This window comes from Pongo abelii, chromosome 13 (assembly GCF_028885655.2).
Source record: "Pongo abelii isolate AG06213 chromosome 13, NHGRI_mPonAbe1-v2.0_pri, whole genome shotgun sequence".
NCBI lineage: Eukaryota > Metazoa > Chordata > Mammalia > Primates > Hominidae > Pongo > Pongo abelii.
Window position 1 is genome coordinate 71,263,368 of NC_071998.2, and position 72,089 is coordinate 71,335,456.

The following is a 72,089-nucleotide window of genomic DNA, read 5'->3' on the forward strand; positions in this document are numbered from 1 at the left end:
CTATGCACGCTGAAATGCTGGCATTGCAAGAGGCCAGACTATGTTAACTCCTCCAATGACTGAGGTGTACTTATTTTATAATGATCACTAACTAAATGGAGATTATTTGGTATGTGTTTGTGTGTGTGTGTTTATTTGCGTGTGTGAGTGTATACGTATATTAGAAGCTTTAACTTTTTATGTGTGTAATTAAATACTCTCATTTTTTCCAGTCACATAATCAAATATTCCCATATTTATTTCAGACTTCGGTAATTAATACATTAAGATCATAAATCTTGTTTTAAGATAGAATACTTTTCTATGAAGGATATCAGCTCAATTATTTATTTTGTTTAGCTTTTTTCATTTTTTAAAAACAACATCTGTTTTCTTAAGTTTTCATGATCCAGATAAAAAGGTCTGCATTCCACGCATCTCATCATCATGCAATTGACCTACAAGTACACAGAATCAGAAGATTCATGTTGAACTTATTCCCATAAAACAGCATGAGGTCCAACTACAAGCCACACAAAATAAATGTTGAGTAACATTATAAAAGTAGTAGTGACAGTTTTAAAATGCCAGTACAAAGAAAACTTGTCCACAGGTAAAGCTAAAAAAAAAAAAAAACCTTCAAGAAACAAAACAAACAAATGGAAAAAAAGAAAAAAGAAAAAAATAAGAAAACCACTTGAAATGAAACAATGTTATAAACTTCTTACGTAAACAACCTTATTTTCTGTAGTTTGTAACCAGAATCTAGTTCCTGGTGGAATCTTGAAGTACATTGTAAATACTAATTAACAAATCCATACTACACTCCCTGGGTGGTTAAAAAGAAAAGTGTGCAGGGATCCAGGCAGTTCATGAAATTTAAAGATGAGTACTTGGACTGTAGGATCAGTCATAGCAATGATGTGTTGTAAAGAAAAGTATCTTTATTCAGACCTTTGCACAAGTCAGTGGCTGTACTGGACGAATCACCAGCTTCCAGACGTTGAGACCAATCATTCAGCCGCAGCGTTTCTTAATTGACTTTATTTGGTTTTGGTGTTGAAGTAGTTTTCCTCCAATGAGTAGGTGGCTCAGCGAGAATCCCAAAAGAAAACAGCTTCTAAAAGGGCTTTTGGTACTTAGAGGTTTTGGAAAAATGACGAGAAGAAGCATTTTCCTGGAGTAAATATTATTCCTTGGAACAAATCAAGGTATTGAGTCTAACAACAACAAAAAAGTTAACAAAAATTCTGTACAGCAGCAACTGGGATAACTTCTGAGAAATTACTTTCTAGTGACATTAAAACAGTAAATATTCAATCTGATTTATAGCTGTTTTTTCTTTTGACTGAAAATGTGCAATGTATGTGGCTTGAATACATGTTCTTGTCTCAAATATTCTACCACACGCATTTCCACCAACTGTGAAGGCAAACACATTTTGACTAATGTTATTGCTATGAAAATTTTCCTTATAACTTGAAATCCTAACTCTGTTTTCTTTTGAACATTCACATTTATAAATGGGCAATTGTTAAACCACTAGCTATTTCTCTTAGAGTTACCATAATAAGGTGATAGAGTAAGTGATCCAAACTTTCAGATACTATGAATTTTCTATTTTCTACTTGGGAATACCACGTAGTAAGAAAAGAATCCTTAAGAATGAGAAAATTTTAAGAATCATTCTTAGATGCCAAGGTCTCTCCCTACCATTTCTCCAATAAGGGTGTTTCAAGTTGTCTGAAGTTGTCTTTCATATAAAAAAAGCAACTTAGCGGCCGGGCGCGGTGGCTCATGCCTGTAATCCCAGCACTTTGGGAGGCCGAGGTGGGTGGATCATGACGTCAGGAGATCGAGACTATCCTGGCTAACACGGTGAAACCCCGTCTCTACTAAAAAATACAAAAAATTAGCCGGGCGTGGTGGTGGGCGCCTGTAGTCCCAGCTGCTCGGGAGGCTGAGGCAGGAGAATGGCGTGAACCCGGGAGTCGGAGTTCGCAGTGAGCCGAGATCACGCCACTACACTCTAGCCTGGGCGACAGACTGAGACTCCCTCTCAAAAAAAAAAAAAAAAAAAAAAAAAAAAAAAAAAAAGCAACTTAGGTAAAACTTGTCTGATCTTGTATTTTTAAAACCATTGGCAAAATGCATGCTCATTCAGCTGGGCTTGGCGATTCACCCAAATGGAATAAAAATACACCAGCCTATTCTCCTAGTGTTATAGATGTAATTTGGCTAGAACACATCCTTAGAAGTAAGACATCATTCTCAAAAATCATTTTTATATGGTATTTAGGAACACTTTCTATGGGACGCAAGGTGTTTTATGAATAAGTCCCACGCCAGATGCAGAAGATGAATCCCAGAGGAGGTGAGCAAATCTCTGTCTCTGATTCGGGATCAGAGTCCATATCAAACTGTTCTCTATCCAAGCAGAGCCTCAAAGGGCTTTTCGAATCCCAGTGGCACCTATTAGCTGCCAGGAGTCTGTAAGGTGTATGAATGTAAGTATCTGGCCAACACTGGTACCTCCTATAGCCTGATGCTGCTAGGTTCCCTGATGGGGGCCTGGGATCAGATTTGAGTGACCTATAACAATAGCATTTAATGAGCCATTCACCCAAATAATACCAACTCTTATAAGGGAAAGAAGCATGGGAGGGATAGGCTGTGTGAGACAACCTCGAGTTTCAATTCTGACTGTGCTATGTATTGATTGTATGACCCTAGGGTACTGCTAAATTTTTCAAGTATCGCACATTTTGAGTAAAATGATTGTGCTGGTCAGTCTGCTATGTCTCTCAGATCCTAATTCACCTCACTACATTCTGCTTTGTGTGACTGAAGCCGGGACTCTACCAACTACGTTTCTTTGGTGCTAGCTGGCTTCTTATTAAGTTATTCGGAAGAAGGGAATGGGGAGACCTTCCTTCTTCTCTTTTTCTTTCAGTTCTCAGTGACTCACCTGCCATGAGTCTTCCCCAGCAGGGGAACTGTTGGCCCCAGTTTTTTCTTGTTTGTTTGTTTGTTTGTTTGTTTTTGAGACATAGTCTCCCTCTGTTGCCCAGGTTGGAGTACAGTTGCGAGATCTTGGCTCACTTCTACCTCTGCCTCCCGGGTCCTGGTTCAAGCAATTCTCCTGCCTCAGCCTCCCAAGTAGCTGGGATTACAGGCAATGCACCACCATGCCCATCTAATTTTTGTATTTTTAGTAGAGACAAGGTTGCACCGTGTTGGCCAGGCTGGTCTTGAACTCCTGATCTTGTGATCCACCCGCCTCAGCCTCTCAAAGTACTGGCATCACAAGGGTGAGACCTTGCACCCAGCAGCCCTAGTTTTTACTGTCCTATTAGCATTCACAAAATAAGGTTCACAGTCCCATAGAGGTATCAGCAGCAGACAGGCAGTGACTCCTCCTCAGAAACCTAAGTTCCAACTTCTTGGCACCCATTCATTGACCTTCTACATTCTGATATTTTTAATTACTTTCCTTTGTTGCTCCAGTATTAGGGGTCGTAGTGACTTGCTTGATTACTTCCATCTTCCTTTTTCCTCATTCAGCAAACCAACACCTGTGTACCAACAGCCTATACTAAATTCTCTCCATTGGATTACCCAGTGTGGTTTCCATTTCCCTGACTGGTTCCTGACAGATACAATGTAAGATAGAACTACTTACTTAATCTTTTATGTGGATTAAATGAGATACTATATGTCAAATGCCTGTTACAAGGCTTGACATATAAAATAAATTATATATCTCGTCCTCTTGTAGCATTATCTCATATTATTCAAAAGTTACCATCATGCCCATATCATTATTCATGCCATATCCATTTTTATTTTACACTTAAACCTATCAAAACCCCTCTCTCCATTTGTAAAAGCTAATATCATTGGCACAATTCCCCTCTGCCAATATAATAAGTTTCTGCAAGTTGTGGCCTTAGATATAAAGTATTTGAATTGACAGAAGAACCCTGGCTTTCTAACTCTCAGCTAGTTTCAATAAGGTATGGAATCATAGAAAAAATTTTTAACCACGAGCTCCCTGATACACTTTTTAAAAATTATCATTATTTTAGTGTTTGTGAAATTGCACCACTAGAGTTATCTTTGCATATTGGAATAAAAAGCCTTTGTTGCTCAGTCTCAGTAGCCACATGACAGGACCATGATGTGTCATCAAAAGATCATCCAATTCTTCTCCTTAATCATCTACTTTCAATAAGAATTAGCCATTTTTATCCATAGTGAGCCCTTACTGTCTTTAATATCAAAGTGAATATTCTTTATTTTCTCATCCCCTTCTAATATTATCTGATATTATTCAAAAGTTATAATCATGCCCATATCATTATTCATGCAATATGCATTTTTATTTCACACCTAAATCTACCAAAACTCACTTGAGAAAACTTTATCCAAGTTTATGAGAATATCTTTCATGAATTCCTATTCATGCGAGATACCTATTATAGCTTCTTGCAATATAGTAATTAATTTTTCTCAAACTAGAAATTTTGTTAGCTCACATAAGTTAAAATATCCCAAATGTGTTGCATAGAAGATGTTTTTTATCATGACTCACGACTGCCTAGAGAGCCTGACACAAATATTTGCTGTCTGATTTGCCAACCTTTAATATTTTTATAATGGGCTACGTCATCTGAGACTTCCATTTTTTCTGAAGGCAAGACTGAAATATCAAAATAAGTACATATGTAGTATATTTCTTGAAATGTATCAATGTAGATGGTTATAATAAAAGTTTTAGAATCTTTTCTAATTACAGACTTAGTAGAGAGAACTAACCTTTGAAATAATGCTAGGGACAATACACCATACTTTTTCTTTCTTCACCCTATAGCCAACTGCCCCTCCATAGATGTATTAAGACATGTGTAAAGAAGTAAGCACAATCCTAATGAAACAACCAGATTTTTAAGTAGAAAAATAGAAATGCTTGAACTTGCATTGTTTTATTCATGAAATCAGTAGTATGTGCAAGTTGAAAAATTCCCCATACTCTGGCACAGAAATTAAATTTGTGAAATGAGGAGTCAATCTCTTTGCTTTTCAATTCTCAGTCATTATGATGATAAACTCAGTGGATGACGTAAGTTATTGCCTTAGAACAACTAGTGAATCCAGAAATGACTACTCACTTTGAAATATGTGCAAATAGCAGTAACTACAGAGCAGGAATCACCTGATCCTGAAATGAGCAAACTCTGCATAAACAAAAAAAATCTTAATCATCTCATGACTAATCCCTTGAGTTAATCAATTATTTAACAACATTATCTTTCCTATGCCAATGACCCCTCTATGTGTCTGAACAACTTGAAGGCATAAGAAGGATAAAGAAATCAATGAAAACATAAAGCATAAAGTCTACATTCAGTTTGACTTTTAGGACACCTGGAAAGTCATGAATGTGATAAAGATTTATAACTTCCTCATTGTCTACCCCTATAGTATGCATGCATCATCCTTTACTCCTAATCCACAGGTGGGTAATAAAATTAGAGAGTTATGATGATAGGGACTTAAAAGCCAAGTGTTTCTTACAAGGCAGGGGATAAAATGAGATTGAAACTATTATAATACTCTCTATTCATTTGAAAAGATACATTTTTCATCTTCTCACAATGTGCCTATAACTAGAGTACTATGCTTAGAATAAAATTTCCTAGCAATTCTTTACTTCTTTTCTCCAAAATAAGAAAACAATGCTTTCAAAGAAAAATCCTATCTTCTCATAATAATCATGAGTCCAGTAAATAAAAACTTGTATGTGCAAACAAACCAATGAACTAGAAAAGGGTACTTGTATTTTCATTCTCACAAATATCTTCAAGTGTGCTTCTGAAATCAACAAAATTTAAAGGGACAGGTGAAGAATAAGCTTTGTTGGCTGAGACTTAAAAAAGTATGCAGTAATGGTTTATAGTAAAAAAAGTATCGATCAACTTTGACTTATTTAAAAACAGGAAAACATAAGTTTGTAAAATTGTATGTGAAGATTTGGTAACATGAATGTCTTGTGAGCAGTAAATCACATTTGTAGGAAAGAAATGAGTTGAAATTTCAAAATATTTGCATGCTGTTAGAAATTCATAACTTTCTAAATTTAAGTTAGTTTTAAAACTTGGCTTGTGTGAGTCTCCTAATTCTTTGAAAACTAAAAAAGAATGTAAAGCAAGTAAATTTCAGAGGTTTCTTTTCCCTTGGAACAAATTAATGGTTCTATAAATTGCTTTCAACTGATTTTACCACTCCTAATACTTAAACTAAATACTAATCATTCTGATATATTCCTGTTCATGTGTATTAGTTTTTTATTGCTGATGTAACACATCACCATAAACTTAGTAGATTCAATAATGTAAATTTTTAATCTTTTGGTTCTGGAGGTCATAAGTCTAAATGGTTCCATGAGACTAAAATCAAAGTGTCACCAGGGCTGGGCTTCCTCTGGAAGCTCTAGAGAATTATCTGTTTTCATGCCTTTTCCAGCTTGTAGGAACTGATTACCTTCCTTAGCTCATGGCCCCCACTTCCTACAGCTTCAAATGAGACAACACCAGGTTGAGTCCTGCTTAGATCACGTCTATCAATATAAACCTCCTCCTAGTCATGTTTCCTTCTGACTCTCTTACGCATCCTTCCTTCTCTTCAAAAGACCTTTGTGATTATAACGGGCCTTTCTGAAGAATCCAGGGTAGTCTCATCTCAAGGTGCTTAAGATAATCACATCTACACGATCTCCTTTTCCATGTCAGGTAACATATTCATAGGTTTCAGGGGCTATACTTTGCTGTCCACTTTTGGAGAAATCCTTGGAAGATACTCATTTAATTTAGCATATGACGTAGAGGCACACAATACTCCTCATAATCAAAAGACTTTAGCATGTAATTATATCCCAAACATTTTTAAAACTAAGTTTATGTTGTTTTACTTGGTAAAAGAGATTTTTGCATATGTGATTGAGTTAGGAAGATCACCTAGGTGGGTAATTGCAAGAATATTTGTGAGATAGAATGTCTTATCTATCATCCCTGTGAGTATCAAGAGAATAGATCTTCCATACTCTTATACACAAGTTTTGTTTTCTCTTTCCCATTAAGCAGCTTTCCCGTTGCTTACTTAAGTGGTTTTTTTCCAGTTAAAGGAGGAATTATTCTGTGTTACTTTGTAGATACATACCCTAAATATACATATGTGTGTACAAATACTGTGTAATTACATACATTCTGATGATTTCTAATTTCTTGATTGTATCACACACTGTGGTTTAGTGTCAAGCATCCAATCATTTGACTGGTCTTTCATAATGTTCTTCTCAGTGTATACATTCACCAGCTTGTCATACTTCTTGAATTATATTTCTGTTTCCTTCAGTAGTCAACATGTTTCTAATTTATCTTAAGAATCCCTTCAAGCCATTCTAGCCTCAAAAAGTATGATCATTACCTCATTTTCCTCTGCAAACAGATATGTAGCAGCATTTTTTATTCCATATTTCTAGAATTCTCCCAGAGTTGCAGTTCATGATCATGTAAGTTGTACTTTGCACAGCTCCAGGGGCACTGTTTACCTCAGAGTCATTGGCATATTACCGATTGGCATATTACCAATTGCTGCAATTTGAAGATGGTAACTAAGAACCTTAAGAATGGTCAACTCTTCCTACATTGCACAACGGTGGCATTCTGGCCAGTGAGTGCTACTTAAAATTTGATATCAAAAATTTATAATTTGATAAGAATGACCAAATTTTTGCCGTTGGGTCTGATGGAATAACAAGGACCAAGCTTACTTTTCTGAAGTAAATAACTAGACAACTGGACTAAATATATTTATCAATTAGTTTCAGGCATTGAACAACAGAACAAAACAGTGAAAGAAAACAAACAAGGCCAGTTTTATGGTCACTACAGTTTTCTGCATAGTTACAATTTCTGAATCACAGGCACAGAAAGGAGCCCAAGTAGTATTTCAAAGACTTTCTGAGTTGAGGAGATAGAAACCAGAGACTGGAGAGACAGAGGGTGCATGGCAGAGCTCCAGAAAGGAGGAAAGTATGAAGAGAAAAAGCTCCTGAAATACGCTTGGAGTACCCTTTGCATTTTTGCAGAGAACTAATTAGTGCATGCATAGAGTTCAAGTACATGAGACTGGCAGAGGATAAGTAGGAATATGCAACCTGAACGATACCCACAGTTCAGACAAAGAGGAAAGATACATGCATTCTGGCTACTGAGAGTCCCTGGTGATAGCTCATGGGGCCATGCCTTAGTAGTCAAGCTAAAGTACAACAGGAATGAAGGCTATCATATGCCAACCATAATAAAGCATACAAAGAGGCCTTAAAAGATCAAACTGATCTACAAGTAACTCAAACTGTTTGCCAGAGGAAAGTGCAGCACTTTTTAAAGGAAAACAGCAACAATGCAACCACTCACATTTCCAGCATTAAAAAAAAAATTACTAGACATGCCAAGTTGCACGAAAATGTGAAGCGTAATCAGGAATAAATTAGACAATAGCAACAAAATCAGAAATATGAAGGATCTTGAAACTAGAAGATAAAAATGTTATTAGAGTTCATAAAACTATGTTAAACTATTTTAAAAGTGAATATCATAAACTACTTAGTGTTAAAAGCAAGAGCAAAGTGCAAAAGAATACCCATAGTATACTATGCTTCATGTAGAAAAGGATAGCATTTAAGGAAATATGCATGTATGATCTTCTGTGCAAAATAAATACAGGGAAACAAAATCCAGAAACAAGAGATTGTTTACCTACGGAGGGTAGGTGTGAATGGGATGGAAAGAATGGGATAACAGAAACTTCATACCACAAAAGAGGGAAGAATGACACTTTGCTGAGCATTTTTTCAGCTCTAATTCTTAGAGCTATAATAATATTTCACATGCCTTCAAACAAATAAATAATTAAAATTTATTACCAGGATATGGGGGAATGGAATACAAACAGTAACAAATGAACTCAACTCTTTTACAAATGATAATTACAACCACACAAATAGAATTGGGGCAGAAAAGAGCTAAACAAAGTAACTTAAAACAAAAAAAGCAACAGTTTTTGACTGTATCCTTAAGGCTAAAGATGAAAAGAACTATGCACAAATATTTTACTATAGTTTACAAATGTGTTTTCACAAGGGTATGAGTTTGCAAATATGAAATTACTTTATGTGTATGCTAGGATTGAACAAAATGTAAATATACTGTGGATAATGAGAGCCAGGTTTTCTACCATCAGAGCATGGAGTTACAAATAAGGGAAAGAGAAAGGCTATAATGCATCCTGTTGTGTTGGACTGGAATCAAAAGTATTATATGAAATCATTGTTTTTAGTATACGTACAGATGGAAAATTGTAGAAATAAATATAGATGTGTATAAATGTGTGAGTATACATACATACATTTTTTAGCTCTTCTAACAAAAGGGCCTAGAGACACCACCATCCCAGTAACAATGAGAACACCATTCTCCAATTAAAGGAACCAAGGCTCCTTGGAGACATGTTTGACATCAGGGTTGGGCAGGGAAAATACAAGATTAGTTTGGAATATTTTGTCATGCCATAAAGTAAGGAAATGCTCACAAAACAATGGGAAAATGTGAAAAGGAAACAGAATCCAATTTGAATAAACTTCCATAGCCAAATCTGTGAAAATTTGGGCAATAAAATAAATAACAATAGTGATAGATTACAATCTACTGAAGAAAAAATTCAATTAATGCAGGCCAGGCACGGTGGCTCATGCCTGTAATCCCAGCACTTTGGGAGGCCGAGGCGGGCAGATCACTTGAGGTCAGGAGTTCGACATCAGCCTGGCCAACATGGTGAAATCCTGCCTCTACCAAAAACACAAAAATTAGCCGGGCATGGTGGCACATGCCTGTAGTCCCAGCTACTCAGGAGGCTGAGGCAGGAGAATGGTTTGATCCCGGAAGGCAGAAATTGCAGTGAGCCAAGATCGTGCCATTGCACTCCAGCCTGGGTGACAGAGCAAGACTCAATCTAAAAAAAAAAAAAAATTAATTAATTCATATTGACATAAATAATATTAAATAAACATTACATAAACCAAAGAGGGAGAATGAGAAGTATTTTCTTACAGTAAAATTTTATTAAAAGTAGAAGACATAAAGAAAATAAAAGAATCATCATTCTCCAAATACCACAGTAATAATTATTGCAAGAAAGAACCTTTGAGGGATGCTAAGATTAGTGGTGAATATATGTTGGGAAAGAACATATTTGCATAATATGAAAGTATCTTCCTACAAGATAATTATAGAATAGTAACTTCAAAGTGGAGATGCCACCTTAGCCAAGTGATCAAAGCTAACATTACTAATAATAATATAAGTCAACTTCATGTAACTTCTTATATGATGCACTGAGTAGGACAAAGCATCAATTCTATGCTATTCTTACACAAAATGTATAACTTTAGTCCTAATCATGAGAAAACATCAGACAAACTGAAATCGAGGAGGGACATTCTACAAAATAACTGCCATTATTCTTCAAAAGCATTTTAGAAAGACTGAGGAATTCTCCTAAGACATAGAGACATATCAACTAAATGCAATGGAGAACATGGACTGTATCATGAACCAGAGATGGACATCAGTAGGATATATAAAATAACACCCAATATTTGAACATTAAACAAAATACTTCAAAAAAAAAACCCCATGGACCAAGAAAACTATCACCAGAAAAATAGAAAATAGTTTAAACTGAAAGAAAATTTTAAAACATAATAAAACATGTGGGATTCAGATAAATCATTTCTTAAAGATAAATTTATAGATGTAATATATATATTGAAAATAAAAGGCTTAAATCAATGACCTTTAGATTCTTTTTTAAGAAGCTAAAAAAAAAAATGAAAAGCAAAGTATATCCAAATTAAGTAGAAGGAAGAAGATAATAAAGATAAAAATGTAAACCAACAAAATAGCAAATAACCAAAGGTGGAGCTAATTAATAGACCCACAGATTGGTTCTTTGAAAAAAAAATTAAGAATTAAACAATGGCCAGCAAGACTTATCAAAAAAAAAAAAAATAGAGAAGCTACAAATTTTAGATATCAGGAATTAAATAGACGATATAACTACAGAACCTACAGAAATCAACTTAATTATGAAAACTTTAGGCCAATACATTTTACAAATAAGATGACATGCCAAATTCTTTGTAAAATTCTAATTCTTAAAACTGATGCAAAAAGAAATTGAAAAAGTAATAGCTTCTTTGTATTAAAGAAATTTTTTTTAATAAATTTAAAAAGATTTCTGTAAGATAATTCCAGGCTACATGGTTTCTTAAGTGAATTCTATCAAACATTTAAGAAATACAGAGAGTCCTCAACTTATGGTGGTTTGACTTATGCTCTTTTGACTTTATAATGGTGCTTTCATCTGTGTACATTAATAATGAGCATCAATATGACCATTTAGTTTTTCACTGTCAGTATAGTTTTCAATAAATTGCATGAGATATCCAATACTTTATTTTAAAATGGGCCTTGTGGTAGATGATTTTGCCCAATTGTAGGCTAATGCAAGTGTTCTGAGCAGGTTTAAGGTAGGCGAGACTAAGCCATGATGTTCAGTAGGTTAAATGTATAAAATGCATTTTGACTTACAATATTCTTAATTTAGGATGAGTTCATTAAGACATAAGCTCATTGTAAGTTGAGTCGTATCTCTAATAATATCAATCTTGAAAAGACTCTTTTTAAAAAATAGAATTTTAAGGGCCAGGCATGGTGGCTCATGCCTGTAATCCCAGCACTTTGGGAGGCTGAGGCGGGTGGATCACCTGAGGTCAGGAGTTCAAGACCAGCTTAATCAACATGGAGAAACCCCATCTCTGCTAAAAATTAAAAAAAAAAAAAATAGTTGGGCATGGTCGTGCATGCCTGGAATCCTAGCTACTCGGGAGGCTAAGGCAGGAGAATCGCTTGAACCCTGGAGGCGGAGCTGTGGTGAGCTGAGATTGCGCCATTGCACTCCAGCCTGGGCAACAACAGCGAAACTCCGTCTCAAAAAAAAAAAAAAAAAAAAAGATAGAATTTAAAGGGACCCCTTCTTATCTTATTTTATGAACCCAGTATTGCCTTGATTCCAAACCGAGACAAGGGCATTATACGTAATACAACTTCTATGTTTAGCCCTCATAAACAGACTCAAAAGTCCTTAAAACATAATAACAAATTAAATGTAGCAGTACATAGAATGGATAATAAACCATGAGCAAATGAAATTTCTAAGAAGATTGCAAGGTTAATTTATTATTTGAAAAATCAATTTAATTAATTAATCAATTTTATTCATCTGGGTGATTACGTCGCCAAAACTCAGCAAATTGTGCACTTAAAATAGGAGTATTTATTTTAGGTAAATTATGGTTCAATACAATTGATTTTTTTAAAAAAGCGTTTCCCAAAGTGATCAAAGTGGAGGGCAGGAAATAGTAAACATCAGTGCTTATGTTATAGCTACTAGAAGCCTCCCAATTCCAACAATGTGCTTTCAAGCAGGTCTGATCCTTTCCCTGGAGGATACCTCTGGCCCAGGTGTGCTACAAATGCATTGCCCCTGGTTGCTTCTAACACCTTAGTGATAGACGTGAGAAGAGGGTACTGGAGAAAGAAAAGGTGTACAGGGTTCCAAATGTACTATCTCTTTCCAAAGGACACTCAGGAAGCCATTGGAGAGGAAACAAACAAGCTGCTAAATAGGTTACAAGCAAGTTCTCATACAGTTTTGCAATTAACTAAATTAGGACGTTCAACCAATAAAATTTGTTTTACATAGTTCCTCCTCTAATAGGATGAACTTGTGGATTGTGAGATATGGCTGATATAACTTGTTTTCTCTATTTGCTTCTGTTTTTTTTCCAAGTTTTGTTTGCAATACATTAGGAAAAATGTAATTGGGCTATAAAGCGAACAAACAAATTATCTATGAAATTATCACTCAGATATAGAGATTGTTACTTCCTATTGGTCTTACGTATGAATATAAATAAGTAAAAATAAATATATGAACATAAGCGTGTTTATTGTATAATTATATAAATGTGTATATAATGTTATATATAACACTCAATAAACTCATGATTATACGTAGTTTCAATTCATGCTTCTAAAAGCGATCACTCAGTGTAGTCATTATCATATGTTAATAAACAATCTCGGAAAATATGCTTGTAGTAGTTGCACGATATCCCATCATAAAGATTGTCATGCCCTTTTTAAGCCATACTTTTGGGTATATAAGTTATATCTGATATTTTCCTGCTACATATATACTATTATTATAAATCTATTAGTAGTTGACTTTTTGTCAACACATATGATTGTTTTCTCACAACAGAGTACAAGAGTTGGTTGTAACTTTATTTCCTTCCAACTTGTATTTTAGGTTCAGGGGGTACATGTGCAGGTTTGTTACATGGGTAAAATGTATGTCAATGGGGTTTGGTGTACAGATTATGTAGTCATCCAGGTAGTGAGCATAGTATCTAACTGGGAGTTTTTTGATCCTCACTCTCCCCCACCCTCCACCCTCAATAGACCTTGTGTCTATTGTTCCTTTCTTTGTGTGGACTCAATGTTTAGCTCCCACTTATAAGTGAGAACATGCAGTGTTTGCTTGGTTTTCTGTTCCTGCATTAATTCACTTAGAATAATGGTCTCCAGCTCCATTCATGTTGCTGCGAAAGACATTTCGTCCTATTTTATAGCTATGTAGTATTCTATGGTGTATGTGTGCTGCATTTTTTTAATCCAGTCTACTGTTAACAGGCATCTAGGTTGATTCCATGTCTTTGCTATTGTGAATAGTGCTATAATGAACATATGTGTGCATATGTCTATGACAGAATGATTTATATTCCTTTGGGTATATACCCAGTAATGGGATTGCTGGGTTGAATGGAAGTTCTGTTTTAAGTTATATGAGAAATCTCCAAACTGCTTTCCACAGTGGCTGAACTAATTTACATTCTGAGGAAACTGGAGAGTTCCCTGACTTCCTTTGCAGGATGTGCAGCAGGGGTGTGGCTTGTATGTTTGGCTATCACGTGTGGTGTCAAACCCCTTACTGGGTGGGAGGTCATGCAGACAGGCAGGTGCAAAAGCCAGGGCAAGTGGCCATGGTAGTGTCTAGGCGTGGGAATGCCTGTGACTCCCACAGCCCAAGTGGGTGTGTGTTACAGTGTGCTCTTTTAGCTTTGCCATCCACAGACAGCTTAAGTGTTAACCAGCTCAGTGCCCTCTTGGTACCCAGGTCTTTGTCCAGCATCCAGAAAGAATCAAGTTGCACACAGACTTGAGGATGGTGAATGTGGAGGTTTTATTGAGTGGTGGAGGTGGCCCCCGAGCAGGATGGATAGGAAGCTGGAAAGGGGATGGAATTGGAAGATGATCTTCCCCTGGAGCTTTGCCATCCAGAGGCTGATCTCCTCTCCAACCACTGCCAGCCAAACTCCTCTTGGCATTCAGATGCTCCTTCTCTTCTTCCTGCCACATCATTCTGCCATTCTTCTGCTCTTCTGTTCATCTCCTCATCTGTTTGTCTGCTTCTGGAGCCTGGGGTCTGGGGTTTATATGGGTACAGGATAGGAGGGCGTGGTGGGCCAAAAGGCAACTTTTGGGTACAAAAGCAAGAATGCCTGTTCCCATTTAGGGCCATGGGTTTCCAGGCTCGAGGGTGGGGACTTTGCCAGGGAATCACCCTCTTCTACCCAGTATTTCCCTGCCTCCTGTCTGTATCACCACCAGCAGTGTATAAGCATTCCTTTTTCTCCAGAAGCTCACTGCCATCTGTTATGTTTTGACTTTTTAATAATAGCCATTCTGACCAATGTGACGTGGTATCTCATGGTTCTGATTTGCATTTTTCTAATGATTAGTGATGTTGAGTATTTTTTCATATGCTTGTTTGCCACATGTAAGTCTTCTTTTGAAAAGTGTCTGTTCATGTTCTTTGCCCATTTTTAATGGGTTTGTTTTTTGCTTGTTGATTTAAATTCCTTATAGATGATGCATATTAGACCTTTGTCAGATGTGTAATTTGAAAATATTTTCTCCTATTCTGTAGGTTGTTTGTTTACTCTGTTGATAGTTTCTTTTGCTGTGCTGAAGCTCTTTAGTTTAATTAGGTCCCACTTGTCAATTCTTGTTGCAATTGCTTTTGGAAACTTCATCAGGAAATCTTTGCCAGCATCTATATCCAGAATGATATTTCCTAGGTTTTCTTTGAAGGTTTTTATAGTTTTGGGTCTTACATTTAAGTCCTTCATCCATCTTGAGTTGATTTTTGTATATGGTGAAACAAAGGGGTCCAGATTCAATCTTCTGCATATGGCTAATCAGTTATCCCAGCACAATTTATTGATTAGGGAGTCTTTTCCTCATTCTTGTTATTGACAACTTTGTTGAAGGTCAGATCGTTGTAGGTGTGTGGCTATATTTCTGGTTCTCTAACCTGTTCTATTGGTCCATGTGTCTGCTTTTGTATCAGTGCCATGCTGTTTTGGCTACTATAGCCTGGTAATATATTTTAAAGTTGGGTAGTGTAATGCCTCCAGCTTGCATCTTTTTGCTTAGAATTGCTTTGGCTGTTCAGGCTCTTTATTGGTTTCATACGAATTTTAAAGGTTTTTTTCTAATTCTGTAAAAAGTGTCATTGGTAGTTTGGTAGCAATAACATTGAATCTATAAATTGCTTTGGACAGTACGACCGTTGTAAGACTATTGATTCTTCCAATCCATGAGTATCCATACTCATGTTTGTTTGTGTTGTCTGATTTCTGTTGGCAGTATTTCTTTAGAACTTTTTGTTGTATTGACTGTCACAGCACATTGCCAACTGATTTCCCAAATATTGTACGTATCCACACTTCAAACAATTGTTAATAAACATGATTATCTCATTGCAGGAATAGTGTTTGCAAACAAAAAGATTCCGCTGGTCTTGGGTGCCATCCATCCTGACTTTTCACCTGTTTCATTTCACCCTCAATGGCACAAAGTGCTGTCACTCAAAATTCATTTCTAAAAGGAGGAGTGAAATAATATTTTTTATAAATTGCAAATGAAGCTGTGGATGGATAAAGGTGAACATTTGTTTCTATGCTTATAGTTTATTTGTATTTCTTCATCTATATATTTTTAATAATCTTTACTCACATTTTTCTTAAGGATATTAGTTTTACCACCCAAATGGTTAAAACTCCATAGATTAATAAAATTAACAATTTAGCTAATAGAGCTTTATACAGAACTTTTCCCAATTTGTCATTTTAATGTTTACTCTTTTTGCTTTTTGGACACAAGTTATGACCAGGCAATCACAGGAGCTGTGTCTCCTTTTCTGCCCAGGAGAGCGGGCAGAAACAATTTCCCAGTCCTAGGATACTCCTGTCATTTTTGTTTCTTATGTATCTTTCTGCTAACACTGTGTGAACAAATAAAGTAAAATTGATGCTCCAAATTCATTTCAAATTAAATGAAACATCTTAAACAATTAAGAAGAAGTAGTGAAGGAAAAATGGGAAAATCATGAGAAAGGAGAATGTTGCTGGAGAAGACAAAAGGAGAGAAGAAACTGACAAAAAGTAAAGAAAACCCATAATATTGTCATCATTTGGGAGACATGATTAATTTGGAAAATATGCAGGGGAGCTGGAACTTAATTTGGATTTGGATGTTTATAATGATAAGGAAATAATCGGATCCACTTCAATCTGTTTAGTATTGTGTAGCGTCTTTCTGGTATCTTCAATGCCTGTTGTTTAACATTTCAGTGATGAGAGCTTGAGAATTACAGTGCTACCACTGGTATTTGTTAATGAACCTTTAAATTGGCCATTACTGTTATAGCCTGTTTATGTTGGCTTGGCTATGTTGGCTCTTTTATTGAAATAGACAACATGATTAATTTACTTGAGTCCTCTAACGTGTTTGTGTTGAATCCAGTTTAAATTACTGTCAGAAATAATGCCAGATTTTAGACTGGTGACAGAACATTCCTATGAAAATCTCCAACAAGGAATGCTACTTCTCAAAGAGCAAAAGAGGGAGAGAGAAGTGGTTGGAAGAGGATGAAAGAGGGGCATGTTCATGTCAATCGCATAGGTAAGAGAAGAAAGAAATCAGATTACAAGAAAATTGTAGAAGTGTTGAGCCTAGTTACCAATACAGATTGCCTGCCCCATTTTGTCAATCTTTGGTGGTGTTATAGATTAATGATTTTTTGAGAAATATATTTTATTACCTTCTGTCTACTAAAATGTCATAGAATACTAACCATTGTATGAAACCAATTTTTCCATTTTTTTCCATATAAAACTTTCATGGTGCATAGCAACAACCAGACACATCCCAGACTTAAGCAGTGAAAAGCAAATACTTCAGCTGGAGAAAACGTAAAACAAAGTCATATTTTCCATGCCTGACAGATTTTAAGTTTAAGATGCCTTTTGGTAATTTTAATTTTCAAAAAAATACTGTCAGGTTAGCCATTTATGTTTGTCTTATGCCCCTGCCTTTTAAATTAGATGGTGAAGCAAAGGTAGTGCTGACTTAGTTTACAAAGAGACTTAATAAAATGTCACATTTGCTAGTGATTTTGCCGTTATTCTGAATGTTTGCTTTCAAAGATAAAACAAAAAATGGCCTTTGGCAAAGAGCTCAAAGTAAAAGAAAGTAAATTCTTGAAATTCTATGTGAAAGAGATATTGTTTTATCTTCTGATATCCAGCATAAAGAATTGAGAAACAAAATTTTCGAGGATTAATTTTAATTTTTAGTTTTCTGTGCACATCTTCACATGCTTGTGGTGAATTATTTTATAGTTCAGCCTCTTCGAAGCTGAATCAGTTTGGGGGTTAAATATTGAAGTTCAGAGTAGATAAGCAGATGCATCAATGATTCCACATAATACAAGGACACAAAAAGTTAACAGAAAGTTATTGCATGACAAGGAAATTATGATGCTATGGATACTGTCCAGTCACTTTCAACTACCTGATAATAAGTTAGCTTGAACAAAAGAAAGTTGGAGACAAAGTAATAGTCATACCTGCTTAGACATTGTGACGTAAATTCATTTGCAAGGCAAATATATATATATACGTGTATGTATACATATATATGTGTATATATATGTATATATACACATATACGTATACATATGTGTGTATATATATACACATACACACACATTAGCAGATGTAAATATCTCTCTCAAAATGTGTAGAAAATTTTTTTGTTGGGGACGAAAATGATGAAATCATTTCTGAAAAGGTTTTCTGGAAATGTATGCCTCCTGCTTCCCTTCCTTCTGCATGTTTAGTGCCAAGAAAGAAACAATATTTCAGAGTTCAGCTCTGGGTATTTCTGTACAAGATTTTTATTTTTAAACAATTACACAAGAGATTCATGCTCATTATAGAAGTATTAGAAAATGCAGATGAGCAAGTGGAAAATATAAATTTTACATTGCATATACTCCCAAAACACAAAAATATTCTCTCTTAATGTATTGGTGCGTATCTTGTATATGTATAGACATGTATATGTATATGTATTCATTCATTCAGTAAGTGTCTACTAGGAGTCAAAGGACACATCAGAGAAGGAAACAGACAAAATTTCCTGCCCTATAAAGCTTAGCTGGTCACGCCAAACAAAAGTAAAACAAAAACAATATACAGTATGTTAGAGAGTGATAAGTGCTAAGGAGTAAAATAAGGCTGACAAGGGAGATAGGAAATGCTGGAGATTCTGTTTCAAATAGAGCTGCCAGAGAATGTTTCATTGGTGTGAGAATTGAGCAAACCCCTAAAGGAAGCAAGGCAGCAAAGCTATAGGGATGTCTGCTGGAAGGGTTTTCTAGGCAGAAGGAACAGCTATGTCGAAGGCCCCATGATGACAGCATGCCCAGTGAGTTGGAGTCGAAGAAAGAAAAAAGAAGCCAATATCAAAATACATTTATTTATTCTTTCTATAATACCTTCTTTGACTCATGAATTATTTGAAATGGTTTGTTTAATTTCCAAATGTTTGGAGTTTTCCTAGATATTTGATTGTTATTGATTTCTAATTTAATTTTATTGTTGGTACAGAACATAGCCCACAAAAACAATGCTGTCTTAGTTTAAAACAAGTTTAGTATGTAATATGCTTGTTGGTATTGTTTCAATTTTAAAAAATTATTGACTTATTTTATGGCCGAGAACATGATCTATCTTGGTGGATATATTATGTACACTTGAAAGACAATATTTTTGTTTGCTGTTGGATGGAGTATTTTATCAATGTCAGTTAGAATAAGGTGGTTAATAGTTAATAGTGTTTTCAAATTATCTATATCATTACTAATTTTTTTTTTGCTAGAGCTAGGGGGTCTCTCTGTGTTGCCCAGGCTGGTCTTGAACTCCTGGCCTCAAGCAATCCTCCCACCACATCCTTCCAAAGAGCTGGGAGGATTACAGGCATGAGCCACCACACCCAGCCCTTTACTCACTTATAAAATTTAGTTTTTCTATTGTTTCTGAAAGAGGAGAAAATCTTTCCATATTAAAATCTCTCTTAATTTTGTATCTGTCTCTTTGTTTAATTCTGTCAGTTTTTGCTTTATCTATTTTGAACTCCTATTGATAAACACATACATCATTATGATTATGTCTTCCCACTGGGAGAACTTGTATTATTTTCAAAACTTTCTTTATCTTTGGTAATATTCTTTGTCTTGAAGTTTGCTTTATGTATTATTAATATAGCCAATGAAACCTTATTTTGGTTAGCATTTGCATGACATAAATTTCTTATCTTCATTTACTTTGAATTTATTTGTGTCTTTAAGTTTAAAGTACAACTCTCATTAACAACATATAGTTCCCATGGTTTGTCTTAGAATCTCTGCATTTTTGTAAGTATTTTTACTTAAAGTACATCTCTAACAGACAGCACATGGTTGGGTCCTGCGTCTATATTTTGTCCAGAATTTTTAAATTGGGTGTTTATATTCTTTATATTTAATGTAATCATCAATATGGTTTGATTTAGATCTCCCATTTTATTGTATGTTTTCCATTTATCCCTTTTATTATTTTTTTTTCTTCCTCCGTTCCTCTTTTACTCTCTTTTTTGGCTTATTTGAATATTTTTCACATTTTATTTTATCTTTCATTGGCTGTTTACATTCAAATTTTATTTTATTTTATCTTTTATCTCATTATCTGTTTTCTTTACACTCCAGGGATTACAGTACACATATTTGCCTTTTATAGCCAATGTAAAGTTAATATTGCACCTCTTTACATAAATTGTAGAAGCACTGCAAGTATATAGGCCTTATTACCAAGGGCCCACTACTTATGTTAAAGTGTTTATATATACTATATGCACTCAGGTTACAAATACAATAATACATTATAATTTTTGCTTAAAACAGATATATTTATATATATAACTGGAAAAAAACAAGAGCATTTTGTATTCATCTGGATATTTACCATTTTAAACATTCTTCATTTCTTCCTGAGGATCCAATTTGTATCTACTACCATTTTTCTTCAGCCTCAATAAACTGATTTAGTTTCTTTAGCATTTCTCTTAAGATGCCAGTCTGCCGTTAATTTTTATTCATGTATTTTGAAATTCTCTTACTGGTTACCATTAGAATTATTATAGCTTTTTGATGAGTTGGCCTAGTTTTTATTATAAATGCCTCTCTTTGCCCCTGAAATTTTTCCTTGTTCTGAAGTCTGCTTTGTCTGATTTAATAGGACCATTCCAAGATTCTTTCAAGTAGAGTTTTCAGGGTACAACTTTTTCCATTCTTTAATTTTTAGCTTATGTCTTTATACTTAAAGTTGGTTTCCTGTAGACAGCATACATATGTAGGTCATTGTTTCCATCCAATCTGACAATCTTTACTTTTATTGGAGTGCTTGGAACAGTGCTATCCAATAAAAATGTGAATCACAAATATAAGTCACATATGTAATTTAAAAAAAAACTTTAGTAGATACACAAAAATCGAGTGAAAAATTAATATATTACTTTATCCACACATATTCAGAATATTATCATTTAAGCACGTTATTAATGGAAAAAATATATTGAGATATGTAACAATACTTTAACTTACACTAAATCTTTGAAATTCAATGAGTGTTTTACACTTATTTCACATTTCAATTTAGCCTAGCCACAAATTATACACCTAATAGCCAAATGTGACTATAGTGTTGGATAGCACATTATATCCAGTGTGGATATCAACTATGTGGAGGTTAATTCTTTCACCTTGCTCTATATTTTATAGTTGTTCCATATATTCTCTACTTTTCCCCCAGTATTCCAATTAATGAGCTTAGGAAATTAATTAAATGATTATATTGTGCCTCTGCTGTTATCTATAACACGTTTTATTTTCAGTGATTGCTCTATGGTTTATCACATACATGCTTAGCTTGTTAGTCTATGTTAAGACACTATTATCACTTACATATAGTGTTAGACCTTCATAGGAGTGTATCTTCATTTCCACTTTTCCTTTTTGTGCTATTGTTTGTCATACAGTTTATTCTACTCACGCTATACAGCTCACCATGCATTGCTATTATTTTTGCTTTAAACAGAAAATTATCTTCTACAGAAGTTTTTTAAAGTAAAAAAAGTCTCTTTTTGTATATTCACTATTTCCTGCACTCTTATCACTTTTGCAGATTGAACTGTATATTTGGTATCAATTAATTTTTGTCTGAAATTTTCCCTTTAGCATTCCTTTCAGTGCAGGTCTTCTTAAATTTTCTCAAATTTTCTTGGTCTAAAGGTCTTTATTTTGCCTTCGGTTTTGAAAGATACTGTCATGGGTATAGCATTCTTTTTTCTAGTATCTTAAAATATCATTCCAATGTCTTCTGGCTTTCATAGTTTCTGACAACAGGTATCCTTTAATTTTTCCTCTTGTTTCTCTCTTAGGCATGCATGTCTTTTTGTCTCTGGTTTCTTTTAGGATTTATTCCTTATCACTGATTTTTCAGTGATTTTATTACCACATGCCTTGGTATTGCTTTCTATATCATTATTATGTTTTTTTTTTTCAGATTTACTGAAGCTTTATGTCTATGATGGTCATCACATTTGTAAATTTTTTTTACCATAATTGTCTAACTTTTTTCCTGCCTTGTTCATTTCCTTCTCTCTGGAATTCTTATTACAAATCTGATAGCATGCTTAATAATGTCATTATATATTTTTTCCTCTTGCCTTTAAGTTCAATGACTTTTCCTACTCTAGTGCCTAATTTGCTTTTAATCCCACTCAATGTTTATTTTTTTCATTCCAGATATGGAATTTTTATCTCTAGCCATTCAATTTGAATTTTGTTTACAAATTCATTATGATCTTTCTGTTTAAGACCCCATTATATTCATGTTTTGTTTTATGCCCTTTCCCTTATTTCTGTGTTAATCACACCTATTTTTTAAATTCACAGACTATTTTTTAGAACTGCTTTAGGTTTATTAAAAAACATAGGCAGAAAGTACAAAGTTCCTATATACCCTCTCCCCCAACATTTTAAGTTTCCCCTATTCTTAATAGTGTGGTATTAGATTAGATCAGTGTGGTTAACTTGTTATAATTGATGAACCCATATGGATACATTATTATAAACTAAAGTTCATAGTTTAAATTTGAGTTCCCTCTTGTACAGTTTTACAGTTTTTGGCAAATGTATTATGACATGTATCCACCATTACTGCTTCCTACAACATAGTTACGATGTCTTTAAAAATCCTCTTGGCTCCACTTATTCATGCCTGCCTCCCTCCTTGAATCCCTGGTAAACACTGCTCTTTCTACTTTGTCTTTAGTTTTGTCTTTTCCAGAATGTGATATAGATCGAATTATCCAATATGTTGCCTTCAATTGGCTTCTTTCACTTACAAATATGTATTTAGGACCCTTCATGTATTTTTGTGGCTTGATAGCTTATTTTCTTTTTTGCTGAATAATATCCCATTTTAAGTGTATATCACAGTTTATCTGTCCACCTATTGGTTGCTCCCAAATTTTTGCAATAAGAAAGCTATTTTAGACTTTTATGTTCAGGATTCTGTGTGAAAATCAATTTTGAATTTAATCAGGTAAATACCTAGGGCCACAGTTGCTAGATCATATGGTAAGACTATCTTTAGGATTCTAAGAAACCACCAAACTGTCTTCCAAATAAAAATGAAGATACAACTCATCAAAATTTGTGAGATGTAGCAATAGCACTGTTTCAAGAGAAATTTACGGAAGTGAATGCATATACTAGAAAACAAGGGAAATCTCAAATCAATAATCCTAGCTTTTATCTGAGAAAACTTTAAAAAAGGAGAAAATTAAATACAAAGTAAAGAGAAAAAAAGCAATAATGCTGCTTGCTGCATCTGTCAATTACCTATAGAATGATAAACAGTTTCCAACTATCATAGCGGGTTTGCACATTTCTCCTTGTAGTTTTATCATTTTTGCCACGCATATTTAGACTGTCCATTGTTAGGCACATACACATTAAAGATTTTATATATTCTTGGAGAATGGACCACTTGGTCATTATGTAATGGCCTTCTTTATCACTGATAATTTCTCTTATTCTGATATCATCTTTGTATGAAATTAGTATAGCAACTCCAGCTTTTTTTTTCATTAGATTTGGCATAATATATCCATCTCCATTCCATTACTTTTAATCTATTTATGTCTTGATATTTAAAGTCCTTTCTTGTAGAAAACATGTAGTTTTTTTTAATTCACTCTGATAATACTGATTTTTAATTATTGTATTAACCATTTATAACAAAGTGATTACTAATATGGTTGATTTAATATCTACCATACTTGTAACTATTTTCTATTCACTCCTGTTTTTCTTTCTCTTTCTTCTTTCTTTCCTTCTTTCCTTCTTTTTTTATCCTTTTGTCCTTTCTCTAGTTTTCATTGAGCATTTTACACGATTTCACTTCCTTTCCTCTCTTAGCACATCAATTATATTGCCTTTCTAAAAAAAAATTTAGTGCTTTTCCTAGATTTTGCAATATGCACTTACAACTAAATACATTTTCAAATAACTCTATATCACTTCATGTGTAGTACAAAAATCGTATAACAATACATTCCTATTTTTCTCCCTTCCTTATAATATGGACCTCACTAATTTCACTTATCCTTAACCAATAATCACCGTATATATTGTTGCTATTAGTGTTTGACACAAAGTATTATCTGTTGGATAAACTAAGGATAAGAAAAAAAAAATTTTTTTTTTCTCTAGTGTCTGTCTTTTACTTTCCCTCCCTCCCTCCCTTCCCATAGCTCTATTTCCAACCTTATTTTCATTCTCCCTAAAAATAAATATTCCAACCTATATTATTCTGTCCTATATTGTATTCACTCACCCTGAAAAACTTCTTTTAATATTTCTTGGAAGGCCAGTCTCCTAGTAGCAAATGTCCTCACTTTTTGTTTGTTCGGGATTCACATTATGTATGTCTTAGCTCACCTGCAGTTGATCCACAGTTATTTTGATCTGCTCCACGGTTTTTATTCTCATTTCATTTCAGTTTTGGAAGTTTCTGTTTACGTATGTTCAAGCCCTCAAATTTTTTCCTTTCCATATCTTGTTTACTGATGAGCCCATATCAAAGGCATTCTTCCTTTCTATTATAGTGTTTTGATTTCTAACATTTTTTTCTTATTCATTCTTAGAGTGTCCATCTCTCTGCTTACATCATCCATCTTTTCTTGTATGTCATCATTTTTTTCGTTAGATTTCTTAACATAGTAATTACATATTTTTTAATTCCCGGCCTGATAATTCCAGTGTTTCTGCCACATCTGGCTCTATTTCTGATGCTTTTTGCTGTATCTTGAAACTGCGTTTTTTTTGTATCTTTTAGAATCTCTTGTAATTTTTTGTTGAAAGCCATACATGATGAACTGAGTAAAATGAACTGGGATAAAGAGGCCTTTAGTGTGAAGTTTTATGGTTATCTGGCTGAGTTAGGCTGTGTTTGTTGTTTGCCATACATATAGAGGTCAGCAGCTAGAATTCCCTTTGTTGTCCTTGTTTTTGTCTCGCATGTTACCTTTGGGTTTTACTGGAGATTCCTTCTTAAAAGAGCATGTGAGCCTCAGATTTCTTTTATCTGTAACCCACTGTTATTATACAGGCGCCTGGTTGATATGTCAGTAAACTATGGGGTTAGGGAAGTTACAATTCAGTCCTATAATTCAGTTCCAGTCTTTTACTGAGCCTGTGTTTCTGACCTATAAATTTCCCCCATGCCGTCAGGGGAGACAAAATGGCTAAGGAACTCAGGACTTGGGTATTTCCCTTCTCCCGTGTCAAAGGCCAGAGGGAGCTGGAATTAGATATTCCCTTTCTCTAAATTGGTTAACCTGTGGCAAAACCCAAGGCAACTGGCTCTGTTAAAATAGTTTATTTTGAGGGTAGTCCTTTGTTAAGTAGAACAGAATGTTCTGGACTTATTTCAGATTAAAAACTTTCCTCTTCCACTACTGGAAGCATAAGAGAAATTTTCCCCTATGTTCACCCTGAGAAGCTGATGGGACTACTAAAGGTAAAAATGCTCATCAATGTGGGGTATCCTATAAAGCTGTTTCTCATGCAGTTTCTAACTTTCAAATTAGTCCTCACTGGGCCTCTGACAATTCGTCAATTATGGTTTAAACATTCCTACCAGAAATGGGTTGCAGTGGGCTTCTGCTCTAGAGTGTCTGCTCCTAGTAAACTGTGATTCACAGGATATGACTCTCTCTCCAGTTTTCAAGTTACATTGTGGTTTATCCTGTGATCTCAATTCTCTGATGAATCTATAAACATTGTTGATTTTTAGCTTGTTCATCTTTTCTCTTTTTGAATGTATAAAGTGACAATCCAAGCTCTCTACACATTGGACTGGAAACTAGATCATAGTTTTTTAAGGCCTTTGTATGTTAATTCCTTTATCTTATTTCTGCATTTGTTTCAGTTTAATTATATTTCTCCTAATCCAAGTTTGGTTTTTTTTTCTGCTTCTCTGATTGCCTAGTAATTTTTGACTGAATTCTGGACATTGTTAATTTCTTATTTTCCAATGATAGACTTCTTGCCTTCTTTTAAAGATCCTTGTACTTTGATCAGGCAGTTACATGTAGGTGATACTTATCATTTCAAGTTTTTTTTTTCTTTTTTTGAGAAAATTTAATTTTTTAAAAAATCATTTATTTTAAAATAAATTTTATTATGTATATTTAAGGTATACAATGTGATGTTATGAAATATATGTAGATTGTAAAAAGTTACCATAGTGAAACAAATGAACATATCTATCCTCTCACATAGTTACCCATTTTTTGTTTTTGTTTTTATGGCAATAACAGTTAAAATCTATTCATTTAGCATGAATTCCATGTATGGTAAAATTTTATTGCCTATAGTCCTCCTGTTGTATATTAGACCTCTAGACTTGTTCATGGTATATATCTTATACTTTGTATCCTCTGACTAACATCTCCCAATTTTCTCCCTTCCTCCTCTGCCCCAGAACCACTGTTTTGTTCTCTATCTTTCTATATTTGAGTTTTTAAAAATCCTCATTTAAGTGAAATCATGTAATACTTTTCTTTCTTTGTCTGGTTTATTTCATTGTCCTCCAGTCTCTACTGTGTTGTGTTAAATGAGAAGATCGCGTTCTTTTTTAGGGCTGAATAATATTTCATTATTATTTATATGGGATATATAGAAATATACCACAGTTTCTTTATTCATTCATCCCTTGATGGACAGTTAGGCTTTTCCATAGCTTAGCTGTTATGAATAATGCTGCAATGAACATGGGAGTGCAGACATTTTTATGAGGTGATGATTTCATTTCCTTTGGGTATATTCCCAGAAGAGAGATTACTGAATCATATGGTAGTTTTATTTTTAATTTCTTTAGAAAATTCTATATACTCTTTCCCATAATGACTGTATCAATTTACATTCCATCAACCATGTATAAGAGTTCTCTTTTCTACACATCCTTGCCAATATTTGTTATCCTTTGACTTTTTGATAACAAGTTAAATCATCTCCTAACAGGTATGAGATGACATCTCATAGTGGTTTTGATTTGCATTTCTCTGATGATTAATGATGTTGATTACCTTTCAAGCCTTCTTTTTGACCTTTGTTATTGTTTTTGTTTATTGAACTTTTTACCCAATCAGTAATTTATCCGCTCTCATCTGCTCTCACTCTCCCCCATTTTGTAGTTTCCAATGTCTATTAGCTCCATCTTTATGTCCATGTGTACCCATTGTTTTAACCTTTGCTAATGTGTTCAGAGGAACCTTGGTTTTAAAACTAATTCTCCTTTATTACCAAGGCCCAATGTTTCTGAGTACTCTACCCAATTCCCCTATGAATTAGGCCTCTCCTGTCTGCTCTTGAGAATACAAATTATTTCCATCTTTCTGTGTGAATTCCTAAAATTATTTACCCTCTGGCTTTTTCTATTGTTCTTTCTAGAACTTCATGACATTTTATCCAACATTTATGCAGATCAATGCTCAAGCTAAAAACTCATGTTTTGTTTTTTTTTTTACCCTTCTGCAGATCTCTGAACCCTTCTCATCATGCAGCTTCTGCTCTCATATTCTTCCCCATAAGTTCTTGACACTCCAGCTTTCCAGTGCCTTGATCCCTGTCTCCTTAACTCTGTGGGACTACATGGCTCTGCTTGAGTTTCTACCCCTGGCCTCTGCTTCAGTAATCAAGCTAGGGTAATGGTAATGGTAATGGTCAATTCATATGTTTTCTTCTATCAAATATCACAATTTCATGCTCCTAGAAGTCTGAACACTCTTGTAAATTTTTTTTTCTGGTCTCTAGTTATGGCCTATTCCTATAGCAGTTAGTCCTTCACAAACCTTTGGCGATGTCTCTGTCCTCACATACAACAACCATCTAGATGTGTGGTCATCCTGTTAATTTAGGAAAAATGTTATTTGGAAACTGGTCTTGTCTGATAATTGTTAATAACGAATAAAGGTAATTCTTGATTCCAAACCATTTATATTCATTGTTCAAATATCAGTGATGTTTGTCTTTGTTAATGCAATGAATTCATTTAATATAATTTGCACACTGTAGAGGAACTGGAGAGTTAGCTGCCAACCAGCAATTAGAAGATTTCTCCTTATTTTTCTTATAAGCTAGAAAATTCTAGAAATATACATTTCTTCCTTTCCTTTTTAAAATATAAACTTATCTGTTGTCCACTTGGGGACATATCTTTTGTATAAGAGCATTTGTGGGACATATAAAATCTTACCAAATCATTTTTTTCCAGAGAAAGCAAACTGAAGGTACTATTTATTTATTATGCTCCACTATTCAATACTATAAAAAATAAAATAAAAAGCATCTAAATTATTCTATTTTCATCAGTTATTTTACACAGAAAAACTATACAATTAGAGTTGAATTTCATAATTGCTTTTTACTCCAAGATGGAAAATGTGTAGTTAATTAAAAGACTCAGAGTACTGCAAGATTTATTTTTTGCCACCTATTTTCTAGTACATAAAATAGATGAAGGAGAGGCATCCTTAAATCAGCACACCTCACCTTCCCAATCCAGTCACTACTTATTACAAGTTTGATGTAACCCAAAATAAAGTTTACTAGCAAATTAAAAGTTTACTAGCAAACCTATTAAATATAGGCAAATTGTCTTTTTCAACATTGTTAGTTCAGTGATGAGAACCAAGTTTTAAAATAATTGATATGTGGCTTTAAGTTATTGGAATAGGAATGGGCAAATTTGCATCATGAATCCACAACACTTGGAGTAAAGAGCAATTATGAAATTCAAATAACCAAATTCAGTTTACCTAGGATGGTTTTGTTATGGACATTCACATCCATGCTCAAAATTCAGCATCACAGGGAAGCAATAAAGCTAGTCAAAGAAAAGATACTGAAGGTGGAAAGACATGTATCAATGACTCAATGTATCAGGTCAGCATATATGTGAAACAGTGATTTTGGACTTATCATATAGGGGACTGAAACATTTCAGCCTCTCTCTCCTCAGAGTAGAATTCCACCATGGAGAGGAGGAGCTTTGTGAGGAGTTCCAAAGAGCTGTAACATTGCATGAAAGATCCAAGGACGAATTTAATATCTCACTCTCAGGTCTTGGGTACTGGGAGGAGTAGAAAGACAAATAATTGTCCTTTGACTTTAATGATCCATTGTAGATCTGTACAAAGCAGAATATCCATAGTAAAGTATAGATAAGAAATTCAGCCCTAGGTAGATTTCAGATAAAACCTGAAATAAGCATTCTTTCTGTTGGATTGCATTCTTCAGCATCAAGAGTAGCTTGCTTTTTTCAAGCTCAACCTTTACATCTAGATAGACAGAAAATATAATAAATGTAATCAAAACCATTTACAAGTTGCCATTCACTAATATTGTCTATTTAGTTAAGTAGGATTATCATATCACATGCTTCTATGTCCCTTGCCATTCTGTCCTTACACAGGTATGTCTTTGTTTCTTCTTTCTGTTGTTCGCAGCCATCAGGTAGGCAATTGACATTTCTAGTGTAATGAAAGAGAAAATAGAGACACAATAAAAATAAGCAAGTTACCAGAGTTTATAATCATAGCTACCAAACTCTGTATTCCTAGTTTGTTTATTTATTCACATATTTGCACTATCTCCTGGGCATATACAAAATAGAGACATGAGCCAGGCACGGTGGCTCACACCTTTAGTCCCAGCACTTTCCACTTTGGGAGGCTGAGGCAGGACAATTGCTTCAGGCCAGGAGTTTGTGTCCAGCCTGGGTAACATAGCGAGACCCTGTCTCTAAAACAAAACAAACAAAAAACCATATATGTATATGTGTATAATATATATAATATGTGTAATATAATCTATAATATGTGTAATATATAATATATAATATATAATATGTGCAATATATAATATATATTATATAATATGTGTAATATATATGTTATATAATATGTATAATATATATTATATATAACGTGTTATATATGTATTATATCTAATATGTGTAATATATATAATATATATTATGTAGAATATATTATATAATATGTATAATACATATATATGTGTAATATATATAATATGTATTTTATATAATATATGTAATATATTATATATGTTATATAATATGTGTAATATATAATATATGTTATATATAATATGTGTTATATATAATATGTGTAATATATAATATATATTATATATAATATGTGTAATATATAATATATATTATATATAATATGTGTAATATATAATATATATTATATATAATATGTGTAATATATAATATATATTATATATAATATGTGTAATATATATATATACACACACACACACACACACACACAGAGGTATGGTGGCACACACTTGTAGTCCCAGCTACTCGGGAGGCTGAGGTAAGAGGATCACTTGAGCCCAAGAGTTCAAGGCTGCAGTGAGCTATAATGGTGCCACTGCACTTCAGCCTGGGTGACACAGTGGGATCCTGTCTCAAAACGAATAAATAAATAAATAGTTTTAAAAACAAAATAAGACAAATAGAGACCTGAAAACGAAAGATGACATATACATTCATTACCAAATATAGAGACAGAATAGACTTATTACAGATTACGACTGCCTCCTCCTCTCATCTCTCCTTAGTAAATGCAGTTCTTATATAGAGGGTACAGTTATCTTATCCTAAATGTTTAAGTCTAACTCATGAGAGACACAGATTTGGCATTAAGAGTAATAACATTTTTTTTCTAACATTCAATATCATTTCCCATCAATAATCTTACTAAAGTTTGCTTTGTAACTATATTCTAACATTCAATATCATTTCCCATCAATAATCTTACTAAAGTTTGCTTTGCAACTATATTCCTCTCACTTTTTAAGTATCACTGGCAAACTGTAATACAATTCCTGGACCTTGGTTCAAAGCTTTACGGAAATCTACTCATGAAAATCTCTTCTGCATAATACGTAACACGTGGATTTCTTGGCTTAGGAAGAGACCTTTAGAAGGCATGATTCTTTAATAATGTACCATAAAGAAAATGTTTTTAAAGTATGTTTAAGATAAAAATAATCTAATTATATAATTATGGATAGAGAAAGAAAGAGCTCTATGTGGTTAGCCTGGCTCTAACTATGACAATATGATTTTCATGGAATTGGCATAGTCTACCAACTAAGACCACAAATATTAAATTGCTCATCATAGGTGGGCTTTCTGTAAGATTTTAATTATGGACAGCCAATGACTGCTCACATATCAATTCAGCTTGAAATCAAACATGGCTGTACTTCCTATATTAAGTGCAATTTAAAGAAAGATCACATTTGATTCATATGTAAATTGCTGGCAAAAATTCTAGAGCTACTTGTTGGCCCATTCTTCTTCTTTGGTAGCCAGGGTAGGAACACATTTTTCCAATGTGAGAAGTTTCTCAATTTTCATGGGTTGGGAGATTAATTCCAAACTCAGGAAATACTTTTGGTTTTTTTATGTTGTTTACACTTAACAAAGCACAGTTTCCAGTTTCAACAAAAAAATATGGACTTAAATACTTTCTAAGCAAATAAACACATAAATATTAAAAAGACTTACAGGACTAAAAAATAAGAAATAAAGCCATATAAATCTCTTTTGTTTGCACAAGTATACATAAGTTAGAAATTTAAGGATCTAGTTTTCTTTAATATATGCCTGGATTTAAAGATCACAGGGAAAAAAAAGTATCAAAAAAATAAATTTGAGGTTTTATTTTAACTATTATTTATAAAATAATTTATGAAGACATGACTTCAAAACATAGCTGTGTCATCCTTTTCTAATTCATGTATAACAAATGGCAACACTTTAAATATGTGTCTGTCTTTCATAACATGATGCATGTTTTCCCTCCCCATAAAACCTCAACTCATGTATAACAGTATTTCTAACTAATAAAACTGCAGTAATCCAAAGAAATTTAGACAAGTATAAACTAACTAAATAGATAAACTTTTTCATTTGACATTACTTCAAAATTAAGGTTAGCAAAATATCAGCTGGGACTAATTTTCTGAGGCTCAGACTGTTCCGCTCTATGTTTGTAAGGAATGAGAAATGAATGAAGAATTTTTTCTCTCTCAAAGATTTTCAATTGGGCAGTGGCTAAAAAAGAATCGGTCATAGGAAGCCATTTTGAAAATTAACAATCTTTTCAGTGGAAAGTGATGTTTTAGAGTGTTTATCTCTTTGGATTGTATATATCTAGTGCATATGTATAGGCCCAAGAAGCCTACTTGTGGGTGTAGAACAATTTTAGAGCTTGTTTTTTAAAGTATAAAATTCCTAGTGTAGAAATTTATATAAAAATAAACAGATGGAAGGCAAAAGAACATGTGGCCCATAATTTTTAAAATTGGAAAAAAAATTATTTTTCTTGATTCATATTGGAACAGCAACCATAAATGAGGACAATTAGCAGCTTTTCTTTTCCCTTTGATTCAGTAAAATGTTTGTTTGGCTGAAGTAATCAGAATATAAATTTTCCCTGTAAGGGAGTTGCAGAGAATAGCTCAATAGTGTATTGGAATTTTATTTTCAACATTTTTTCTTTTGCAAAAGACCAACAGAAAATTGTTATGGTTAATAAAATAGGATTCATAGTAATAGTGATATCACATGTCTAATGTGAACCATAGCGGCTTTATCCAGGGCAGTAACCCTTCTCTTTTTTTGTACGCTTATTTTGTTCTATACCATCCAAATAAATATGCCTCACTGCAATTCCACTTTTCTTCAAATATTGTTTTCTACAGATCATTTCCAGAGAGCTATATAGCTATTTTTTGCCACTGATTAGAAAGAATAGGCACAACTTTTTTTCCACTGCTATGTTTTGCTTTGTAAGATTTTTCTTGTGACCAAATATGCCAAAGTATTCTATAATATTGGCATGTTAAAATCTAAATATTTGAACAAAATTTGAGCAATATTTAAAATGAATCACTTTGTAAATTGTCTAGATATTGGAGAAAAACAAGGTGAAGGATTAGCTTTCCAATTTATATCAGGATACAAATGAAAACCACTAGGTCTTCTGAAAACTTACACCATTTCTCCATGATCAAGATAGCTGACCTGTTAGTTTACTTCTGATTTCAGTTTTAGCAATGTCTTAATTGGAAAATGGCAAAACAATGTTGTCATGCAAGACTTCCAGGAGTGCATCTGTTTCTAATGTACAGTGCATAATTTAATGACAAGACACTTCAGTGGTCTACCCACTGCAAATCTCAGTTGTTAAATATGTCTGGAGCAAGACGTCTTTAAATAGTAGGCACTTTTTTGGTACATTAATTTCCTCACACTCAGAAGCAGAAAATGTGATTCTAGCTGTCACTTCATGTAAAGCTCTGTTTACTTTAAAATGCTATTTACAGCCTAAATGTCTTGTTCAAACTGATTAACTACAGTGGAATTTAAACATTTATAAAACCTATTTATTATGGTTAATGGTTTCAGAATTTTTTCTTTCCCTTCAGACTATGAATTAAGGAATCTCTCTAATTGGCATTAAAATGCAGAGCTCTCAAGGCAAATCTTGAAAAAGATAAACCAACAGTACTCCAGAAAAGATTAAAATTTTAAATGTAGCCACAACTTGGTGTAGAGCTTGGACTATAATCATAGGATGTAAACACTTTTTTAAATTCTCCAAGAGATTAGGAATGAAGAGACAAAGCCAGAAAAACCATCCTCACACCACAATACCAAAGCAATTATCAAACATTATCTTCATTGATGATTCAACTTGGCTAACCACATGCTTGCTGACTAGCTTGGTATCCATCAAATCTTTTACAATGCATAACATCCCATTATATGTGGTTAAATGTGATTGTCCTACTTAGAGCTAGTCTAACCAGTATTACTAAGAGATAACAAATGTTGAATGATAATCCCATATTTTACCAGCAGGGTAAGGAAAAAATTCATACTAAGGAAATATAAATTGAAATTTTATTAAAATTGTTAAAATACTATTATAAGCCCCTATTTCCACTATGGAAAGATAGTACCTTAAAACAATCAACTTCAGTCCTCATTTAGAATATCAAAGAACTCCTGAAGTTAATACCATCCTATTTAGAGTTGAAAAAAATATTTCCCCACGAGAACTTGTTCTTTTTGCATTAGGTGATTGTGAGATAAATAGGACTCTACTGATTAATGTAAAGAGTGTGAAGATGGTTTTACAATTAAGTTAATAATTTTATGTAGCTAACATAACTTCACAAGAAAAATGTTAGAACTTTTAATCCTTGAGTCAGCAAAGACGATTGCAATCAGCAGTTTCTTAAGAAAAATTATGGAGATGATGGATGATGTGATGTCAAAGATTTATTTTGTCATTACTTCTCTAATTCAGTCTCAAACTCCTATTTTAAGGGAATTATAAAAATATATTCCTTATGTTATTGCTTCTAAATGCCTGGGGCAAACATTTTTTCTGTAGTCAGATCTTTCCCAACAACTTAGTTTTCTCCTGATATCTTTTTCCTGACTCTCAACAACTGTGTACACAGAAAATATAGGAAACTTGTAATAAATGAATAAATTCTCACTTCAGAAACTTAACTTTGCTGGGAAAATACATAGTAATTATTCAGTCAAATTTAAATTATTATTTGATATATCTTCTTATTTGGGTGACTGCTACAAAGATGATTACATGAAAAGGGACACAACTGTGGACTTTTGATTGGCTATTTTTATTAAACCTTGAAAATTTAATTCAACACATCATGGTGGATTACCTGCTATCTGTTGGAAGCTTTTATAAGTATTTTGGATAAATAAGTGAAGACACAGACAAATAGGAATTTCTTGCCATATTCAAGTGAGGAGACAGAAAACAATAAACAGAATAAGAAAAATATAAAATAGGCAAGAAAATGAAAAGTGCTACATATAAGAAAAGGAAAACAGAGAATGGGGTATCAAGAGTGGGGCAGGTTGGAAAAATAAGATGCACGTTGCCATATGAAATAGAGTGGGCTGGCCAGGCTTTATTGAAAAAGTGAAATTTAAGCAAAGACTTGAAAGACATTTTGGAGTTACCCTAAATGAGCATATTTGAGGAAAGAACTTTTCAGGGGGAGGAAATAGCTAAAGCAATAGATGAAGAAAGGTGAATAAAATAGGAATGATGAGGAAGTTCGGGGGTTTCTGGCAATGGCGGAGTAAGTGAGAGACACATAGGCAAGGTCAGGGTGGTATTGGTGGGGTTTGCAGAGTGTCACGCAGGGTCTTTGGGCATATTCAAGGACTCTCCCTTTTTCTCCAAGTACAATAGGAAGCCATTTCAGAGTCTAGAGCAGAGGCATGCTATGACATGACTCACATCTTCAGGAGAGCATTTGAGCTCTTGAGAAGAGACTGCTGGGAAACAAGTGTAGAACCAGGGAGCCTAGTTGAGCGAATACTGCGGTCACCCGGGTGAGAAATAATAATGGCTTAAAACAGAGTTTGATCTCTTCTGGTGAGAAGTGATCAAATCCAGGACATATTTTAAAGAAAGACTCAACAGAATTTTGTAATGGGACATGATGCAAAGGTCTTGAATTGAACAATCAGAATGTAGTTGCCATCGGCTGAGTTGGATAAGGCTATGCTCAGTTTGGAGGGCACAGATGAGGCCATCAGATTAAGGAAGATGGAGTAAGCAAGCCTGTGAAATGGTACTGTGAGGTTAAGTAACATGAGAACCAAAAATTAACCATTTAGACTAGTGATGTGAAGGTTATAGGTAAGCTCAACAGCATCATTTTTTGGTGGAGTAGTGGGAGTAAAAGCTCAAATTGAGTAGATTTCAGAGATGATAGGAAAAGAGAACTTGGAGACAGTACATCTGCATATCTCTTCTGAAGACCTTTACAGTGAAGGAGAGCAAAGAAATGTGATGGTAGCCATTAGGGGAGAGGTGGTTAAGAGACGTTCTTATTTAAGATGAGAGCAATGATAGCATGAAAATAACAGAGAAGAGGGGACAATTCATGAACATGTCTGAGTGGACATAAGGAGGTTGATATCTAGTGCACAAGTCGAAGAACTGCATTTGGATAGGAAGATGGAAGGAAAAGCACACAGAGACAGCTCTGGTGGATGGGAATATGGCAGTAGAAGCCTATATAAATTCTCTTAGAATTGATTTAAATGCTCTAAGCTGAGAATAAAGGTGAAAAGGGAGGTTTTGAGACAAAAGCATAAGGTATTAGTTTTTGAAGAGACTGGGTGCAATGGCTCATGCCTGTAATTCCAACACTTTGGGAGGCTGAGGTGGGAGGATCACTTGAAGCCAAGAATTTGAGATCAGCCTGGGCAATATAGCAAGATCTTATCTCTACAAAATTAAAAGTTAAAAAAAATAGCTGAGCATGGTGGTGTGCACCTGTAGTACCAGCTACTTGGGAGGCTGAGGCAGGAGAATTGCTTGAGCTTAGAAGTTCAGGGTTACAATGAACCATCCATGATCACATTGCTGCACTCCAGCCTGGGGAACAGAGTGAGATCCTGTCTCTAAAAAAACATAAATGAACTAGAGATTTGTCTTAATGCCTGGCAACCTGGTTTGAACAGAACTGAAAAAGTGCCTCCAGTTTAAGAAAATCAATCTTCAAGATTAGAGAGTTATAAGAAGCCTAACTCTACTGTAAAATTAGAGACTGTATTATTTTTTGTTTCAGTTTTATAATAGAATATGTCAAAAATATAAAAAGCAGAGTAACTAATATAATGAATGGTTATGCATTGATCACTCAGCTTTAATAATTATCAACTCAAGGCTAATTGTGATTCATTATATAACTATACCCTCTTTTTTCATTGAATATTTTAAAACAATCAATATATATAATCTTATCCTACCTATCAATCATTTTATTTAATCTGCAAACATTTCAAGATGTATCTCTAGATGACAGGCACTCATTTTTGTAAATATGCCACTATGATACCTAAAATATAATAACAATGATTCTTTATCATTGATTAACTGCTCATTGTTCACATTGTACAAATTTGTTTGCTTCAGTGGGGATCCAATTAAGATCACAGCTTTGCCATTGAATGGTTTTTTTTAATATGTCTTTAATTCTATAGTTTGCCATCATCTTATTATATTTCTTTGCAATTTGTTTCTATTATTGTTAAAGAAACTGGATTATTCATCTTATACAGTTTGTCACGCTCTGAAATTTGCTGATCACTGCATGTTCATGGTGGGTTTCATATCTTCGTCTGTTTCCTTTATTTTTTATAAATTGAAGGGTAGATCTGGTGGTTCGATCATATTTTAGTTTATTTGAGTAATTTGTTTTCATAGATGGTGTTGTATAATAACCAAATCAGGATTTGCATATCAGTGGTCTCTCATTTTGTTATTTTTTTTCCAGCAATTTGTGATAATTGTCTAGATCTGTTAACTTTATAGGAGTTATAAAACCTTGACATTCCACTACTTATTTCTCATGTATTAACTGAAATAATCCCAGGGCAAAACGTAACCTTATAAACCAGTTTCTCATCCTGAAGTATAGTTCATTCAGAAAAAGTTGAAAAAAAATCTTGACTATTTTTTATTATATGGGAGTTTTCAAAATAATAAGTTGGTTCCTTAGTATCCTCAAAGGTCACCTACCAATGTTGATTTTAATACTGTTATAAACAAATGGATGTAAATAAATATGACGGATTTCAACCCGTTACATTATTTTTAATGATTCTCAAATTTCCCCTCTGACTAATATAAGGCTGTTCAAATTGATTCTGAGTCTTATTAACCTAATTTTTTACTGAATCACAATAATTTTCAAACATTGAAAGAATAACTTCTCAAAATGTTGTGCTATTCACTTTGTAATAGCTACAAATATGGCACATTTTTAGTTTAATCAGCATGATTAACACTTTTCTATTGCTTTCTTTGGTTTAGACCAGTCATAGGCAAACTATGGCCAGTGCACTGACCTCTTGGTTTGAAAATGCAGTTTACTGGAACACAGTCATGCCTGTTTATTTATGTATTGCCTACGACTGCTTTCACTCAACAGCAATACAGTAGTTGTAATAAAGACTAACTGCATAGTCATCAAGCCTTAAATATTTACTATCTAGTACTTTACAGAAAAAGTTTGCTAGCTCATTATCTAGACAATCAACATAATAAATCATGCCTTTATTATTTCCAATTTCTGTGATGTAAACATATGCCAATTTCAAATCAGTAACATAATATCACTGAAGGCAGAGTTGGGAAGAAATGCACATCAACATATCATTAATATACTGTTTTCAACATATAGATACAAATGGCATAAATGACTTCAAGAACATAGATAAATAAAAGCAAATTTAGTGAAATAATTAAGAATTTGTGAATTTTAAAAATGTATTTTTGGTCAGGAGCAGTGGTTCATGCCTGTAATCCCCGCACTTTCCGAGGCTAAGACAGGCTTGAGCCCAGAAGTTTGTGACTAGCCTGGGCAACGTGGAAAAACCCTGTCTGTACTAAAAATACAAAAATTAGCTGGGCATAGTGGTGTCTACCTATAGTCCCTGCTACCTTGGAGGCTGAAGTGGGAGGATTGCCTGAGTCTGGGAGGTTGAAGCTGCAATGAGCTGTGATTGCGCTACTGCACTTCAGCCTGTGACAGAGTGAGACTTTATCTATCTCAAACAAAACAAACAACAAACAGCAACAACAAAAAAAAAACAGCTGGGCAAGGTGGCTTATGCCTGTAATCCCAGCATTTTGGGAGGTCAAGGCAGGTGGATCACCTGAGGTCAGGAGTTCGAGACCAGCCTGGCCAACATGAGGAAACCGCATCTCTACTAAAAATACAAAAAAAAGCTGGGCGTGGTGGCAGGTGCCTGTAATCCCAGCTACTTGGGAGACTGAGGCAGGAGAATTGCTTGCTTGAGCCTGGGAGGTGGAGGTTGCAGTGAGCCAAGCTTGCCCCATTGCACTCCAGCCTGGGCAACAGAGTGAGACTCCATCTCAAAAAAACAACAAACAAACAAAAAGAATGTATTATTTTTATTTTAAAGACCATTTACTGTTACAAGTTTCTACAATTGAATGTTTAATAAGGGCTGTGTTTAATAACCTGCTCACAATAGTGCTGATAATTTAGCAATCAGTTCTCACAAGCTAATGCAAGCTGGTTCCAATGAACCACTTCTTATATTCCCACTAGTTGGAGCTTATCAGATTTTATTTATTTATTAATTTTTTTTGAGACTGAGTCTCTCTCTGTCGCATGGGCTGGAGTGCGGTGGTGCACTCTCAGCTCACTGCAATCTCTGCCTCCCGGGTTCAAGCGATTCTCGTGCCTCAGCCTTCCAAGTAGCTGGGATCACAAGTGCACACTACCATGCTCAGCTAATTTTTGTATTTTTAGTAGAGATGGGGTTTTGCCCTGTTGGCCAGGCTTGTCTCGATCTCCTGGCCTCAAGTGACCCTCCTGCCTCAGCCTCCCAAAGTGCTGGGATTATAGGCATGAGCCACAGCGCCCAGCCTCATTAGTTTTTATTTTGAGCCCTTAGTAGAGACACATCCATTATCCTATTGGTAGAGTTGCCTGGCAAGTTAGCTATGAATTAATAGCCTCAAATATTAAGCCTTACATAGAAAGACTTTAAAACCTAAATACCTTGTTATGATTAAATATTAAAACTAAATATAATCATAAAAGTGCCTCTTGTAGAAGAAAATCAATTTAGCTAAATCTAAAGAGTTCAGGAGTTGAGGACACTATTTGAAAAGGAGGCATTAGTAAATTAAAGACAAAAACAACATGTATTTGACCTTTGAAATGCTGTCTTTATCAGCTGCTTACCATATGTACTTCACCAAGTCCAATCATAAGTGGCTTCCTAGGGTCAGAGTGGACACTATGGGTCATGAGTGTGTTATTCCCACCTTCGGCCAAAATGACAAACATCAATGATTTATCAAAAAATTTCTACCTTTAGAGGTTGGCTACAACCTCACCATCCCTCTCAACATGGAGTTCCAAGCAAGTCACTAGCAGCTGATTATAATTAAATATGAGATTAAGCCCTAGAGCCATTTTTGATTTAATATTTCATGTATATAATATATATTCTTATTTTCAACATGCTTCAGTGTACTTCCAGAATAACTTTTAAAATAGCTTAAGCTTTTATTTCTATAAGTAGAATACGCCTCAAAATTCCTGAATTTAAACACCAGGCAGGTATAGACTGTAAACCTAATATTTTGGAAATGCAGAGTGTAATTGAAGCCTGCAAAAGGAAGTATTACTAAAAATTTATCAGAGATTTGATTTATGAGGGGTTACGCTGAGTCTACCCAATTATTTTTCTGCTTGTTAAACAGCACTTAAACTAAAGAAGATTTGAGCTGATAGAATTAAGGAGCTTTTTCCCTGGTTATATTGTCAGTAATATTCATCAGACAAAATGTGAGAAGCCTTTCTACATTATGGCTTGTGATCCAGGAAAATCAAGGGGCAGCACCTTCATTCTGAAGTCCCAATAAATGGTCTTCTTTGATCAAAAAAGTGAGCCAGACACTAAAATATTGTCACGGAAGAACTGAAGGCAGGGAGATGCTCAAATCCTCCCAAGTCTGGCATTCAGTCCACCACCTGAAAAGAAGTTATTCAAATACAAAGGAATTACCATGTGAATGGTGTTTCCGCACAATTTCTGCATATGCTGCCTTGCATTTTTATCAAGATGACAAACATAAACCAGCGTGAGAAAGCAGGTGCCTTTTTCCAACATATCTTTTGAACATCAGTATTTCCCAGCAGTTAACTGCATGCGATAATGGCCAGAGCGCAGAAACGTATTGATTTGGATCCAAACTCTTCACCCAGAAGCAGCTTTTTGTTGTATATTTTAAGCTTGGAGCTTTTGATCCAGATTCATTAGATGGCAGATGATTTAAATAAGAAGGCAACGAGGCTGATTGAGGGGAAACTTCGTAAGATGTTGAAGTCTCAAAGAATATTTCAGCTCAGAGGGATTTCTTTCTTGGAGCCAAATTCAGATCCCACCTACAGAGTTAAAGCCATTAATTATTAACCACAGTATTACATATTAAAATTACAAGATATCAGGTTGACAGCACATTACAATGAGCCTTCAGATTGTGATTTCCCATCCTAATGATGATGATAAGATAGGACTGAATGGCAAATTGCTATTGCTTTCAGTTGAAAATTTGAAAGAGCTGTGCCCTGATCCCTCGTTACAGAGAACTGCTATTCATTCAGCAGCACTCCTAGCAGAAATAAATCCAGGGTCTAGTGCAGTGGAGGCAGAGATGTTAATTCACAAGACAGCAGGCAGAGAGAAGCTGCTAAATGGCACAGTGGGTTAATGACGCACTACAGTGCTTCACCATGGGAGACACATGGGTTGAATTCTGGCATTGTTCACAAGTGAAAATTGGTTTACCAATCTTAGCTTGGTCCCTGGTGGACAGTTGTCCTTGTCCTAGCCCTCCTCAGATGTTGTCCTAATTTTCTGCACAGGAGAGGCTCAAGTCTGCAAGAGGAGGAAAGTTACTTATAAGAGTGAAAAATGGCTTAGCAGAGTTAGAAGAGGAAATGGGCCCAATATCTTCCTTCTTTTAATTCCAGTTGCTGCCAGTATCTCATTTTCACAAGCATGAAAATCCACTCAGGGCCGCAAAAGAAAGGCCATAAACAAGGCCAATTTTCTTTCTGCTAAAACTACATCCCCAAAGAGCTAAGCAGGCTTAGCACTAATTTATTAAAAAGAGGATACTTATTTGAAACAGGCCTTGCCCTCAGTAGAGAATCTTAGGACTACCAGCTTAAGAGCAGAATAGCTTAGTCAAAAACTTACGCATTTTAAAAAAATAGTATAAGATATAAAATAATAGGATGCTATGTAACTCTTCTTATTATAAGGCACATGTTCTTAATAGCAAGAGAATGTGTGGAATACTTTTTATAATGTATTTGTGTATTTTATAGTACCTTTTTTTACATTAAATAAAAGTCTTTCCTTTAACAGAAAGACATTCTTTTACATTAAATAAAAGTCTTTCCTTTAACAGAAAGACATTCACTTATTTACTCTCCTATGTGAAAAAATAGTCACTGGTAATAAACATTTAAAAAGTGCAAATGAAATAAAATGATGAGAGACAATGTTTAATAAAAACTTTAAATATAAAGAACTCAAATGAGAAATAAAGGGAAATTACAGAAGTGAATAACACTATCTTATTTTCTAATTCAGAAAATAACAAAGGCTATGGTGACAGAGACTAAAGCGTTGAGAGATTAATGAAATGAAAGATTTCAAAAAGTAGGAAGAAATAGCTGGGGCCTATAAAAAGGAAAGAAGATTTAATAATTAATAAAAATTAAAGACAAATATCTACAAAAGGTTTTTGAAAGTGACAAAGAAAAAGAACAAAATGCTGAAATAATCAGTTCTTGTGAATTTCAGGCTATTCAGATATTTTCCATCTCTATAATCATTATTATTTTCTGGGATTATTTAATAGATTCTCTCATTAATTCTGCCTTCAATCACTCATTCCTTCTCATCTAGCTTTTTTTAACTTTTAATTGGTTTTGAGGATAGCTAATATTCATTATTAACTCTTTTCCCATTTAGGAAAAAAAAAAAGTACAGCTCATTGCCAGTGATCATTTAATTTTACGTAAACACACTCTTTGAGGCTGAAGCAAATCTGACTGAGTTTCAATGTAAAACTAAAATATAAAAACTGTTCTTGGAGTTATTTCTAAACAGAACAAACATTAGAATCATTAGAATCGTCTAGTTTGGAAATATCGAGTTCATCAAATTCATTAAATTCAGCCAACAATCGTTTGAGAATGATGTTAATATCACACATAGGAATGCTACATTTTGTAGGACTTGACGTTATCATCCCTCGAGAATTACTATATTTTGTAAATGGAAACATGACTACTAAAAACAGAATACTGTAAATAGAATGATGTCTTTTGTTTCCAAAGTTGACATACTAGAGTGATGTGAAAATAATAATAAAAGCCAGATATTTTGTGGCAAAGTTCTCAGGGTAAATGCTGCAGCCGCAAGCACTGTCGGCAGGTATTCTTGGGGCAAAAAGGGAAAAAGGTTAAAAATATGTACTCAGTAGCCAAACAAACACTTTGGCAGAGGAATCAAACAGAAAGTGAGAGATTCATAAACATCACATTAAAGTAAAAAATGAGAGAAAAATTCAAATGCAAACGCATTTGTTTAAACAAATAATTTACTTATTTCACAACTCATGATCCTTAAAGATGGTAGAGGCATCCAGTCCACATTTCCAGTCCACATTTCCCTTCTTTTGGAAATCAGTCTCATCCTCTCTAAAAATAGTCAGCTTCATGAAGCTAACGTCATCCCTTATTTACTTGCAACAAGACTCATTTGTTCATGGTCTGTTTGTCCTTCAATTCCCATTCCCGTTCCTATACCCACAGCTGATTTTCAAATGAGTTTTCAAAATCCTCTTCTTACCTGTGTCTTGTTCTCTGTTTACATTGCTTCCACTCTTCTGGCCTGCTCAAATCTAATTTGTCTCTATTTCCTTCCTATAAAGCTTTCATTGATACCTTTGGTCCATAGCAATCTCCTCTTCCTCTAACAATAAATGACTGCTCCTCATTAGGAATTAGAAAGCAGCCAAATCCCTGACTTGGAATTTCCTACTCGATTTTATATGACTATGAATTTTTCAGAAGTCTTTTTCTAGTTTCTCCAAACAGATTTTAAGATTAAGAAAAATCACTTGTATGTATGTACAAAGTCATTTTTTTAATAAATATAGAAGTATCTGTGTGTATGTATTCCTCTTCTGACTTTACATATTTATTTTGATATTTCAAAATAGCTAGCACACTGCCTTACTCAGGGGAGTAGCTTAATAAATATGTTTGAATGAATGCCCACCCTAAAATAATTACAACTTCTTTTTCTCTGTTAACAGATTATCCTCCCCAATTCTAATCAGCTATTTAAAACCTTCATAAAATTTAAATGGAACACAAAGCAGAATCATTTAATTCTTAGCTATTAAGGTGATAATGACAGATTTTGAAAGTAATGAGACAGCATTTTGATTTTAAAATACTCCATTTAATACTTTTAAAATTATGATTCAAGTGCAATTTTGGATTCTTTTAAAATAAATTGTGACAAATTTGAAATTCTTTAAAACCCTTTAAGAACTTTCTTACATAGAGCATTAGATAAGGCCAGTTTTTATTTAATTTTAGGGAAAGTAGCACGTTCAATTAGAAATATTTATGTATAAAAGAACTTGGACTGCCAATTTGGACTAAATATATCTAAAATTTAAATTACTACATTGAGACTTTAAGAACCTGTAGCTCGGTCAGTGGGACTTTGGTCCACCTGCTTTCTTCTGGTACAAACGATTTTGAATAGAAAGTAACTACGGAGACCAGGCGCGGTGGCTGACACCTGTAATCCCAGCACTTTGGGAGGCCGAGGCGGGTGGATCACGAGGTCAGGAGATCGAGACCATCCTGGCTAACACGGTGAAACCCCATCTCTACTAAAAATACAAAAAACAATTAGCCAGACGTGGTGGCGGGCGCCTGTAGTCCCAGCTACTCCGGAGGCTGAGGCAGGAGAATGGCGTGAACCGGCAGGCGGAACTTCCAGTGAGCCGAGATCGCGCCACTGCACTCCAGCCTGGGCCACAGAGTGAGACTCCATCTCAAAAAAAAGAAAAAGAAAGTAACTACTCAGCATGGTAGCTCACACCTGTAATCCCAGCACTTTGTGAGGCTAAGGCAGGAGGATTGCTTGAGCCCAGGAGTTTGAGACCAGCCTGGGTAACACCGCAAGACCTCATCTCTTTAAAAAAAAAAAAAAAAAAAAAAAAAAAAAGGCTCTAAAATCACCTTCACAGAGTTAACAAGAATTCTAGACAAAAATATAGTTATAATTAAGCATTAACCAGGCTGTACTTTGACCCACTTTTTTGTAATCAAAAGTCACATAGCCCTAGATACTGACCATTTGCATCCTAATTGTTCTTATAAATAGGATGTGATTATAGAATCATAAGGTGTTTAAGAATTGCTTAAGCAGATTCTGAATTTCAGAGAAAGAGCCGACACCAACCAGTCTGAAGACCCTCACAGAAGAACCGAATCAGTTTGAAAATATAGTTTCTTCATCTCCCTTTCCCAAGACTTCACTGTGCACTTTTCAACCATTCAACAATCTCCACACTTTGGTCCACTCCAAAACCCTTAAAATCCCTAGCCCCAGACTCCTTGGGGAGATGGATATGAGGTTTCCTCCCATGTCCTCGTTCAGCAGCCCTACGATTAAACCTCTTTCTCTGCTGCCACCCAGTGTCTCGGAGTATTGACTTGCCCTGCACATAGGGCAATGAACCTATTATGGTTATACAACCATAGAAAGGTAATTTTGCTGTAATAAAAGAATAGCACAAATAGCAGAAGGAAGACACTCAAGGGGAAAATTTGTAACCACTAGCAGCACAACAATCCACAAGGAGAGCACTATAGCTGGGGACAGTGGACAACAGATGAAGCCAAAGGGAACACTTAATTCTGTCTATGGACCAGCACCTGGTCTGGATGGATATCTTCATTCAAGAATCTATTGTCATTTAAAAAAAAAAAAAAAAGCACTAACAACTATAAGAGAGGCTATAAAATGTCTGCAAAATAGAAAAAAAAATTAAATGATTTTCTAGAGCCAAGGTTACTAGCCAGTGTACTGTGGCACACCTGGAGGCTGCAGATAGGCCCACAGGTGACTGAAATTTAATCTTCTTAGCTCTCAAGGTAACCAGAGAGAACCTGGGGTAGCTGGGACCCATGCAGCAGTCCAATCAGTTTGCCCTGGGACATCATCAAATGTTACCCTTTTTCTACATGTGTAAAGAATGGTGCAAAAAAAAAAAAATTAAAAAAAATTATTTATCATTCTCATTAGTACCCAACTTGACATGACTTCTATGAAAAAGAAGAAGGAAGTTGATAAGTTTTGAATATCTGCATTTGTTTATATTATTCTAAATGCAAACATAAGGTTACGGGATCAAGGTAGATTTTAACCATAGTAGTAGCTATATCTGTTCCCTACACTTCAATTTCTTTCCCCCTTCTGGAAAGAAGAGCCATATGGATAGGCTGGCAAGTATGTGTGTCATACAAGAGAAGAGCCCTATAATTAGGAATCTGGGAGTTAATATACATGCTGTCCAGCTGACGTTCTCACCTCCTGAGAGAAGAGGAAATAATCTCTCCAATGTAAACAAATTATTGGGTAGAGAAGGGGAAGATTCCTAGGTTCTTACCTTTGGCATTCAAATAAATGTCTCTAGATGAGGGATAAGACAAGTGCTTTCAGGTTTATAGCTCCTGGAAACTATCCAAGGATCCTGGTTTCATGCCCCTTGGAATATAAACATACAGACATATTCAAAGAAACAAACAAGGACATCATCAGGTAAAATTTGAAAAGCTGAAATAACACTTCCACATGAAAACAGAGTTTTTCTGCATTAGAAAACCTAAAATAAAAAAAGAAACTTGATCCTAGGCATAAATTGGCACATGCCCAAAATTAAATTATCAAGGCAAACAAGAAATCTCATAGGCATAAGGGACAAAACAAAGGTTAGAACAAGTTAGCCATTGCTACAGCCAGTGTTTTCAGAGTGGTTACAATGTTTCAAGACTTTTGATATGAACTTCAGGAACTTATTCAGATGTGGGATTCAGACAGATAATGACAAGACAGAGAATAAGTTCTAGGAAGGGGAGAATTAAACAGGGCAGCAATCTCGGGGTTTGGAAAATGGTCTGAGATGGCTGATTCTGGAATGATGAGTTGGAGTGAGTCAGTATAAAGACCAGGAAAGAATGTTCCAGAAGGAGATGGAAACAGGGGCGCATGATTTGATGGGAGGGGTTTGTTACTGCAAATGAAGACAGAACCCTATGGATAAAACAAATTATGGCACACTGCAGTGTAAAATAAGTCCACTGTGGTTGAACTGCAGGGTTTAATCAAGACAGGGCCAGGACATAAAGCTGGAGATATATATGTAGTTAAGATCCTGCAAATGCTTATATGACAGGTCAGAAATTTGTATTTTATCCTTATAGCAAGAATTGCTTTTGAATGATTTTAAGCAGAAGAGTGATCTGTGAGAAATTTTCGTTTTAGTCCTTTATGGTTCAAATCCTATGTCTACCATTTGATCTTGGGCCTAATAGATATTTCCTCCATGTCTCAGTTTCCTTATCTGTAGCATAGAGATAATAACAATACTTACACAATAAAGTTGTTGTAAGGATTAAAGGAGACTTATTTGGCAAGTGCATGACACATAGTAAATTTTCTACAAATAGCTATTATTATTAAGGGATTTTAAACAGAAGAATAACATGATTGGAATTTAGGGAAGTCTTTCTGGCTGCATTGTGGAGGCAGATCCAGAGGTGTAAAATTGCAGGTAGAAAGAGCAAGTTAAGAAGCTGTTACACAAGAATCCAGAAAAGAGAAGATCCTTTGAGATAGAGTATTAGCAAGGCACACAGAAATAGACACATACAAGCTATATTTAGAAGGAAGAAGCCATAGACAGAATGATTAAACAAATATAAGGATTGAGTTATTGAACCCCATACTTCTCTATAGCATTGAAAATTGTAATTCAATAATTAAACATTTGTTTAATTATTGTTTCTGATTAACTGATTGATTGACTATGTCTTTCCCTATCAGACCCATTAGGCATCTTTTTATTTTTTTTAAAGACAGGGTCTCGTCTGTCACCCAGAATGGAGTACAGTGGCACTATAATAACTCACTGCAGCCTCGAACTCCTGGACTCAAGTGATCCTCCCATCTCAGCCTCCCAAGTAGCTGGGACTACAGGAGCACACCACTACTCTTGGCTGATTTTCTAAAAATTACTTTTATAGACTTGCTCTCTTGCTCAGGCTGTTCTCAAATTCCTGGCCTCTAGCAATACTTCCACCTCAGCCTCCCAGAGCCCTGGAATTACTGGTGTGTGCCACCATGCCTGGCATTTTCATCATTGTGTTATAGTGCATAAAAATAATAGACACGTTTTAATATGTTGAGTATTTTGTGTGGTAAGATGACTAATTTGGCTCTGGGAATATAAATGTGAGTATGATTTTATAGTGCAAGATAGCAATCTGTACAGGAGTTGTACATGAAAATTTTAGCTGTTGGAGTGAGTGTGGTTATCTAGGAGGTAATATGCAGTGAGAAGACAGTGCATTGGGGATAGAACCCTGAAGAACATGGGCAGGTAAAGAAAGAAAAGCCTTGAAAGGATTCTAAGAAAGAATGTCTGAAAATTGGAAGAAAGACATGGAATTTGTGATGTGAACAAAAGTAGAAAATGATGTTTTAAAAGCAACAGCAATACAAAACAGTCTTTCACGCAATTAAACAATAGGAAATGTTAAGAGGTCAAGTATAATAAATAGTAAGATACTGGCTAGCGAAGTTTACATAAATAATAGGATAAGAAATATAAGATTGAATTCAAGTAGTGACAATACAATTTAACTTTTTAGAAGTTACTGAGCTACAAAAGAAAAAAAAACAGGCAGAAATAGGTAAGTAATTGGAAAGAGAAATTGTGTTGTGCAGATATGTGCGAAACTCCCTAAATGTTGACAGGATAATTAGTAGAGTAAGAATCCTGAAAAGGTCAGGATTGGAGCTGGCATATGGAGAAATTATCACTGGGCAGGAGGAGGAATCCTTCTTCCACTATAAGAAGAAGAGAAAAGGATGGGCCAGGTACGTTTTCAGGTTCAGGGGCAGAAATTTGAGAGACTTATTTTCTCCATGCATCAGAAGGGGGGCCAAGACGGACACATGGGAATCCTAAAGAATGTGGATAATTATTAAAAGAGATATTGTAGAGAATAGAGGAGTGAAACAGGAACAAAGAAAGTTTGCTAGGTGGTAATGAAATTGGAAACCATTGTGTCATTTCCTTAAGCATTGCTTAAAAACCCAGGAATAGGGATAAAGAAGATAGACTGCAGGGCTGTTCAGGATTGGTGTGCCTCCAGGCTATTGTGACAGGTAGACAATGCATAAATCAGTAAGAGAACAATGTAAGGAAAAAAAAAAAAGAGTTAATGTTACAGGTTTTCATAAAGAGCAATTTTGGCCCCCAAACCCCGGGGGATATTTGACAATGTCTGGAGACCTTTTTGGTTGTCACAACTTGGGAGGGAGGTACTAATGGAATCTAGGGAGTAAAGGTCAAGAATGCTTCTAAACATCTTATACTACACAGAACAACCCCTCACAAAAAAGGATTTTTCTGGGTTAAAAAAATCTAAATTGATTTGGGAATCAAGGAGAGGTAGAAGGGAGCTTACAGGGAAAAATTAGAGAATCAAAGTACAGAATGCCTTGTGTGGTAAAGAGCATAATTATATCAAGTGGAGAGAGGGAGGGAGGGAGAGAGGGAGAGAGAAAGACAGTGAGAGAGGGTATGTGAATGAGAGGGAGAGGAGAAGTTCATGGTCTGAGAGTGGTTTATCATCGTTAGTGTTTCATTACATAACATTTCAGAGTTGGAGCGGTCTGGGATGACAACAAATGTGTGCCCATAGACATGAATGGCTGAAGCAGAGTGGAGGTGAAAATCACTAAAGATGAATAATTCAAGGATAATTTACGTCACTCAGAATAATGGCTAGGCTAGGGAGAGGGAGAAGGATATCAGTATAAGTGATAAAATCTTTAGTGAATAAGGTCTGGGAGGAAAGACTGTGACCTAGAAAAACTATTTTTATGTATAAAGTCAACATAAATAACACACAGTTCATCTATAGAAAAAAAAGAATGAAAAGGAAATTGTAAAATATACTTAAAATATTTTCTAAAGGAGGAGAAAAATAGTGATTTTTCACTGGGTGGCATTTTTTCTATACTTTCTGAAATAAATAAATATTTGTCTATGATAATAAGAATAAAAATTAGTAAACATGAGAATAAAATACTTTAAAAAGGAAAGAAACAGTGAAATGTTGGTGTATAGTTCCCTCATAGCCCATCAGCTGAAATCTGAATAGTTGCTGCATTTAAAATTATTATTTTGGATCCAGTCATTGCCTCACCTTACCCTAAAAAAAAGTATGTTTTGCTCTAAAATAAAAAAGGAAATATAAAGAGGTTCTGCAACTAGCTTATCAGAACTGATATCATAAATGACTTCCAATCTAAAAAGATGAGAATGTAGAAAACAAAATCATACAGGATTCTGAGAAGAAAAGAGTGCCAAATTGTCAGAAAGGCCAAACATGATATAAAATTATATTTAATCACCCATCAAATATAAAACTAAGATTTTAATGAAACATGATCATCAGAGGGAAAAGGACAATGCATCGCTAGCACAAAATTTACTGTTTAGATACGAAATCGTGTGAGGAATGTATTGTACTTGTGTGGTAGAGTTATATATTTGTAACTATTTGTATCTATTTTCCTGCTGTGGAATTCTAATGATCAATCCCATAGTCTTGAATAAGTAGCTTAAGATAAAGCCCTCCACTAATGTCATTCATTGTAACTATTTGCCATTCGTTGCTGTCTCCAAAACCCATCTAGCAGAAGGGCGATGACTATGTGTCTCAAAAATTAGAGGAAAATTTTCTAATTATAATTATCCACATAACAGTGTGTCTTGTCAATGAGTCAGAAGAATGGAGGGTATATGTTCTCTGCCCTCTCTTCATTTCAGCATAAACTCATCAATTCTTTGCACTACAGATTAGAAGATGCAGAGTGAAGATTCAAGAGCATGCCAATTTGAGTCCTTCGTGATGCCCAGAAACATCTAGTGATATTAATTATCTAATAGAAATATTACTTATATCATGTTAAGATGATTTTGGGAATGATGCTTCTGCACCCCACAGGATTTTGCAGTAGTTAGCTTACGTGGCCTTGGCCTACAGTTTTCTGCATAGTAGCGATAATCAACAAAGGTAGGTTCCACAATACTTTCTTTTTTATCTAAACTCTTTCCCCAAATTGTCAATTTCCCAAACTGTGGCCTCATTCTCGTAAGCCCTACTATGAGCAAGGAGCATGGTTCCTTCACAGAAAAGTTTCCACTCATTCCTGAAAAGTGGAACATGAAAGGTATTTGGTAAGATATTTTGGATATGATGTCAAAAGTACACCTATCATTAGACTAGCCTAGATAAAGGAATATGTTGACTAAATCACTGAGATATTCTCCAAGGAACTGGAGCTTATAAATATCTAGTCATTGCCTCATTTTACCCTAAAACAAACAATGTATGTTTTGCTGTAAAATAAAAAAGGAAATATAAAGAGGTTCTGCAACTATTTATACAAGATTATCTTGAATCAGTTATAATACTAACAGGGATTAACGCAATTTGTGAAAATTGTTGTGGAGAATATGATCAATAGGTGAATAAACACAGTTACTATTTATCTAAATTGTTTAAACCCAGATAGTATCCTCAGTGATTGAAAGATGATTCTTTGATTTTTCTGTTTTTAAATGTAGTCCCTGACCACAAATTCCTTAAACTCATGGGAGGTAAATAAACCCCAACATGACACCAAAATCATATTTAGTGCTTAGAATCTATCTACTCCTTGCTATTTCTGAGAGGAAAATGTGTTTGCCAAACTTGATCTGGACCAGGCTTATCAATAGGAGAGTGCTCATAATAACACTAAAGAACCCCAAATAATCATCATTCATCATAAGACATTTGTTTCTTAGAGACCTTATTTTCTACTGTTAAAAGTATTTACCAGATATAATTTTAGATATATCATTAATGCAATCAAAAGTTAATACATTTCTTAGAATTTATTTTACATCCAGAAAAATAAATCCACTTGTGAGCAACCTCTCAAAAAAGCATCACACTGATTTCTAGATAGTATTATTTATAGCAATAAATCTAAATTTCCCTTTCCTTACTTTAAGAAGTTTATAAGATGTACATCTTCTAATTTATAACCCTTATGAAGGCCAGGTTGAAAAGACACTGCTATAGTTTGATAATGTTCTGAAACTGGTAATTGCAACATCCTAGATTTGCCAAATATCTCAGCAGTTAAACATTCTAAAAAATAAGAGTCTAGCTCTGCCCTCTAACATATTATCTAGAGTTAATGGAATAACTTCAAATCAAATCAAATATTTCGAATTCCAACTTAATCTGCCTCATCTTCTGTGTGTTTATGTATGTCACACATAAACACAGAGAAATATCAAATTTTAGTCTCTTAGGACAATCATTGCAAACCAAAATCTTTATTTAGTTTTGCTAATAACTAAAGAGTTACGTACAATGGCTAGAGTGTGGAGAGGCGATACGATATCTTCAGTCTCATAGATGGTGAAGAGGTCCTTCAGGGTGATGTGACAACCACAGAACATTTAGATGCACTTTTTATGAAGCCAACTGGGTATGAGTATTCAATAATATCTCAGGGGATTTATCTGAATGACAATATGATAAAAACAATAGCTCTTTAATGTCCAACACAACTGGCAATATGGGATCACTTGCTATCCTTACATTTACTAAAATTATATAAACACATTCTTTGTAAGTGGTACAGAATTGCTGACTAAGGCTATATTAGCTAAGAAAGGAAGGGATTTTAATCCACGTCAAGGCAGCGTAGGTTTACATTTTTTAGTTCATGTGTTTACTTTTTTACCATAAGCAAGTGTATTAGCAAAAATTGTTTTGTTGAAATAAATAATTCATTTAGAAGTCTTCCTCATCCCTTTCTTTGTAATGCTACATGAATTTATACATATGCTTTTTTGTGCAAAATTTTAAAATAATGTGTATATAAATAAGTGAAAATTATTCTGCACTAATTAATGGGATGTTACTTCCTATAAAAAGAAGACTAAAAATTAAATATTAAAATTATTAGAACAGACTAGACACAGTCAATACACTACATTCTGAACCAGAGTGTGTCTGATCACCTTTGTATTTTTTCCTTTGCACATTACTAGATATATAGTTAGTGCATAATAAATGCTTATTAGAACAGGTTAATTATGGACCCTTAAGCTCAAGCTATGAGTACATGAAAAAAATTGAGCCAATTGCCTTATTATCACACATTGTATTTTAATAGTAGACATATTTTTGAAGAACTTTAGATTACCGTAGGCAATGATTTATCGGGAATGTTCTTTCTTCTAAGAGTTAATCATGTGAAAAGCTAGTGTCACTCTGTAGTATAGGGATGATCCTAGAATGAAGGCAAGTTATAGAATGAGGGTGAATAGCTTGCAAAATTGCTGCTTATGAAAGTTCCCACAAATATTCTGAGACAATGACACTTTAAATTGTAGGAAATTAAGACCTCTGAAATTTCTTTTGATCTCTGCTTCAGAGATGGAATAATACATCAAGACTCTAATACCTCAGGATTTCAAAATTTATATATTATAATCGGGAAGATAATAAACTTAAAGCACATATAATTATGATTGCCCATAATCCAACTTTAAAAAGGAATAAACTAAACTATGGTATGAAGCAATTTGAGCATACTGCTTGCAATGGCTGCATAAAATATCAGAAATAGGGTGTTACCTTAAATTATAGCTCTTCCATTAACTTTAATACAAAAAGTTGAGATAATTGTTAAAAGAACTGCCAAAGGGCATAAAGTGTTTTTATCCAATGTTAGGCTTACCCTGATAATCAAAAGGGATTCTTTAGATGAAAGGACATGTTAGACCTTCAAAAATCAAATTTCCATGTATTTGTGAATTTTCTAAAATTCCTCCTGGTATTGATTTCCAGCTTCATCTCATTGTGCTCAAAAAGTATTCTTAACATAATTTCAACCTTCTTAAATTTGCTAAGGCTTCTTTTGTGCCCTAACGTGTGATCTATCCTAGAATTAAGAAACAATTCCATTTACAATAGCTACGAAACAATGAAGTGCTTGGGAATAAATTTAACCAAGGAAATGAAAGGCCTGTACACTGGAAACTATACAGTATTCATGAAAGAAATCGAAGGAGACACAAATTAATGTCCTGTGTTCAAGGATCAGAAGAATTAATATTGTTAAAATGTCCACACTACTGAAAACAATATACAGATTCAATGTAACCTCTATCAAAATTCCAATGTCATTTTTCATAAAAATAGAATAAACTATTTTATAATTCATATGGAGCCATAAAAAAAAAACCAAATAGCAATAGCAATCATGAACAAAAAGAGCAAAGCTAGAGATATCACACTACCTGATTTCAAACTATACTATAGAGCTATAGTAATTAAAACAGCATGGTACTGGCAAATAGACACATTGACCAATAAAACAGAATAGAGAGTCCAGAAATGAACCCACGCATGTTTGGTCAATTTATTTTCAACAAAGAAGCCAAGAATACATGATTTGAAAACATGACTCTCTTCAATAAATATCACTGGGAAAGCTGAATATTCATATGAAGAAGAACGAAATTGGACCCTTACCACACAACATGTTAACAAGTCAACTTAAAATGGATTAGAAGACTTAAATGTATGACCAGAAACTGTAGAACCATTAGAGGTAAACATAGGAGAAAAACTATACCACATTGGTCTAGGCAATGAATTTTTGGATCTGATCCCACAAATACAGGCAACAAAAGCAAAAATAGATGAAACTACATCAAACTAAAAAGATTCTGTACAGCAAAGGAAACAACAGTGTGCAGAGACAATCTACAGACTGGGAGAAAATTTTCACAAGCCATACATTCACTAAGGGATTAATATCCAAAACATACAAAAAACTCAAACAACCCAATAGCAAGAAAACAAAACAAAACAAAACTCAATTAAAAAATGGGTAAAAGACAAGATTAGATATTTCTCAAGAAATACATACAAATGGACAACAGATATGAAAAATGCTCAACATTGCTAATCATAAGGGAAATGCAAATTAGATACACAATTAGATATTATACCTGTCAGAATAGGTATTATCAAAAAGATGAAAAATAACACGTTGGCAAGGATTTGGAGGAAAGGGAACTCCGTACACTGTTGATGGTAATGCAAATTAGTACAGCGATTATGGAAAACGATATGAAGATTTCTCAAAAAACTAAAAATAGAATTACTATATGACCTAGCAATCCCACTTCTGGGTATTTACCCAAAGGGTTTGAAATCAGTTTGTCAAAGAGATGTAAGCTCTCCTATGTTCGTTGAAGCACTATTCACAGTAGCCAAGTTGTGGAATCAACCCGTGCCCCTGAACTGATAAAGGAAGAAAGAAAATGTGGTATATATACATAAGGGACTACGAATCAGCCTTTAAAAGACGGAAATTATGTTAGTTGCCACAACGTGGATGGAATTGGAGAACATTAAGTGAAATAAGCCAGTTGTAGAAAAACAAATATAGCATATGTTCTCATTTAAGTGTGGCATTTAGAACAATCAAACTCATAGGAGCAGAGTGTAGAATGTTGGTTGCTGAGGTTGGAGGTGGGAGGAATAAAAAGACCATGGTCAAAATGCACAAAATCACAGTTAGACAAGAAATATGTTTTTTTAGTTCAACTTCACAGCATAATGAATATAATTAATAAGAGTATTATAAATTTCAAAATCGCTGAAACTAAATTTCAAATGTTCTCACCACAAAAAATGTTAAGTAGGTGAGATGATGAATATGTTAACTAGATTGATTTAATTATTCCACATTGTATTCATAAATCATAACATCACTCAGTACCCCATAAATGTATATAGTTATACATTGTCAATTTATAATCAAAAGAGAAGAAAAACAAAAACAAAAATTAATCTAAATGGTAGTTAAGAATAAAGATGCACTCACATATAGACATGGTTTCCCTACTCTTCTGAACTTCCCTCTTCTGATTATTCTCTTTGTAGACAGACTTACACTTCTGTATACCAGTGGAATGTCTGGTGCATTTATTTACCACCACAGATCATAATTTTCTGTTGCTTTTGCAAATAAAATGCCACAGATTATTTCTGTTGGATGAACCTCTTTGTTAGTCCTTCTGAAAAGCTTTGAAGAAAGGGTCATTTCATCTAAAGACAGAAAAAGAAACGTAACGTTGAACCTGATTCAACCATGATAGCTGTTTCTAAGGCAGAATTAAAATAGCATAATTTCAGCAATTTTCTTTTTTACACTAATACCATAGTTCATTATTTTGTACATTGAGGCACTTTAGAAACACTCATATGCTTTTAATCTATCACTTACTAGTTGGCAATTACTACTTCATCTTTGGTCTTTATGCTCTTAAGAATTTTAACTCATAAAATAACATTGTTCTTATAATTGTGTAAAAACCACAGGAAAAGAAAAATTCCCTGTCTTTATCAGGCCCACTTGTGAACATTTTTATGTTCATTATGCTTATTATACTGTAACATGTTTTAAAATTAAGATGGATTTGCATGCTCTCTTTGGAAAAAAGAGAAGAAATCAAGAAATCGTTCTCACTGGACTAAATGGGGAAAGTAAATTTATAGGGGTTTCAAGAAAATTGAGGTCACTGCCCAGATTGCAAAATGAAGTTTAAAAAGTGTGCGGCCCTAAAAAAGGATAAGTTCATGTCCTTTGTAGGAACATGGATGAAGCTGGAAACCATCATTCTGAGCAAACTATCGCCAAGGACAGAAAACCAAACACAGCATATTCTCACTCATAGGTGGGAACTGAACAATGAGAACACTTGGACACAGAGCAGGGAACATCACAGACTGGGGCTTGTCGTAGGGTGGGGGGATGGGGGAGGGATAGCATTAGGAGAAATACCTAATGTAGATGACGAGTTGATGGGTGCAGCAAACCAACATGGCACATGTATACATATGTAACAAATCTGCACGTTGTGCACATGTACCCTAGAACTTAAAGTATAATAAATAAATAAATAAAAATAAAATAAAATAAATAAAAAATAAAAAGTGTGTGAACTAAAAGTTGGTACCACCTGGGGTTCATACCCAGGTGGAGTGAAGTGGTCCTGTATTATGCTTGCTATGTGAGAAGAACCAAGGGACAAATATATATATATTTATACACTTATAAGAAGCCTTTATAAATTAAGCCAATGGGCAGTTGAAAAAAATTAATGTTAATGGAAGGGAAAAGAAAGCCCAAGAAACAGAAGACAATACCTAGCGAAATCGGTATCTATGTGTAAAAAACATGACATTAAAGAATACTGAATGCTGAAAATCTTGAAGCAGAACATCAGAAACAGTTCTTTCAAAAGCAAGCTGGTTATCTGTAAAAGTGGAGTCTTTATAAGGAACATCTAATGAATACTGATTTTCTGCAAAGGCCTACCTTTCAATGGGTCACTTACATACTTTCCTATAGACCAGGAGCATAGTTTAAAAAGGGCCAAGGCCCTCTAAAAAAAAGTCTTATAGATGGAATACATCTTAATTCTATGTTAAGATTACAGCATCAGAACTGTTGAGAAGGGCAAATTTAATCCATATTATTAACTAATTTTTAATATACTTTTTAAGAAGACTACATTTATTTTTAGTACTATGGAACTTTGCCTTAAAAGCTTGAAAGTTTAAACATTCATTCATGTAACAGTCAACAATATTTGTTGATTTCTTTCTTGATGGACATTGAGTTAAGGTCTAGAAAATAGAAGAAAAAAAATGACATGATCATGTTTTCAGTTATCTTACTGGCCAGAGACAAAAATAGACATTTAACAAACAGTAAAACAGGTAACTATTATAAGTGTAATCAATGTTATGAGGAAAAAATCACAGTCTACTTCATCTAACTTAAAATTATGAGTGTGCTGCACATTATTTAGGGCTATAAGCCCATTTCCTATTTTTGAACTTTTAAACAAAATAATCTCTTCAATAAATCATGTGATTCCATATAATGATACTATTAGATAGGTGCACCATCCTTTATTTCTGAAGATGCTCTGTTTCAAAAGTAAATACTTTGAAGTTTGAGAAACATTAAAAATCAGGGAAAAATCATAAGAGAATATCTTTGACATTTTCTTTCCCCCAACAAAAAAAGAATCATACTATTAATATGTTTCAAGGTAGTTATGGCACTGAAAAGTATATGTTGGCACTTTTTCACTTACAATAAGTTTATAGAATATAGTCTTTACTTTGTGTTTGTTTTTTTTATCCTTATTTGAAATGAAATGTAGAAAGGTCCAACAATAATCAGGCAGTTTGCCATTGAGCCTGTAGCATTTCAAGAACCACAGAGGAAAAATGAATCATTCCTATATACCCTCAAACCACAGTTTCATATCTACCAATAATTTTTATAGCACTTGGGATTTGTTAATAGCTCACTGAAATGATTTCAGCATTCAAACCTCCCATTTTCAATTTCTGATACTTCATTATCCCAAAATGACCAGTTAGTCTAGCCAAATCTTGATTCACATCCTACCACAAAGGATATCTATTTCCACTCACTTTTGCTGGTTTGCATCATTCCTAGTGACTGACTATTGCATCAACAGGTCCAATTTTCATCTTTACTTTCCTTGATTTAGTCAATACAGATACTTCTTAGCTAAGGTGGTGAACTTGGCAAAAGAGCACCTCCCTTGTAGAATCTAGACAACGTGAGAAGATTTAAAGGATGTGCTAAATTATATACAAAACCATGAAAAGCCATGGCTGTTCATTGTCTGAGATTCAAACCGATAGGAAAATTGAGACAAAATGCAGTAGGGCTGCATTTCAAACTAAATGATTTCAAGCCATGCCAATGTCTGGCATCAATGTGAAATTCCTTAAATACAACCACATGACTTCAGTTTTAAACAAGGTCTATCACTTTAATGATCCAAATGAAACCTTTGATTCAAATTCCACAGGGCAATTTAGTGAAAGCCCTACAGTATTTTTTTGGTCTAAAACCAAGAATTAGGAAGTAATTAATGATAATAAAGTGGGGATGCTATTAAATCCTTATATTTCAATTATATTTCAAAATAGTGTGTTTTTAAAATTAGGTTGTCATAGGGAGTCCTCAGTAAAAATGGAAAGCCCTGATAACCAAATTAGTTTGAGTCTTATCCTTCTAATATAGAAAAAAGGAAAACAAATATATATGTAAATACATGAAACTGGTATTATTATTGTACACAGCATCTGGGCCGTACATCATACACATCATCTTCAATAGCAATAGTATCTTGGAGTTATATGGTGATACGCCTCCAGAGAGCCAAAAATTATCCTTTATATTAAAGAGCAAATTATTACTATTAGTAGCAATCATGTTTACAGATGAAGATTTTAATGCAGAAAAATACATAATTTACTCAAGGCCCCAAGTTCATCAACATCAAAGTTAGGTAAGAATCTAAGATTGCTGTTTAAAATCAAATGTCCTACTCATTTAATTAAGAGCTCTTAACCTGGAGCCAAGAGTTTCAGGGACCTTTGAACATCTTGAAATTAGATGCAAAATGACATATATGTATGCTTTCTCCCCTTGCCAAGAGGATCAGATTATCAAAAAGGGTCATGATACAAGATAAATTAAATATTGCCTTATTTGACTAACCCACTTATATACCAGATTTCTATAAAAAAGGGTTATATTCATTTCCATAATAAATTTAAAGTTCAGCCAATGTTTTCAAATAGTATGCTAGTAGTTGGATTAAATTAATGTAGCTTGTAAATAACTTTGCAGGAAACAAGTTAGATGATGAGGAACTAGAATTCTTAGTTAACTTCTACATGCCTTGACATTTAGTCTTATTGCATCACAGAATTCACATAGCAAATGCTGTACTTAAGCAGCTAAATGTATTTAGATTATCATTCCTGATTTATAACTTTCAGTAAATAACGAAAACCTCATGTTTTGCATGAAAATTGTTCAAAACAGGAGGCAATATTTTTCCCCACATATGTGTAACATCAAATCAGCTGTTTCTTTCTCATGAAAATACAACCCAATTTTCTTTCTTTTCTATTTTACCTTTTGGAAATTTAAACACACACACATAAATACTCTAATTCAGAACATAATATAATATTAAATATATTTTATCTAATTTTCAGAGTAGAAATGTCACAGTCTATATTTGCATTTATTTTAATGCTGAAAAATAAAAGCAGTTTAAATATTGATTTTCATGTGCACTTACAGGTAATTTAGATATAGCTCTAAGTTGAATACATTTACCATTGCTCCATTAGAAATAAAATGGTGCAGCCCAGCAAAAGAAACTACCATTAGAGTGAGCAGGCAACCTACAGAATGGGAGAAAATTTTTGCAATCTATTCATCTGACAAAGGGCTAATATCCAGAATCTACAAAGAACTCAAACAAATTTACAAGACAAAAACAAACAACCCCATCAACAAGTGGGCAAAGGATATGAACAGACACTTCTCAAAAGAAGACATTTATGCAGCCAACAGACACATGAAAAAATGCTCATCATCACTGGCCATCAGAGAAATGCAAATCAAAACCACAATGAGATATCATCTCATGCCAGTTAGAACGGCAATCATTAGAAAGTCAGGAAACAACAGATGCTGAGGATGCGGGGAAATAAGAACGCTTTTACACTCTTGGTGGGAGTGTAAACTAGTTCAACCATTGTGGAAGACAGTGTCGCGATTCCTCAGGGATCTAGAACTAGAAATACCATTTGACCCGGCAATCCCATTACTGGGTATATACCCAAAGGAATATAAATCACGCTGCTATAAAGAAACATGCACACGTATGTTTATTGCGGCACTACTCACAATAGCAAAGACTTGGAACCAACCCAAATGTCCAACAATGATAGACTGGATTAAGAAAATGTGGCACATATACACCATGGAATACTATGCAGCCATAAAAAGGATGAGTTCATGTCCTTTGTAGGGACATGGATGAAGCTGGAAACCATCATTCTCAGCAAACTATCGCAAGGACAAAAAACCAGCACCGCATGTTCTCACTCATAGGTGGGAATCGAACAATGAGCACACTTGGACACAGGAGGGGAAACATCACAGACCAGGGCCTGTTGTGGGGTGGGGGGAGGGGGGAGGGATAGCGTTAGGAGATACACCTAATGTAAATGACGGATTAATGGGTGCAGCACACCAACATGGCACATGTATACATATGTAACAAACCTGCACGTTGTGCACATGTACCCTAGAACTTAAAGTATAATAAAAAGAAATATGTATATAGAGAGAAAAGAAATAAAATGGTGCAGACTTTATATGAAATCTTCATATATCTTCAAATGGGGTTGTATCAATACAAAACATTCAGACTGAGTGTTTGGACTGAGTCATTCAAGCAATTCAATAAACAACCTGTTTGATAATCTCTACACAGATTTACAGAAAATTTTTTATTAATCTTGAATATTATTAAAGTCATGCCATGACATTCAAGACAAGAAAGTCACCAAAACCAAGCTATGCTTGGTTTAACTACAAACTGCATTTCATGCCTTCCAATAACTTCTCAGACTTGGATATAATCTCAGCACCTACTAATTTACAAGTCAACAGGCTGGAATCCATAGGATTTCCACACAGCTTATGTGTGAGAGATCTCTAACATGTTTCTTCCTAAGACATAGAAAGTGTTTGGTGACCAGTTTCAGCTTTCTACATATGGCTAGCCAGTTTTCCCAGCACCATTTATTAAATAGGGAATCCTTTCCCCATTGCTTGTTTTTCTCAGGTTTGTCAAAGATCAGATAGTTGTAGATATGCAGCATTATTTCTGAAGGCTCTGTTCTGTTCCATTGATCTATATCTCTGTTTTGGTACCAGTACCATGCTGTTTTGGTTACTGTGGCCTTGTAGTATAGTTTGAAGTCAGGTAGCTTGATGCCTCCAGCTTTGTTCTTTTGGCTTAGGATTGACTTGGCGATGCGGGCTCTTTTTTGGTTCCATATGAACTTTAAAGTAGTTTTTTCCAATTCTGTGAAGAAAGTCATTGGTAGCTTGATGGGGATGGCATTGAATCTATAAATTACCTTGGGCAGTATGGCCATTTTCACAATATTGATTCTTCCTACCCATGAGCATGGAATGTTCTTCCATTTCTTTGTATCCTCCTTTATTTCATTGAGCAGTGGTTTGTAGTTCTCCTTGAAGAGGTCCTTCATGTCCCTTGTAAGTTAGATTCCTAGGTATTTTATTCTCTTTGAAGCAATTGTGAATGGGAGTTCACTCATGATTTGGCTCTCTGTTTGTCTGTTATTGGTGTATAAGAATGCTTGTCATTTTTGTACATTGATTTTGTATCCTGAGACTTTGCTGAAGTTGCCTATCAGCTTCAGGAGATTTTGGGCTGAGACAATGGGGTTTTCTAGATATACAATCATGTCATCTGCAAACAGGGACAATTTGACTTCCTCTTTTCCTAATTGAATGCCCTTTATTTCCTTCTCCTGCCTGATTGCCCTGGCCAGAACTTCCAACACTATGTTGAATAGGAGTGGTGAGAGAGGGCATCCCTGTCTTGTGCCAGTCTTCAAAGGGAATGCTTCCAGTTTTTGCCCATTCAGTATGATATTGGCTGTGGGTTTGTCATAGATAGCTCTTATTATTTTGAGATACGTCCCATCAATACTTAATTTATTGAGAGTTTTTAGCATGAAGCGTTGTTGAATTTTGTCAAAGGCCTTTTCTGCATCTATTGAGATAATCATGTGGTTTTTGTCTTTGGTTCTGTTTATATGCTGGATTACATTTATTGATTTGCATATATTGAACCAGCCTTGCATCCCAGGGATGAAGCCCACTTGATCATGGTGCATAAGCTTCTTGATGTGCTGCTGGATTCAGTTTGCCAGTATTTTATAGAGGATTTTTGCATCAATGGTCATCAAGGATATTGGTCTAAAATTCTCTTTTTTGGTTGTGTCTCTGCCCGGCTTTGGTATTAGAATGATGCTGGCCTCATAAAATGAGTTAGGGAGGATTCCCTCTTTTCCTATTGATTGGAATAGTTTCAGAAGGAATGGTACCAGTTCCTCCTTGTACCTCTGGTAGAATTTGGCTGTGAATCCATCTGGTCCTGGACTCTTTTTGGTTGGTAAGCTATTGATTATTGCCACAATTTCAGAGCCTGTTATTGGTCTATTCAGAGAGTCCACTTCTTCCTGGTTTAGTCTTGGGAGGGTGTATGTGTCGAGGAATTTATCCATTTCTTCTAGATTTTCTAGTTTATTTGCATAGAGGTGTTTGTAGTATTCTCTGATGGTAGTTTGTATTTCTGTGGGATCCGTGGTGATATCCACCTTATCATTTTTTATTGCATCTATTTGATTCTTCTCTCTTTTCTTCTTTATTAATCTTGCTAGCAGTCTATCAATTTTGTTGATCCTTTCAAAAAATCAGCTCCTGGATTCATTAATTTTTTGAAGGGTTTTTTGTGTCTCTATTTCCTTCAGTTCTGCTCTGATTTTAGTTATTTCTTGCCTTCTGCTAGCTTTTGAATGTGTTTGCTCTTGCTTTTCTAGTTCTTTTAATTGTGATGTTAGGGTGTCAATTTTGGATCCTTACACCTTATACAAAAATTAATTCAAGATGGATTAAAAACTTAAACGTTAGACCTAAAACCATAAAAACCCTACAAGAAAACATAGGCATTACCATTCAGGACATAGCCATGGGCAAGGACTTCATGTCTAAAACACCAAAAGCAATGGCCACAAAAGCCAAAATTGACAAATGGGATCTAATTAAACTAAAGAGCTTCTGCACAGCAAAAGAAACCACCATCAGAGTGAACAGGCAACCTACAAAATGGGAGAACATTTTCGCAACCTACTCATCTGACAAAGGGCTAATATCCAGAATCTACAATGAACTCAAACAAATTTACAAGAAAAAAACAACCCCATCAAAAAGTGGGAGAAGGACATGAACAGACACTTCTCAAAAGAAGACATTTATGCAGCCAAAAGACACATGAAAAAATGCTCACCATCACTGGCCATCAGAGAAATGCAAATCAAAACCACAATGAGATACCATCTCACACCAGTTAGAATGGCGATCATTAAAAAGTCAGGAAACAACAGGTGCTGGAGAGGATGTGGAGAAATAGGAACACTTTTATACTGTTGGTGGGACTGTAAACTAGTTCAACCATTGTGGAAGACAGTGTGGCGATTCCTCAGGGATCTAGAACTAGAAATACCATTTGACCCAGCCATCCCATTACTGGGTATATACCCAAAGAAATAGAAATCATGCTCTCATAAAGACACATGCACACGTATGTTTGTTGCGGCACTATTCACAATAGAAAAGACCTGGAACCAACGCAAATGTCCAACAATGATGGACTAGATTAAGAAAATGTGGCACATATACACCATGGAATACTATGCAGCCATAAAAAATGATGAGTTCATGTCATTTGTAGGGACATGGATGAACTTGGAAATCATCATTCTCAGTAAACTATCACAAGAAGAAAAAACCAAATGCCGCATATTCTCACTCATAGGTGGGAATTGAACAATGAGAACACATGGACACAGGAAGGGGAACATCACACTCTGGAGACTTTTGTGGGGTGGGAGGAGCGGGGAGGGTAGCATTAGGAGATATACGTAATGCTAAATGACGAGTTAATGGGTGCAGCACACCAGCATGGCACATGTATACATATGTAACTAACCTGCACATTGTGCACATGTACCCTAAAACTTAAAGTATAATAATAAAAAAAAGAAATTCTCTGTGCTATAATGAGAGAAGAGCTCTGGATAGATATGTACCGAAATATTTTTTAAAGTTTGTAAGTTTATTTCTGGGAAGGGGAAAGGTTATGCAAGTTCTTTATGTATTGCTTATATGTTTTTGTATTTTCGGGTTTTTTAACAATGAAAATATATTAAAACATAATCAGAAAAAAAAAAGAAAGTGTTTGATGACCATAATCAGGAGGTTTGCCCAGGTTCTCAGGAGAAAAATGGAATAGATAATACTGGAGATAGTAGGTATGTACTAGAGCAGATATTCAGCTTATCCACTAAGACACATCAGGAGGTGTGAGTCACTTGCTTCTTGGTAGCTAGCTGGAGGGTGAAGTTTTACTCTTGTCCCCATTCATGACTAATGCAAAGTTTCCCAGGGGTATGCAGCTCCTGCGTACTGGCTTGCAGTTAACAGAGAAAAGGGTCATTTCCCTCCACCCAAAATCACGTGGACCAGTTTTGTCCCTTTGAAAATTTATGGAAATGAAAAAAATCACTTTTCTATTCTTGAGTGGTAGGGCTAGAGGTTAGCTATTAGCTTAAATGAAGGGTTGAAATTCAACATCAAATCAGTCCTAAGTGTAAAGATGATCAAGACTGGGCTACTTCCTTGAATATTATGACTTATGTTAGTTCTGCTCCAAACTTTTCTCTGCTGTGACAAAGAGGAAAAGTATGGGGCCCGCTGTGCAGTTTTAAGAATATGTCCTATTTCAGTTGTTGAAATCTGTTAGTTCCTGAACAACACACGAGCCAATGTTTCTTGACTATGAAATCAATGGCTGAACCATAGACATCAATAGATGGAATAGTGATTGATAATGTTTATGGTCAATCTCAGGAGTAGGGGAGAAACAAAAACAGCAGCTAGAAATCATAGGTTTTCCTGTTCTTTGATCAAGGGATGCCTCACAAAAAACAAGGAATAAAGGAAACCAGAATAGAGGCCTAGAAACCATTTATTGGTGAAACTGACTACAAAGAGGCTACAGAAATGGAAGGCAGATTTCATTTGTGCATTTTTGACAGCTGGACTTTCTCTGTTACATCATTTTTGTTTGTTTGTATATTTTTGTTTGTTTGTTTTGACAGAGTCTCACTCTGTCACCAGGCTGGAGTGCTGTAGTGCAATCTTGGTTCACTGCAACTTCTGCCTCCCGAGTTCAAGCCATTCTTCTGCCTCAGCCTCCCGAGTAGCTGGGACTACAGGCACGCACCACCACATCCAGCTAATTTTTGTATTTTTAGTGGGATGGTCTTGATCTCTTGACCTCATGATCCGCCTATCAGAGATGAAAAAAAATGTTTCTCTGGATAAAGGCAGTCTTCTTAGAATGAAATAAAAACAAAATATGTCTGCTTTTGTGCAGGTGGTTGCAGAACAGATACACTCTCCTTCGATGTGGGAGTATTTATTCATAAAGCAAGTAGTCCCAGAAAGACCAAATGATACTAAACCAATCCAAATGAACAGAGATGTGTCTCTTGCCACAGATGACTTCACTAGGACATCTAGTCTATCAAGGGTAACATGAATAAATTATGCCAGGTATGTTTGAGTAATAAGTCTGATTATTGCATTTCCAGTCTCTAGTTTGCCATATAATATTTCTATTCTATTAAGCAAGACACATACCATTTCTGTTCTTTACTCTCCTTGTTGATAAAATGAAAAAAGAATTATTTTATTTTTAGAAGGAATGTTAGATCTGCAAATTAAGTTAGGAACAAATAGAATTTATTGTCATTATCATCAATGTTGCATTTTTAGTGCTTTAGCTATTTTCTATCTAGATCATTAGCACTTTTGGAACAATATTCTGGAATAAATAACCCTCCTCTGTGCTTCCTTAATGCCTTTATTCAAGTCTTTTCTTTCACTTACGACAATTTAAGGAACTTTTTCCGTATCTATTTCTCTCAATATACTAAAAGCTCCCAAAGCTGAATCTACATCGTACTTACCCTGAATCTCCAGCACTTACTACTTGGCAAATGATGTACTTCCAAAATGTGATATGCTGAAACAAATTACTGTATGTATCTTTCTCACATGGCACAGTGCTTTGTATGTAGTAGGTGTAAGTTGCTTTTCTTATTGACTAATTAAACTAGAAAACATTCATCACCCCCAGATTATCTTAGAATTTCTCCTTGCTCTAGATCAGTTTATTGACATATGTAGTATATAGCAAAACAACTTTTTTTACAGCAAATCAAGCACTTTGAAAACAATGAGAAAATTATTTGCCTATATAACTGTGGCACATAATTACAAACAATTATAAAATATCCCAAATGGCATGCTAATATATAAAAGAAAGTCAATACCTAGACGTAGTTCAAACTCATGGCCAATATTTAGGTTATGAGAATATAAAAGTTGTATCATGAACTCTTTGCTGAGAGTTTGCATCTTTGAATTAGGCAAAGACAATAAATTTCAAAATATAACTAGAATCCCATTCTCTAGTTCCTTTCTTACCACTCTGATCACCTCATCAAATCACACCCCTCACCTTAGTGTTAGAAAACCTGAGAATTAACATAGTAATGCTTGTACAAAGCCCGAAATTTCACTTTGGTTTAAAAAAATAACAAGGAGCAACTTCTGCATGAGGGAAGGTAGTCAACTTCAGCCCCATCTAGCCTTCCACGTGGGACAGGAAAATACTAAACTCCATCCCCATCTAATCCTTCTTGTCTCACCTAAGGTGAACCACCTGTGAAGATCACAGCCCAGGGCACAGGCTCACTAGAAGACTGAGACTAAATCATACAACTATAGAATGTTTCTCCTCACCCACATCTTATTAACATATTACTTAGAGACCTAAGTAACTCACTTCCTTTGTGCAGTACATCATATCAAGCTTTCAACAACAAAAATTATAAGGTATACTAAAAGGCAAAAAATAAATAAATAAATAAAAAAGTGAAACCCACAGTTGGAAGCAAGCAAGCAAACATTAGAACCAGACTCGAACATGGCAGGAATGTTAGAATTATCTTGATTGGTATGTTTTGCTCCCTACTCTATTGATTATTAACAGAAATTTTGAAGTCTCTAAATATACTTGTGAATTTGTATATTTCTGTTTTCAGTTGACCAGTTTATTTTTTGTTTGTTCTTGTGTGGGGAAACCCTCTTAGGTAGAAATACATTTAGCATCTTCATGTTTTCTTTGCATTTTGACCACAGTTTTGGTATTTGATGTCCTTTTTTATTTCTGTTAATATTTTATGTTCTAAATTTTAATTTGTATTTTATTAATATAGCCATTACAGCTTTATTTTTAGTAATCATCACATCATATATCTTTCATCATATATTTACTTTTAACCTGCCTACATCTTTATATTTAAAGTGGTTTTCTTTTAGACATCTCATAGTTAGGTCTTGCATTTTATACAGGTTGACAAGCTCAGCCGTTTAATTGCCTAATTTGCATTTAAAGTAATTATTAATATTGTTACATTTAAATCTACCCTTTTAAAATTGTTTTATTGTGTCCAACCATCCTATGTTCCTTTTACTCCTCTTTATCTGACTTTTTTATTATTTTTTATTATTCCATTTTATATTTATGCTTGGTGCATTATTTATACCTCTTTTAAGAAAATTCTTGCTAAATGTTTTCCAATATACTTCATTCTACAATCTATAGTCTTTTTTCATGTCTAGTAAAAAAAAGAAGAGCCTTAAAATTCCCAATTTATTGCCACTATCTTTTGAATTAGTGCTGTCATACTTTCATTTTTTTCTTATTTTTACTATAAGTGAAATAATTTTCCCTTGTTATATTTACTAAGCAGCAAAAACAATGATAATTAACTTACTAGCAAATTAGCATTTATTAATATTTAGTAAGTGCCACATGCTTTGCTAATTTACATGAATCATATCATTTAATATACAGACCTCTATAAGGTAAATACTATTATTACTTTAATTTGATAGCTCAAGGGAGTGAAGCATAAGGAATATAAGTGACTTATCCAAAGTTATATATCTTTGTGGTATTATGAAACTGCCAGTCTAATTCCAGCATTTCCAATCTCTATAAATATTTTACAGTTGCTCCCACATGCTAAATTTATTAAATTGTAAAAATTGCTAGTTTTTTTTTTTTTTTTGAGACGGAGTCTTACTCTGTGGCCAGGTTGGAGTGCAGTGGCGCGATCTCGGCTCACTGCAACCTCCGACTCCCAGGTTTAAGTGATTCTCCTGCCTCAGCCTCCCGAGTAGCTGGGACTACAGGCACACAGCACCACGCCCAACTTATTTGTGTATTTTTAGTAGAGACGGGGTTTCACCATGTTGGCCAGGATGGTCTCCATCTCCTGACCTGGTGATCCCCCGGCCTCAGCCTTCCAGAGTGCTGAAATGACAGGCGTGAGCCAGCCCACTGGGCCAAAATTGCTAGTATTTTCAGTTTGTTTTCTAAGATTCCCTACAGAAAATGTTATCTTGTATGCAAAAGGCAACCTGTTCATCTTTTTATATTAATCTACTAGCTAATATTTTTGTTTCCTATTTTATTGTATTTTTACCACCTCCAGAAAAAATAACAAGAATGGTAAAAATAAACATGTATTTTATTTTTGATTTTATAGGGAATGTTTCTATGTTATCTTCAGTTTATTAGGATTTTTAACAGTAAAAATGAGTATATTTTAAAATATTTAACAAATATTTTAAATTACTCCTTTTCTTTGTTTTTAATCTTTTATAATCACATATGGCAGTATTATGGTAACCAACAAAAATTTCTAAAGAGAAGACAAGTTATTAGAACCAAGTAAAACAAGTTCTCTAACTCAATGGAAAAAAATCATATTCACCAATAAATATACAGTAGTTCCCCCTTATCCACAGTTTTGTTTTCCATGATTTCGGTTACCCACAGTCCACTGCAGTCTGAAAGTAGTTAGTACAATATACTAAGATATTGTGTGTGAGAGAGAGCACATACGAGAGAGAGAGAGACCACTTTCACTTAGTCTTTATTACAACATATTTTTGTCTGTTTTGGTCTATTTTAGTAGTTGTTGTTAATCTCTTACTGTGCCTAATTTATAAATTAAACTTTATCATAGGAATATCCATATAGGAAAATCATATTATATATAGGGTTGGCACTATCCACGGCTTCAGGCATCCACTGGGGGTCTTGGAAAGTATCCCTTCTGGATAAAGGGAGACTAGTGTAGTGGCGAATAATTTGAACATTCTTTCTAGTAGACATGATATGATAACATTCAATAAATTTTTACTATGTACCTATTATGAAGCGAAGGATTTTCACAGTTCATAATGACTATCATTTTCCATATGTCAAGGGCCACAAAGACAGAATTTTCCCAACATTCAAATAATGGCACTATATTGCTGCAACCTGTTTGGATTTGGTATCCAAAGCCAAAAGTTGATTTAATAATTTTAGTGAAGTACAGTGCTGAGTCCAGAGCATTATATCATCAAACGTGTTTAAGTTTTCTCTTTATTGAGGTATAATTGACATGCAATGTTGTATAGATTTATGGTGCACGGTATGATGTTTTAATATATGTATACCTTGTGAAATGATTACCACAATCAAGCTAATTAACATCTCCATCACCTCACATAGTTACTTTTTTGTGGTGAGAACATTTAAAATGTACTCTTAGTGATTTTCGAGTATATAATAGTATATTGTTATTAACCATAATCACCATTCTGTACAATAACTCTCTAGAACATATTGTATCTAACTGAAACCTGGTACCCTTTAACCAACATCTCCCATTTTGCTTTCACCTCCAACCTCTGACAACCACCATTCTACTATCTGCTTTTATGAGTTCAGCTTTTCTTGATTCCCCACGTAAGTGAGATCACGCAGTATTTGTCCTTCTGTGCCTGGCTTATTTCACTCAGCATAATGTCCTCCACTTACTTGTTTTAAATGCAGCCAGTGTATTACCACGTGTCATCTAATCCATTCAAAAGGTTAAATGCTAGTTTCTGAAAATACAATTATATTTGTAGGATACCAGAAGTTCTAAGGATGACGGAAACTCAGGTACAAGTTCTTATGTAGTAAAAGAATCTCCTTGATTTTGTCTTCTAAATATCAACCAATGAACACATTTTATACACAGAAATTCTCTTTCATCTCTCTATCACTACCGATAGCTCCTTGAAAGGTAATTACACACACACACTCACACAAACAGATATAGATAGATAGATAGATACATAGATAGATAGACAGATATTTTCTCTCAGTCATTATCACCATACTATGGTTAAAAAATCAGTAATACAAATCCAAATATTAAATAGGGCTACCCATATAGATTTCAAAACAAATTTCTGGACAAATTTTCTGGTCATCCTCTAAGGCTGCATTATTGAATATTGCAGCCCCTAGCCATAACTGTCTATTTAAATCATACTTAAGTTAATTAAATTAAATAAAACAAGTGACACTTCAGGTGCTCAATAGCACATGTGGCTGGTGGCTACCATCCTGGACAGCACAAATATAGAACAATTTCATCATCCCAGAAAGTTCTATTGGACAGTGCTGCTGTAAAGGTCGCAGATGGTCCTCCATCACTCAAAAAGAAGAACTACCACAAAAATTCTACAAACTTTCAAATTCTTCTTTATACAGCTCTGACCATGAAGTCTCAAGTCTCACTAAACATAAAGGGCCTTCAGCCACAGGACAATGGATGTTTCACAATAACAGATGGAAAGTGTTAAAGAAATAATGTCCTAAGTCATGTCAGAATTGTGACTGCCAAGGAAATATTTAATAATGCTAAAGAAGCAATGTCACAATGTTGAAAAGATGGAGGATCAATTTTTTGTTTGCATCTTAAACAGGCAGCAACTCTTTGTATGAAAAGGGGTTCAAAATTCTACATAATCACCAGTGTAAAGCAAATATATGTTGAGCAGAAATAATACA

At 34.5% G+C, this 72,089-nt stretch overlaps 1 long non-coding RNA gene across 1 annotated transcript; it reads right to left on the minus strand.

Annotated features, from left to right (window-relative positions):
* Positions 1–26,458: 26,458 nt before the first annotated feature.
* On the minus strand, positions 26,459–56,427 carry LOC129047888 (uncharacterized). Its single transcript, XR_008509751.2, has 7 exons — positions 56,204–56,427; positions 53,507–53,593; positions 52,665–52,817; positions 46,611–46,708; positions 41,687–41,776; positions 40,904–41,283; positions 26,459–29,714 (listed from the first exon to the last, which is right to left on the minus strand). It is a non-coding gene; the product is annotated as an uncharacterized LOC129047888 (long non-coding RNA).
* Positions 56,428–72,089: the final 15,662 nt, after the last annotated feature.